Here is a 72,089-nt window from a genome sequence, read left to right as displayed (position 1 = left end):
ATCTGTACTGAGCTGCTAAACACCTCAAATGATAGGGTGGAAGTGCTGATAGTCAAAATAGAGATCCTCAATGTAGTTGTTGTCCTTGTATATAAGTCACCGGAGGCAAACCCTCAGCAGTTTAAAAACCAACTAATGAAAATAGAGCACTGCTTGGAAAACCTCACAAATCCAGCTCCGAACATCATCCTGCTTGGGGACTTCAACCTACGGCACCTGAAATGGAAGCACCTGGCTAATACAGTAATATCAGAAAGAATACCAGGAAGTAGCCTGAATGAACAGGCACATGCAAATGACCTGCTACGGATGTGCGATAGGTTTGCCTTAAACCAGCAAATAGTAGGACCAACTAGGAAGGAGAACACGCTGGACCTCATCTTCTCTAATAATGATGAGTTGATCGGGAACATAATGATTACAAATACCTGTTACTCAGATCACAACTTAACTGAAGTTCTGACAACCATGGGGAATGAACCTTCAAAACCAGTCCAAATTCCCGGTGGAGGAGATTTCAGCAAATTCAACTTCAATAATAAGCGGATAAACTGGGAGCAAATAAACCAGGACTTCACAGAAATAAACTGGGAAGAACAGCTAGGAAATGCAAACCTAAACCAGTGCCTGGAAAAAAAAAGCTCAGTAGCACTAGAAATATGTTCAAACCGCATACCCCTAAGAAAAATGAGAAAGAGATGCAGATTGGAACGGGAACGTCGTTCCCTATATAGGCGAAGAAAACGTATCGCGGAACAACTTGAGAGTCGCACCCTATCTCAAGAACGGCGAAGAAGGTTAGGTAGAGAAATAGAAACAATTGAACTCAAGCTACAAGAATCATACAAAACCCAGGAGAGGCAAAGAGAGCAAAAGGCCATCAGTGAAATAGAGAGAAATCCGAAATATTTTTTCTCCAATGCAAAATCAAGATCAAAAACCACATCTAGTATCGGGCCCCTGCGAAAGGGAGATGGAACTTTCACCGATGACAACAAAGAAATGAGCGAGTTACTGAGGAAGCAGTACGACTCTGTTTTCAGCGAGCCATTAAATGCACTAAAGATTGAAAACCCAAATGAATTTTTCATGGATATGATACCAACATCAAATCATATATCAGACGTCGCCCTATCCCCACTAGATTTTGAAGAAGCCATAAACAGTATGCCTATGCACTCTGCACCAGGCCCGGATTCTTGGAACTCCATATTCATCAAGAACTGTAAAAAAACACTATCGCAGGCCCTTCACATTCTGTGGAGACAAAGCCTAGATACTGGCGTTATCCCTGACATACTAAAAACAGCAGAAATAGCACCACTCCATAAAGGAGGAAATAAGGCAGAGGCAAAAAATTACAGACCGATAGCACTAACATCGCACATCATAAAAATTTTTGAGAGAGTGCTAAGAAGTAAGATCACAAAATACATGGAATCACAGCATCTCCATAACCCCGGACAACATGGTTTCAGAACAGGGCGCTCTTGCCTGTCGCAGTTGCTGGACCACTATGATATGGCATTAGATGCTATGGAAGACAAACAAAACGCTGATGTAATTTACACAGATTTCGCAAAAGCTTTTGATAAATGTGACCATGGTGTTATTGAACATAAAATGCGTTCAAAAGGAATCACCGTGAAAATAGGCAGATGGATCTACAATTTCCTGACTAACAAAACCCAATGTGTAATAGTCAACAAAATAAAATCCAGCCCATCAACCGTGAAGAGCTCAGTTCCCCCGGGTACTGTGCTTGCTCCAGTATTTTTTCTCATCCTCATATCAGACATAGACAAGAACATAACCTATAGCACTGTATCATCTTTTGCAGATGACACTAGGATTTTCATGAGAGTTGGCAACATAGAGGACACGGCAAACCTCCAGTCAGATGTAGATCAGGTCTTTCTATGGGCTACAGAAAATAATATGGTGTTTAACGAGGATAAGTTCCAGCTCATGCGCTACGGAAAAATTGAAAATATAAAAACAGAAACCACGTACAAAACTCAGGCAAATCATAACATAGAACGAAAAGGCAATGTAAAGGATCTGGGTGTACTCATGTCGGAAGACCTTACCTTTAAAGAACACAATAAAGTAGCCGTCACAACTGCAAGAAAAATGACAGGCTGGATAACAAGAACTTTTCACACTAGAGATGCTATACCGATGATGATACTTTTCAAAACGCATGTGCTCTCTAGAGTGGAGTACTGCTGCACAATGACAGCCACTTTCAAAGCTGGAGAAATTGCTGACCTGGAGAGCGTGCAGAGATCCTTTACTCCTAGATTCCACTCAGTAAAGCATCTAAATTACTGGGACCGACTAAAGAGCCTAAATCTGTACTCCCTTGAGCGCAGGCGGGAGAGATACATAATAATTTACACGTGGAAAATAATTGAGGGGCTGGTCCCAAACCTGCACACAGAAATAACATCACATGAGACCAGAAGACATGGCAGGATGTGCAGAAGAAACCCCCGTTGAAAAGCAGAGGTGCAACAGGTACTCTCAGAGAGAACTCTATCAACATCAGAGGCCCGAGACTGTTCAACACGCTTCCACTACACATAAGGGGGCATAACTGGCCGACCCCTCACAGTGTTCAAGAGAGAACTGGATAAGCACCTCCAAAGGATACCTGATCAACCAGGCTGTGACTCATACGTCAGGCTGCGAGCAGCCGCGTCTAACAGCCTGGTTGATCAGTCCAGCAACCAGGAGGCCTGGTCGACGACCGGGCCGCGGGGACACTAAGCCCCGGAAGCACCTCAAGGTAACCTCAAGGTAACCAAGGTAGCCTCACCAAAATTGGTAGGGTGAATGGTCTTGGGTACAGAACGGACATAGGCCCGTCGGGATAGGCCTAAGTTAAATGGTTTAAGATGTAGTGTCTGTAACCCAAACCGTGCGATTTTCATGAAATATAAACCAAAATCAGGGATGTAATTTCAATAGGGGTTTATCAGCAAAGATAAACTTAATTTATTTGGGTTACAGTTATGAAAATAATGAGTTTGGGAAAATGATTACAGTGATGAAAATAGTACATAGTGAAGATAGTTATCATGTAGATAGTATGTGAAGATAGTATGTATAATGAAGACGTAAGATGAGGGAAGAGGGGGGACGAGGGGAGCGGGGGACGACGGGAGAGGGGGAAGATGAGGGTACAAGATAGACATACAGAAATGGATATAAAGATAGACAGATGAAGATATAAATAGATAGAGAGAGATAGAGATAAAGAGAGATATAGGTAGACAGATCGATATATATAGAGAGAGATAAATGTAGATAGACGTATATAGATAGATAGCTAAAAATATATAGAGATATAGAGCATAGACAGACATACAGATAGACGAGGGTAGCGCAGGGTACCGTCAGACTATAAACAAATAAATGGAAATGTCTGCCTGTTGGTGGGACGGTGGACGGTGGGACGGTGAGACGGTGGGACGGTGGACGGTGGGACGGTGGACGGTGGGACGGTAGACGGTGGGACGGTGGACGGTGAGACGGTGGACGGTGGACGGTGGGACGGTAGACGGTGGGACGGTAGACGGTGGGACGGTGGACGGTGGGACGGTAGACGGTGGGACGGTAGACGGTGGGACGGTAGACGGTGGACGGGTGACGGAGAGTGAGAAGGAGAAAAAATGGAGATAATGAGAGTGAAGAGGGGGAGATGAGAGGAAAGATGGGGAGAGGTGGTGGAAGATGAAGGGGAGGGGGAAGAGGAAGGGGGGCAGGGACGGGAGGCGAGATGAGAGGGGTAACAGAGATGATGTGAGACGGAAGCTGTGGAGAGAGAGGAGAAAATAAGAGGGAATGGAATGGGGTGTGTAGGGAGAGAGAGAGAATATCCCAGGACCTGGTGAACTGGACACACTAGATAAAACAAAGGAAGAGGGCAGACATGACAACCACATACAAGATTCTCCTGGAAATCATAAAGAAAACATTGTTATCAGCGAACACCAGCAGAACATAAATGATAACTTCAGATACAATTGAGTCGCAGTTATGTCAGAAGGAAACTAATATCTCACCCACGACTCACCTACGCCTCACCCATGCCCCCCCCCCCCCAAGAGTTCACACCCAGGGAAGCCTGCCCCAGAGGTCAACCCGGGTGACCTTGGATCGTCTAGCAGAGTCGAGGGTTTTAGCATTGCAAAACATTTTTAATTTAAGCATATAATCTTAAAATTAAATGAATGAATCTAAGAACTTATCAAAGCAAACACAATATAAACGTGAAAAGAAACAAGATTGAATCAAGTCATTGCACTACGCAGCTCATTATCAAAAGGCAGGGCTTAGCAGCTAGCGCACGACCCTAGTAACACATCAAACAGGAACACATACGAACATTCACTACAACACTCGCTCGCAAGATACCATTGCAGTTTATTTATGAAACATTAAATATATGCAAAGTGCCAAGGAAAATTAATGTTTTTATCTTGACATTTTAACTGTGCGTCTGCTCCCAGGCACCGACCTAACCTTTTTATTGCTGATTAACTAAAGGCCAGCCTAACATGCTCATTATATAGGCTCTTAATCTTGGCTGGGATTTACCCATTAGGCAGCGACAATGGGAAATGATGATAGTAGGGGGTGGGGAAGGTGCGAGAAGGGGAAGTGAGAGAGAGAGAGAGAGAGAGAGAGAGAGAGAGAGAGAGAGAGAGAGAGAGAGAGAGAGAGAGAGAGAGAGAGAGAGAGAGAGAGAGAGAGAGAGAGAGAGAGAGAGACAGACAGAGACAGACAGCCAGACAGACAGACACAAGGAAAGAGACAGAGAGAGAGACAGATAGCCAGACACACAGACACAAGGAAAGAGATAGACAGACACAAGGAAAGAGACAGCCAGACAGACAGACAGACAAGGAAAGAGACTGCCAGACAGAAAGAGAAAATTACAGAAAATCGCCTGAAAGGTTCTACAAATAACTTAATTAAATGTCTTACCACCTGGCAGTCAAAACATCTTGAGTATGTCCATTATAGCTCGCTTTCTCCTCCTGCTCTTCCACCTTATTTCACCTCCTTCCCCTCCTCCTTCTCCCCCTCTTCCCCCCTCCTACTTCCCCTCTTCCTCCGTGCTCTCGCTGTCTGATAAACATGTCTAGACACAAATTTACGAGGAGCCATAACAAGTCGGCTTTTTAGCCAAAGAAAACAAAAAAGGTCTTTTTTCCAGTTTTATCATAGTGCCTTTTTTTGCATGTGTTGTGTGTGTACGTTTGTTTGTGCGGCACGGTATTCCAGCATGTCATTATGTGACTTACGCTGTTTGTTAGTCATTCAGCTTGTTAAGCTTTAAGTCTGAAGGTTTATGCAGGTCTGTTTACCTGTCAATCAATGCCTTACAGCGTGTCATTCTGTTGGTTTGTCTGTCAATCTTTACTCATTTGTTTAAAACCTTTTTTGTTTGTTTGTACTTGTGTGTGTGTGTGTCTATATGTTTGTCTATCTGTCTACTTGTTTTGTGTGCATCAGTTTGTATGTCCGCATGTTTGTGGGCCCGACAGTGTGTGTCTGTTATTCTGTTTAACTGCTTGTTTGTTTCTTCCCTAGTGTGTCTAATTTGCTGTGTGTCTCTCATTCTTCTTGTTTCCATGTACGCTAGTTTGCCTGTCCGAACGTCCGTCCGTCTGTCTGTCTGTCTGGCTGGCGTTTCTGTCTTTCCGTAAACACCTGTCTTGTTCATGAAGCAGTATTAGTATAGTGTCGGCCCCTCTGTCTACAAGAGACAGGATGTGGACGGAGAACCCAGTAGCAAGAAAGGCAACATGAACATCAAAGGTGTCAGAGGGGGAAGGTTGGGGGGTTCAGAGACCTCACTTCCCCCTAGTGAAAGTACATGAAAGCACAAATAGGCAAGCACCAGTAGGCAAGCCCTCTGCCGAAAAGTCGATGAGTATCGACATTTTGGAAGATGTCGTTACTCCAAGAGTAACGTTAACGTTCAATCAACGTTATCAAACGTCAATTCATCGATGATTCAACACTCATATTAGATATTATGCCTAGCGAGTACGTGCAGAATATACCAGGATTGTGGTTGGCTAAACACCTTTAAATCATCAGTATTGAGACCTGGGATCGTTGTTTTCATCGTTGTAAATACTCGGGTTTTCTGCCCAAAATGTTCATTAGTCGACGAAACCAAAAGAAAACAAGACGAGGGGAAACGGTACGTTCAGAGAACTCGGTAATCCCCGGAGTGGTAACATAAGGAACGGATGTCACTTCCTACTAGCAAGGGAAGGAATAGATGCCACTTCCTACTAGCAAGGGAAGGAATGGATGCCACTCCCTACTAGCAAGGGAAGGAATGGATGTCACTTCCTACTAGCAAGGGAAGGAATAGATGCCACTTCCTACTAGCAAGGGAAGGAATGGATGTCACTTCCTACTAGCAAGGGAAGGAATGGATGCCACTCCCTACTAGCAAGGGAAGGAATGGATGTCACTTCCTACTAGCAAGGGAAGGAACGGATGTCACTTCCTACTAGCAAGGGAAGGAATGGATGCCACTCCCTACTAGCAAGGGAAGGAACGGATGTCACTTCCTACTAGCAAGGGAAGGAATGGATGCCACTCCCTACTAGCAAGGGAAGGAATGGATGTCACTTCCTACTAGCAAGGGAAGGAACGGATGTCACTTCCTACTAGCAAGGGAAGGAATGGATGCCACTTCCTACTAGCAAGGGAAGGAATGGATGCCACTTCCTACTAGCAAGGGAAGGAACGGATGTCACTTCCTACTAGCAAGGGAAGGAATGGATGCCACTTCCTACTAGCAAGGGAAGGAACGGATGCCACTTCCTACTAGCAAGGGAAGGAACGGATGTCACTTCCTACTAGCAAGGGAAGGAATGGATGCCACTTCCTACTAGCAAGGGAAGGAACGGATGCCACTTCCTACTAGCAAGGGAAGGAACGGATGCCACTTCCTACTAGCAAGGGAAGGAACGGATGTCACTTCCTACTAGCAAGGGAAGGAATGGATGCCACTTCCTACTAGCAAGGGAAGGAACGGATGCCACTTCCTACTAGCAAGGGAAGGAACGGATGTCACTTCCTACTAGCAAGGGAAGGAACGGATGCCCCAAGATACCAAGAAGCAGAGGAAAGTTTGCCTCAAGTTATAAGGAAGCAGAGCAAAGTATACTCCATGAGAAATTTCCTACACAAAATTCCATATAATTTTCAGGATAACTTCCTATCATTGAACTTTCAAGGACAAAGGTACAAGGTTCATTTGAAGGTGCAACCAACCACCTTGACGACCCAACCTTCCCATGGCCAACATCAGGAAACTCACCAGATGGAACACCCCCGCCCCCCTATTTCCTGGAAGATCTGAACGCAAAACACACAACCTTGGAACATGGAAGAGACAAACAGGAAGGGAAGTGGAAGGAAAGGGGAAAAGGGAAAATCAGGGGAAAGCGCCATGCCATTACGACTATACACTACTGGGAAAGGGTCACGACAAGGATTTGGGAAAGGACTGGGGAAAGGAATGGTACCCAACCTCTTGGGGATTGAACACCGGTCGGAGATTGAACACCGGTCGGAGATTGAACGCCGGTCGGAGATTGAACACTGGTCGGAGATTGAACGCCGGTCGGGGATCGAACGCCGACCTGCAGGAAGCGAGACCGTCGCTTTGCCGTCCAGCCCAAGTGGTTGGGTCACTCAGGCAAAAGAAACCAAAACACAATGTGATAAGGAACAGAGATCTAACCCATCTGGGCCCAGACTTCCCAAATTATGTTAGACAAAGTCACAGCAGCAAGCTAGACATAATACTGTCGGATAACTACCACCCGCACAGAGAGGCCCAGTAAGCACAAGCGACCACCTACCAATAACAATGATTCAGAAATCCTCACCCGCAAGACTTTAATACACAAAAGCTGACTGCGAGGCGTTCCAACGCAGTGCACAGGAAATCTGCGTCACAGACTATGGAGGAAAGGGAATATCAAACATAAACACAGAAATAAATACATAGATAAGCACCATAGAAAAATGTACGAACGAACATGTTCCCGCAGCTGGTCACACAATGCTCCCCCCCCAAACCACTGAGGCACTCACTACACTGAAAACCAGATATAATAATCTTCTACAATCTATAACGCACAATAGGTTGACGAACAATCGCAAAGGATTTCCGAGGGAACCACAAAATGAGCTTCATGATATTTGCAAAACAGACTTCATGAAAAATGCGAAATGGGGTTTCTGTAGCCTAATTCAAGTTGACTACAGAAACCCCAGAAAGTTCTAAAAGAAAATTAAAACCCAGATAGGAACCTCAGCCGAGGAAAATAAACTACGTGGAGAGGGAACAAGAACAGAAATTTAGTAAGTTCTGTGAAAAAATATTCAGGATAAACTCTGAAGAAAATATACATTTTTGTACCATTAATGAAAGGGAAATTACAACTCTGCTTGATAACAGAGCTGCAACATTAATCCCGACGTAGCAACAGACCGTAACAACATTCGCAATGAATGCCACCTTATGAAACACACAACCATTGCAGAAGTCCATAAAACAATTAGAGGCTTTAAGAACAAGGCGCCGAGCAATAGCAGATTAAAATATGTTTTAAACGACCTACCAGTGACTACACTCCATCAATACACACGTATATTAATTGCAGCCCTTGCTCCCCATATACTTAAAAAATGTCAGTCAGATTAATCCGCAATCCAGGAAAATCCCAAGCCCAAACTGAAAACTACAGACCAATTTCCTTTCTTGAAGAACCAGGTAAAATATTCGAGAAATGAATTAATCAAAGACTTATAAAGTTCATGGAAGAGGACGAAGTATAACACCAGACAACATGGGTTTAAAAATATCAGAGTTGCCCATACAGCTATAGCCCTGAACTTCTAGTACAATGTCGGAAATAAGATCAATGTAATATTGTGCTCAGAGATGTTTCGAAAACTTTTGACCAAGTTTGGCAAACCGGTTTAAAATAAAAGATATCGGAGCTAAGGCTTCCACAGAGATTTACTGCTACGCTCTGCAGCTTTATATAAAACAGAATTGCTTTGCTCAACATCGGCAGCAACTCGGGTGATATAATAGAACTGAAAAGTGGAGTACCACAAGGAAGCTGCCTTTCGCCCGCTCTATTCAACATATATACAGCTGACCTGCCACGACCTCAACACGGAGAATACATCACATACACTGATGATGTCACTCAAATAATATGCCAACCAGGACCATCAAAATCGCTTCTAGCCAACAAGACCAAGGCAGTAATTGAGTTCATAAACAACTTTGGAAAAACAATTGAAAATATGTTCAAATACACAAAAGTTCCAGATATATCTTGAGGTTATCTTGAGATGATTTCGGGGCTTTTTAGTGTCCCCGCGGCCCGGTCCTCGACCAGGCCTCCACCCCCAGGAAGCAGCCCCTGACAGCTGACAAACACCCAGGTACTTATTTTACTGCTAGGTAACAGGGGCATAGGGTGAAAGAAACTCTGCCCATTGTTTCTCGCCGGCGCCTGGGATCGAACCCAGGATCATAAGACCAGTGTGCTGTCCGCTTGGCCGACCGGCTCCCCCTGACCGGATAACAATAATTAATTGTGTCGGGAGACAGGCAGCCAGTTTATATATACAGTATATGTTAGGCACATTTGGAGGTCCTCTCCTAGGTCGAATTACTGACCCTCTACAGGATGCAACACAACAACAATCTGACTAACTCCTGGGTACCTATTTACTCCTAGGTGGACAGGACATAAGGTGAAAGGAAACGTGCCTAACCATTTCTGTGCCGCCCGGGATTCGAACCCGGCATCTTCGATTTTGAGTCGAGAACGAACCCAACAGTACTACAGGTATCACTCTTAATAATATACATTGCAAAAAGAAACCCAGACCCCATTAACCTCGACAACCACAATATCCACTATATGGGGAAGTCGACAGAATAACGGGGCTCAAGATCAATAGAATATGTATAAAAATTCACGTACAGGACAGAATAAACAAAGCCAAAACAACCTAAGAAAAACTGAGGATGTTCCAGAGCCTCACCACCAACATACAGATACACCTATACAAGGCTCTAGTTCTGCTGCATCTACAATATCCCCCAGTACCACTACACACCTTAAAGAAAACTAACATGCAAGAACTACAATCAGTGCAAAATAAGGCGCTAAGGAGAGCAGTAAAACACCCTCCACTATATGACCAGACAACCCAGGAGCTCCATGAACTTCTAAACATACAACCACTAAACATCAGACTGCATCACCATAAATAACCACCGACACTGGTGGTACGCGAACAAGGGGACACAGGTGGAAACTGAGTACCCAAATGAGCCACAGGGACGTTAGAAAGAACTTTTTCAGTGTCAGAGTAGTTAACAGATGGAATGCATTAGGCAGTGATGTGGTGGAGGCTGACTCCATACACAGTTTCAAATGTAGATATGATAGAGCCCAGTAGGCTCTGGAATCTGTACATCAGTTTATTGACAATTGAGAAGCGGGACCAAAGAGCCAGAGCTCAACCCCCGCAAGCACAACTCAGTGAGTACAACTAGGTGAGTACCAAGCCATTTGGTTGTGGAACAACATCTTCAAACATCGTCATGTTAGAAGACCCAGTGTTAGAAAGATTACTCCATGATGAGACTCCCCACTCCCACAGCTGGTGGCCCAAGATGAGACGCTCCACTCCCACAGCTGGTGGCCCAAGATGAGACGCCCCACTCCCACAGCTGGTGGCCCAAGATGAGACGCCCCACTCCCACAGCTGGTGGCCCATGATGAGACGCCCCACTCCCACAGTTGGTGGCCCAAGATGAGACGCCCCACTCCCATAGCTGGTGGCCCATGATGAGACGCCCCACTCCCACAGCTAGTGGCCCAAGATGAGACGGCCCACTCCCACAGCTGGTGGGCCAAGATGAGACGCCCCACTCCCACAGCTGGTGGGCCAAGATGAGACGCCCCACTCCCACAGCTGGTGGCCCAAGATGAGACGCCCCACTCCCACAGCTGGTGGCCCAAGATGAGACGGCCCACTCCCACAGCTGGTGGCCCAAGATGAGACGGCCCACTCCCACAGCTGGTGAGCCAAGATGAGACGCCCCACTCCCACACCTGGTGGCCCATGAGTCTTGTTCTACTCAATGAAAACCCACCCCCACAATACGTAATTAATAAATGAAATACTCATCAGATATATGTCTCCCCTCTTAAAAATAAATAAAATAAATAAGTAAAACTAAATAGCCAAATAATAAAAAATAATAAAACAAAGACCCTTAAACAGAACATCAAAACATTTGTGAATGCATCGGAGTGTAATTGTGAATGCTTCACGTATTCATATATAGACATCCATATATGCTAAAACACACGTGAAGAACCTCTCACACACTCACAGCTCCCTGACAAGAGGGAGCCAGGTTAGCTTAGCTGCCAACACCTACACATCGTGTGAGAAAGGCGGCAGTCCGCCTGCTATCTCATACCTCCTCCTATACTTCTAGATCTCAATACCTCTTTACCTCTACCCACTAGAGTTAATAGGATAGATAGACATTTTAACACAAGAGGCACATGCACTAGGGAACACAGGTGGAATTGAGTACCCAAATAAGCCACAGAGACATTAGAAGGAACTTTTCAGTGTCAGAGTAGTTAACAGATGGAATGCAATAGGAGTGATGTGGTGGAGGCTGACTACATACACAGTTTCAGATATAGACATGAATGAGCACAATTGGCTCAGGAATCTGTACACCAGTTGATTGAAAGTTGTTAGGCGGGACCAAAAGCCGAAGCTCAACCCCCCCCCCCACTACTGGCACAACTAGGTGAGTACTTCCCATTTCCAAACTTCTTCCTATGCCTGTGCCTCTCCATTCTCTTTATTCCCCCCCCCCCCTCTCTCTGCCAACTCTTACCCATCCCTCCCCTCTCCCTGGCACCCCTCCTGGCATCCCTGTGGGGAACCGACTTGTGAGATTTATATTTAATTTATATGAATTTATATAGAATTTATATTTACGTTAATTTATATATTTCGATAGCAAATTGTATGGTGGAGTGGGCTGTATTTCTGCAAATTCTCACAAATCGACTCATTTACACATTAAGGGGGTTATTAAATTATGTGTAGTCAATCACAATTGATTGACTAATATTCACTACAGTATTAGACTACATATATTAGTAATTAAAATTGTAGTCCTTAATTGATAGTATGGTAGTGGCCTAGTCAACCAGTATGGTAGTGGGCCTAGTCAACCAGTATGGTAGTGGGCCTAGTCAACCTGTATGGTAGTGGGCCTAGTCAACCAGTATGGTAGTGGGCCTAGTCAACCAGTATGGTAGTGGGCCTAGTCAACCAGTATGGTAGTGGGCCTAGTCAACCAGTATGGTAGTGGGCCTAGTCAACCAGTATGGTAGTGGGCCTAGTCAACCAGTATGGTAGTGGGCCTAGTCAACCAGTATGGTAGTGGGCCTAGTCAACCAGTATGGTAGTGGGCCTAGTCAACCAGTATGGTAGTGGGCCTAGTCAACCAGTATGGCAGTGGCCTAGTCAACCAGTATGGTAGTGGGCCTAGTCAACCAGTATGGTAGTGGGCCTAGTGAACCAGTATGGTAGTGGGCCTAGTCAACCAGTATGGTAGTGGGCCTAGTTAACCAGTATGGTAGTGGGCCTAGTCAACCAGTATGGTAGTGGGTCTAGTCAACCAGTATGAACACGGATGAATAAGCCAGTTGATCCACTTTGTGGATGTGGCTGGTTCCCACATAATGTACTGGATTACTAGGCTTAATTCTTGCTTCCTCTTCAATTTTTCCTTGCTAAAGGGCACTTGCAATAATAACAGGAATCCTATATATATAACGGCTATATCAGAGGAAATATTGCTAATTTAAATTAAGAGATGAGAATATTACTCAGTGTTTGTCGCTTCCGCGTGTGCTAACCTGTAAATTTATCTCATTTTTCTTTTTTTCATATATACAAGAGATCTTACATTGTTGTACAGCCACTAGTACGCGTAGCATTTCGGGCAAGTCCTTAATCCTATGTTCACTGGAATACGACCCCGAGAAGAATAGTTTTTACAACCCGGTACACATTTTACTGTTGGGTTAAACAAAGGCTACAGTTAAGGATTTGCGCCCAGTAAATCCTCCTCGGACAGGATTCGAACCCAGGACAAAGTGTTCGCGGGTCGCCAGACGAGCGTCTTACCACTACGCCACGGAGACTGTTAATCCTATCTCCCCTAACATTACTGGCCAGGAATGACCAGATAAGATTCCGGAAAGGCACTTCCCTTGTTTGGATGATGACTATATGTTAACGATGGAAGAAACACTAATTTACTCTCCATAATACTTCGTCCAAGGCAGTCTATATGCAGAAGTTTTGCTCCAGCGACCTGGACCTAGATTCAGGAAGCTTCATGTATTTCTTCGTAAGTAGGTTTGCTACGAAGGTTCCTAAGGATGCCATAAGAAGATGCTTAGGTGCAATTCAGGTAGGTCCACTTAGGAAGATATTTGGGTTCTGGGTCTGGTTTACCTGCGTGCCGATAGAGGTCACTACTGTGTTTCGTTTGGCCAATCAGAGAGCAGCAACATTCTTCATATTGAAGACATAGCGCTGGCTTATCGGAGCTCTATTGCCTCCTATTTACGTCGAATTTTCTTATAAAATTAGTATATTTCGAAGTAAAACAATGTTTTTTTCAACTTCTACAGGCAGCACCGACATTGTAGTAAACAAATATGTTACATTTGTTGTTTACCTACGTAATTCTAAGAGATACTGTGTAGCTGTCCTTGTTGCTCGGAAGATGTGCTGACAACTATTGTATATATTTACTGAATTTACCCAAGGGCCACTAACTATCTAGTGGCCTCGACGAGGACAGAAAGCCGGCGGCTTGTTAAATTAAAATTTAAATTGAAATTGAAATAAGTTTATTGAGGTAAAATACACACAAAGGGATGAGGTAGCTCAAGCTATTCTCACTCCATTCAGTACAACGTGTTAATATATACATAGACACACATCACAAATAAACATATTACCAAACATTCTGAGAGGTAAACATATACATTTCCTCCTTCACAAGTAGTATGGTATCAGACGTACACACAAATACTTTTATGACCTAGGTATACTGTATAGACAATTTGCAAGACACCTGCAGATAATTCAACAAAATATTACAATCTTGGTGCAAAATTCTTATATCTCTCCAGAATATCATCAACCTTTCCGTTGTGACACATCCAGGCTATTTGTTCAGGAACAGTCCTTATCTCAGCGTTTCTATATACATTAATCAACGGACAATCAAGAACATAATGGGCCAGGGTGTGAGACCTTAACATACCACATAGTTTACACTTCGTGTCATTATCATGAACATCTATCCCATATTCCCAGTAATATTTGTACCCAAGCCTGAGCCGCATGTATACAGAGTCACTCCAAGCATTCATTCAATGTCAACTTGTGGTTTTGATGTGGCACGTTTGGCCAAGTCATCCGCCACCTCGTTGAGCACTATTCCAACATGAGATGGAATCCACATGAATTTCACACTATAACCTTTCAGCTGTATCTCAGTTATTCTTCTCTTACAGTCCTCAACTATAGACATGAAGACTGGGTTTCGACTGTTTAAGGACTCCAGTGCTCCTCGGCTATCGACAAATACAAAAACATTTTTGTCGTCATGACGTACTTCCTCCAAACACGCCAGAATGGCCTGCAGTTCAGCTTGTGTGGATGATATATAATTACTAAGCCGGAGTTCAATTATCCTGTCCACAGTCCCAAACTCCGTATATTCCCTTATTAGGACACCACACCCTGCCCTGCCATCCTCCGCCACCGACCCGTCGCAATATACATTGTGACGGTAACGCGTTGGTGTTCGGCTGTTTAAGGCTAGGGGTATGGCCTCGTCACATAGTTATAAAAAAAAATAGAAAACTGGAACTTCGTCTGTGGTAAGGTAAGGAGAAGACACACAAAACACAAGTAAATTTTAACAATGAAATTTTAATTACGTTAAATAAATCAAAACATGAATAAAATGGACAAACAAATTCGTATAATAAAATCAATCAATCAAAATAATAAGAATAATTAAATGACACAATGAAAAGTTACGTTAAGACAAAATAACAAGAAGTGCAATACAAAAATAAAGGTAAGGTGCTGGAATATTGGCTTTAAGCTACCACCTCTCTCAGTACACGCTAACGTCTAGCCGGGAGGAGTGGTAACTGCGGAAGCACAGAATATTCTGAGGTCGTGGCGACCCCAGACATCAAGTAGTATGGGGGGGGCGAGTGCAGTTGCAGCCAGACCGGCGACCAATCAGCGGAGCCGGTAGCGATCAACAGGTAGTTTGGCGGTTTGAGTCTGAACAGGTGTCTCTGGCTGCATACGTTTTACGCTCTGGCAAACCTTGGAGATGTTGTTGTCGTTGTTGGACATTTCTTCCCTAGTAGTTTTATATAGTTTGTTGCGACGTATTTGTAGAGGGAAGAGCAGGCTCAATCTCTTGAAGGAGATTATTGTCACAACATGTAAACTGTTGCCTCTTGGTAACCGAGATATCATGCTTCCATACAAACACCGTAATTGTCCCGGTTCATGATGAATCTTTTTCACCTTGAGGGGTACAATTTCGACGTCTATTTTCTGTACTTTCCAGGGAGCAGACATATTACACTGTCGAGAGGGTTTACAGCAGTCAAGTACGTCGTATTCCCTGAGGTCATGAGCTAATCCCCTCGTGTAGCGTGTCTCCCTCAGTTTCCTGGACGTGTGTACGTCACTCAAGCAGGTCTGAACGCTCTCAAACAGCTTATCCCCTCCTTTTCTCCGCATGAAACGAATAGCTACTCTACTGTTAATGTCACGGACTCTATCACACACACTCTGTAAATTTAATTCCATTCTCATTATTTCAATCATTGCATTTCTTTGACATCCAAGAATAATCCTCATAGCCTCGTTCCTTATCAGCTTTATTTTTTGAATTCTGCCTTGGCCTGTGTAAGACAATACGGGTGCTGCGTAGTCTATCAGGGACCGAACAGTGCTTATGTATAACATCCGCAAGATAGGTACCCCAACACCTTTACCAGAAAAAGTCAGTGCTTTCAGAGGATGCAGACGGGCTTTACATAAGGTGCTGATATGATTTATTTCAGCATTTTTACTCTCACATGTGTATCCAACATACATGCCCAGATACTTGTACTTCTGAACACGGTTCAGTTCCACACCATTTAGAGTAAGTGTTATATTTCTTCGTTTCCTATACTCGTATTTGGTTTTATCTGCATTTATAACTAAGCCTAACTTGTGACAGGTTGTACCAAGTATGTTAAGAGCAGTTTGAATTTTGTTCCCAGAAGTGCCTTGTATAAGAATGTCATCAGCATATATGATCGTCGTGACCCCTGGAGGATACATCTCTGATGCTAATCTGTTCATTAATATATTGAATAAGGTGGGACTTAATACTCCCCCTTGTGGGGTACCTAACTGAAACCTCCGTTCCTCAGACATGTATCCCTGGTAATACACCTGACCTTTTCTGCCTTGTAGATAATCCCTTATCCAGTGTAGCAATCTCCCTGTTATTCCAAGATTGGCTAATTCGTATAAGATTACTTCCCCATTGGCTTTATCAAATGCTCCTTGTAGATCAACAAAAACTCTTCAATTGTCATCCACATTAGACAAACACTTTAAAATACAATCCGCAGTACTTTTGCCTTTGATAAAACCAAAGAGATTACTGGACATGTTATCACCTACAAGGTAGAGGAGCCTATTTAACAAAATCCTTTCCATCATTTTACAAAAGCAGGATATTAAGGAGACAGGTCTGTAGCCTCCGTTTGACTTAGGGATAGGAATAATGACAGCCTCTTTCCATTTTCTTGGTAACTTTCCCTCTCTATAACTCATATTAAACAAATCAAGTAAGGGACTAGGTTTCATACCGGCTAAATAATTAAGTATGTCATACGTTACTCCATCTTTTCCCGGAGCAGTAGAGCTGCCACTTTTTATAGCATCCAGTAGCTCATCGTGAGTTATCTCAGTGCATGTTATAGATCTTGTATTTAAGGCACATAAAGTTACTCCATTTCTAATATGTTAAATATGTTATGCTTGTTAAAGGGCCCGCCAATTGTCTTAATGATATTTTTTAGCTGGAATTTAGCATTTACGGCTTCAGCGGGTGGGCGGTTCCATGGGTTTATAACTCTCTTGGTGGAAAAAGCATCTATTTTCAGTCCTACTTGAGAAAACACTATATCTGTGATTGCTCTGTTATCAGTGACTTTATACCAAATGGTATGAAGTACTTTGAGCTCTGTAATTACTTCATACACTCAGGAATATTGGAAGATATTCTTGTGCTGCACCCAGATTTTGCCAGTGGAGGCTAATAGATCAGCGTTAGGTATTTTGTTCTTTCCTGATTCCATATGACAGACCGTCCTGTGAGGTGAGGATGTTGGATGAGCTTGTAGCTGGTTTTTTGATCTACACTGTGTGGTCCTTCATACAGAATAGGGAAGCAGCACATTGCTGTGTATACCTAGACATGTTAAAAAATACATTGTTTGAGAGGAGTCTTGTAGAAACTGGTAAGAGTAATTATAATATAATGTTTCCATGATTCAGTGCTTACCTCTTGTGAAAATCGTGAAGTGTTGTTTAGTCAGAGTTGATTTATTTTTTGTATTAAGGCTGGTATTTTCTACCTTGATTCCATGTATCTACACTGTGTAATATTCCATATAGAATAGGGTAGCAGCACATTGCTGTGTATACCTAATCTTCTTAATAAAAAAATCAGTAATAAAGATTTTAAATTATAGTTTGTATTATTACAAGTACTGTATTATCCTTATTAAATCATGTTAACCATGGATCATTAAGATCTCATGTTGATATGTAAAAGTCATATTTCTTTTGAACTGCTAATCCATGCTAATAATTTTTTAATCTTCATACGTCATATAATCACATACGTCAGGCTGCGAGCAGCCGCGTCCAACAGCCTGGTTGATCAGTCCGGCAACCTGGAGGCCTGGTCGACGACCGGGCCGCGGGGACGCTAAGCCCCGGAAGCACCTCAAGGCAACCTCAAGGTAATAATTCATTAATAAAAAATTGTGCATTATGTCTCAATTTTTCACTTCCTTGGATATACTGTACAGTACAAAGAGATAGGATAAAAATAAACCAGTAATATTTCTTTCATTATATTTTTTATTTAAATAACTGCATCAATATTTTTTACAGCTGACAGGATTTGTTTTACCATACAGGTGCATTATTTGTTAAAAAAAAATTGGTTTATTGTTACACACAATGGTGCTACATAGCCTTCCCAGCTTGGTGCCTTCTTTTAATACTTACTTAGTTACTGATTAATAAATAAATAATAGTAAATATATTTTATTCAGGAAAAGTATATACATAGTTGATTTACAAACATAATATTGGATTTATAGACAGAGACAGTACATACAATACCAAAAGCCACTAATACTCATAGCAGTTCTGGCAAGGTGTGGGGGAAAACATTTTGATTAAAATTTAATAGTAATCAGGATTAGGTATAAATTGTGTTCAAAGAAGGAATAAAAAATAAAAGGGGGGGGGGGTTAACATAGCAGAAATCAGCAATTGTACACGTTGGTGAACAAACAGCATTGTTTAAAAAATAGCAAGACATGGGTTGACATTTAGGGGGTAAGGTTGGTTACATGGAGTTAATTAGGTAGTACTTGTTTTTACTCTTAAACTGGTTGAGAGCGGTACAGCCTTTGACATGATTGGAGGATGTCATTCCACATTCTGGGTCCCTTGATTTGTAGAGCACTTCAAGTTTGGTTACACACAGCCAAATTGTGCAACAGGAAGAGGTCTTGGACACCTACTTCCCTCTCTATTTTTTAATAGTTTATATAGTCATAATTATAGCTGTAAGTATTCAATGAATAAAGTTTTTGACGTTTTTACCCTTCTCCTTACCTAACATCATTTGTGCAGCATATTTTTATTTTATGTCTCACCCAGATTTAATTTCAAAATAAAACCAAACTAAATAAATTTGAATGGGTATGTATAACTAAGGTACACCCTTACTACTTGGTGAACAGGGGCATTTGGTGATAGTAAATGATCCCATCAAGCAGGGCTCATCACCTTCTCTTATAATTCATGCTCACCAGTGCTTATTTACTTAATAACTACTGGTATAATATCTTGCTATTATAAAACTAATTCTAATATCATAAAAGACATATTTACTTCAATTTTCGAGCAGAGAATGCATATATAACTAACACGAAAGACTCCTCTTCACGAGATTCACCAACTATAATCTTTTGTTTATGTTCCAAAATCTTAAAATCGATCCCAGTGTTATGTAGTACAGAAAAATTGAGTTATATCCAGTTTACGTAAAGCTACGAGAGGTCGACAGCACACTTTGATGACGGACGGTCCTGGTTCAACCTTGAAACCATGCGAACGTCTGGACACCTCCTCCGCCTGGGAGCCGCCTGATCACGTCCTGTTTTCGCGTTTTGGCTTTGCTACTGCCGTTTGGCATCTTTCTTTCTTTCTTCTTCTTTCTTGTACAGCCACTAGTACGCGTGGCGTTTCGGGCAGGTCCCTGGAATACGATCCCCTGCCGCGAAGAATTGTTTTTTCATCCAAGTACACATTTTACTGTTGCGTTAAACAGAGGCTACAGTTAAGGAATTGCGCCCAGTAAATCCTCCCCGGCCAGGATACGAACCCATGACATAGCGCTCGCGGAACGCCAGGCGAGTGTCTTACCACTACACCACGGAGACTGTAAATCGGAGACTGTAAAAAGATCTCTTTTTAACGGTCCGTTTGTACGACGCCTGGCGCACATATCGCCTTGAGTCACTTGATTGTTGATAGAGTTTTTATTTTTGACGTGTTCTGGCTGGTTCTCCCGGCGGGGTGACGGTGTTTGGGGTCCGGCTTGGCCGAGAGGTGCCGGGGGTTGGTGGGCTTCTGGTGTGCCCTCAGTCGTGGTGGGCGGCTGTCTTCTGCTCTGCCGGAGAACACTGGATGAATTTTGCGTTTTGGTTGGGGCCGAGTTTTGGTTTTGCTACCTGGTGTTCTCTGTGTGGAGCGGGGCCGGTGCTTGTCACCCTGAGGGACTCCAGCTGGGACTCCCCAATCATCTGCCCGTCTGTGCTTTTATTTGCCGTATGGCATATTAGTTTCTAGTGATTGGCGTCATTCATTTCGCGATTTGGTTTGGCGTTTCACCTTTCCTGGCTTCGCGATTCACCCTTAACGGGTACACCGGGGCGCATCCGATCCCACGATCGTCGTCGCCCCTAAATCAACAACAACATCATAGATGACGGACCAAACTTACGAAGGTTTTTCTTCTTAGTGTAGCTACCTGAATACCAACGTAGCCGCTACGAAGGCGCTAAGAAGAAAAACATTCGTAAGTGCCTTCGTGAATCTGGCCCCTGATCTAACAATAATAATGGCTGACTCCTCAGGCATCCCTCCCACTGATGTATTCCTTGTTCTCCAGATGCATCAAGTGGTTAGAGAGTGCCTTAATTATTAGTACCAAAATAGAGTACATAAAGTTAATTCAAGTGAAATGTTTTTATGACGTGTAAAGTCCAAAGACTGCTGTATTAAGAATGTTCCCAACAGAATTAGCTGGTGAAATTAATACTCTATGTGGCAATAATATCCCATTTTCTATTGACGGAAATTTCCAATGTGCAACATTTTCTGTATGAATAAACACTATTTCTAGGTTTAATTTGTAATTTACACGACAGCAGCAATATCATCTGCATATTGTATTGAATATTAGTAAATGATGTCGGGTTTTCTGACAACCCCTGTTGGCACCGCTCTGGCACCTGAGTATTCCTTATCTCTGCTGCAAGTGAGCGTTTATCTGAAATAATGACAGCCAGTGCAGGTAGGAGACAGGAGGTGGGGTGGTCCAACCCGCCCTCACACTAGACTGTTTAAAGCAGTGGCCGTCCTCATACTAGGCTGTTTAGAGTAGCGGCCGTCCTCACACTAGGCTGTTTAAAGCAGCGGCCGTCCTCACACTAGGCTGTTTAAAGCAGCAGCCGTCCTCACACTAGGCTGTTTAAAGCAGCGGCCGTCCTCACACTAGGCTGTTTAAAGCAGCGGCCGTCCTCACACTAGGCTGTTTAAAGCAGCGGCCATCCTCCCCAGACAATCCATCCTCACACTAGGCTGGTTAAAGCAGCGGCCGTCCTCCTCAGACAACCCAACCTCACACTAGGCTGTTTAAAGCAGCAGCCATCCTCCCCAGATGCATTCATCAATTTTCAGCCCATCTTCATAAACATAGGAATAAGTGCTTCGCTGACGACTTTTGTTCGAACCACAATGTTATAAAAGCTTTACCCACGTACTTCAAATAATCGCCTACAGAACCTAAACACCTAACCTAATCAGTGGCTAAATATCAACAATATGCTAATATATTAATTTATGATTGAGAAAATTCCTATTTTGAATGAACAACATGTTAAAACTGATGAATGCGTCTTTGGGGTCGACCGCTGGATGGAATTAACTTGGTCTGAGGACGGGTTGCATTTTTAACACACTATATTAAAAATTGGTTTGTTCTCATAAATTAGTATTACACATAAAAATTCTATGTATAGTTAGGCGTAGGTTAGGTTAGGTGTTTAGGTTCTTTTGGCGATTATTTGTATTTGAAGTACGTGGGTAAAGCATTTATAGAATTGTGATTCAAACAGAGGACTTGAGTGAAGCACTTGTTCTAGAAGTGTTCGGATGCAACCCGTCCTCGACTCGGACTTACATCCAGCGGTCGACCCCACAGACGCATTCATAAATTTTAATATGCTGTTCATTCAAAACGGGAATTTTCTCAAGTATAAATTAATATTATAATATATTAGCATATTGTGCATATATTGGCATAGGTTAGGTTAGGTGTTTAGGTTCTGTTGGCGATTATTTGTATTTGTAGTACGTGGGTGAAGCATATATAGCGTTGTGATTCGAACAAAATTCGTCAGTGAAACACTTGTTCCGGACATGTTCGAACGTCAGCAGTTGTGAGTCGTGTGTAAACCGCTTTTCATTCATAAACAGGGGGTTTGGCGGGTGCATGGAATCACTTTTGGATCTTTGTTTGGAGGACGGGCTGTCGGATGTCATCGGTTGTGAGTCGCGTGTAATAAATAGCCCGTCCTCCAAACAAAGACCAAAAGTGATTCCATGCACCCGCCAAACCCCCTGTTGTGAATGAAAACTGTTTACACGCAACTCACAACTATTGACGTTCGAACACTTCCGGAACAAGTGCTACACTGACGAATTTTGTTCGAACCACAACACTGTAAATGCTCAGCCCGTCCTCCAAACAAAGATCCAAAACTGATTCCATGCACCCGCCAAACCCCCTGTTTATGAATGAAAAGCGGTTTACACACGACTCACAACTGCTGACGTTCGAACATATCCGGAACAAGTGCTTCACTGACGAATTTTGTTCGAATCACAACGCTGTAAATGCTTCACCCACGTACAACAAATACAAATAATCACCAACAGAACCTAAACACCTAACCTAACCTATGCCTATTTATACACAATATGCTAATATATTATAATATTAATTTATACTTGAGAAAATTCCCGTTTTGAATGAATAGCAAGTTAAAGTTTATGAATGCGCCTGTGAGGTCGACCGCTGTATGGAATGGACTTGAGTCGAGGACGGGTTGCGTCGGGGCAGGCTCCTCCCTCTCCCTACCTACATGCAACGTAGTTAAGTTATTTTTTTACTTTGTTACACCCCCCCTTCCCTCCCACCCCTCTCCCAAAACCCCTCCCTACCATTCATCCTTCCTCCTCACCACCCTCCACCATGCCCTCCCTCACCACGCTCCCACCAGCCCCCCATCACCACCCTCCCCCCTCTCCACCTGATCTCCTGCTCCCCTCACACACCTCCCCCTGTCCCATCACCCCCCCCCTCCCTCACACATGTACACACGCCTCATAAACACTAGCAACACGTGGCGCTCGTGTCGTGGCAGGCGACAGGCGAATCTGTCCAGTTCGACTGCCTCTCTGTCGTGTTCAAGTGTAAACAATTCGTGCTCTTTACTTCAACGCTGGTTGGTTCGATCCCCAAGTGCCTCTTTATGCCGGTTGGAGAGTGTCTTTGTTTACACACACTGCACAGTGATATGGTGACGTTAAACGGCAATATTACAACGAAGCAATCTTTAAAACGTTGATTTAATGCTGATCAAACGTTGGATAAATGTTCCTTCAGTAAGGTTGGGATGGTGATGGTGGTGATGGCTGGGTGGTGATGGCTGGGTGGTGGTGTGGTGATGGCTGGGTGGTGACGGTGGTGATGGCTGGGTGGTGGTGTGGTGATGGCTGGGTGGTGACGGTGGTGATGGCTGGGTGGTGGTGTGGTGATGGCTGGGTGGTGATGGTGGTAATGGCTGGGTGGTGGTGTGGTGATGGCTGGGTGGTGACGGTGGTGATGGCTGGGTGATGGTGTGGTGATGGCTGGGTGGTGTTGGTGGTGATGGCTGGGTGGTGATGGTGGTGATGGCTGGGTGGTGATGGCTGGGTGGTGATGGCTGGGTGGGGGTGATGGCGATGGCTGGGTGGTGTTGGCTGGGTGGTGATGGTGGTGATGGTGGTGATGGCTGGGTGGTGATGGTGGTGACGGCTGGGTGGTGATGGCTGGGTGGTGATGGTGGTGACGGCTGGGTGGTGACGGCTGGGTGGTGATGGTGGTGATGGCTGGGTGGTGATGGCTGAGTGGTGATGGTGGTGATGGCTGGGTGGTGATGGCAGGGTGGTGACGGTGGTGATGGTTGGGTGGTGGTGATGGCCGAATGGTGATGGTGGTGATGGCTGGGTCGTGATGGTGGTGATGGTTGGGTGGTGATGGTGGTGATGGCTGGGTGGTGATGGTGGTGATGGCTGAGTGGTGATGGTGGTGATGGCTGGGTGATGATGGCTGGGTGGTGACGGTGGTGATGGCTGGGTGGTGATGGCTGAGTGGTGATGGTGGTGATGGTGGTGATGGCTGGGTGATGATGGCTGGGTGGTGACGGTGGTGATGGCTGGGTGGTGATGGTGGTGATGGCTGGGTGGTGACGGTGGTGATGGCTGGGTGGTGACGGTGGTGATGGCTGGGTGGTGACGGTGGTGATGGCTGGGTGGTGATGGCTGGGTGGTGTTGTGGTGATGGCTGGGTGGTGATGGTGGTGATGGCTGGGTGGTGTTGTGGTGATGGCTGGGTGGTGTTGTGGTGATGGTGGTGATGGCTGGGTGGTGATGGTGGTGATGGCTGGGTAGTGATGGTGGTGATGGCTGGGTGGTGATGGCTGGGTGATGATGGTGGTGATGGTGGTGATGGCTGGGTGGTGATGGTGGTGATGGCTGGGTAGTGATGGTGGTGATGGCTGGGTGGTGATGGTGGTGATGGCTGGGTGGTGGTGGTGGTGGTGATGGCTGGGTGGCGATGGTGGTGATGGCTGGTTGGCGATGGTGGTGATGGCTGGGTGGTGATGTTGGTGATGGCTGGGTTGTGATGGTGGTGATGGCTGGGTGGTGATGGTGGTGATGGCTGGGTGGTGGTGGTGGTGATGGCTGGGTGGTGGTGTGGTGATGGCTGGGTGGTAGTGGTGGTGATGGCTGGGTGGTGTGGTGATGGCTGGGTGGTGATGTTGGTGATGGCTGGGTGGTGATGGCTGGTGGTGATGGCTGGGTGGTGTTGGTGGTGATGGTGGTGATGGCTGGGTGGTGATGGTGGTGATGGCTGGGTGGTGATGGCTGGGTGGTGATGGCTGGGTGGTGATGGCTGGGTGGTGATGGTGGTGATGGCTTGGTGGTGATGGTGGTGATGGCTGGGTGGTGATGGTGGTGATGGCTGGGTGGTGATGGTGGTGATGGCTGGGTGGTTGTGGTGGTGATGGCTGGGTGGCGATGGTGGTGATGGCTGGGTGGCGATGGTGGTGCTGGCTGGGTGGCGATGGTGGTGATGGCTGGGTGGCGATGGCTGGGTGGTGATGGCTGGGTGGTGGTGTGGTGATGGCTGGGTGGTGATGTTGGTGATGGCTGGGTGGTGATGGTGGTGATGGCTGGGTGGTGATGGAGGTGATGGCTGGGAGGTGATGGCTGGGTGGTGATGGCTGGGTGGTGATGGCGGTGATGGCTTGGTGGTGATGGTGGTGATGGCTGGGTGGTGATGGGTGGGTGGTTGTGGTGGTGATGGCTGGGTGGCGATGGTGGTGATTTCTGGGTGGCGATGGCTGGGTGGTGATGGTGGTGATGGCTGGGTGGTGGTGTGGTGATGGCTGGGTGGTGATGTTGGTGATGGCTGGGTGGTGATGGCTGGGTGGTGATGGTGGTGATGGCTGGGTGGTGATGGTGGTGATGGCTGGGTGGTGATGGCTGGGTGGTGATGGATGGGTGGTGATGGTGGTGATGGCTGGGTGATGATGGCTGGGTGGTGATGGCTGGGTGGTGATGGCTGGGTGGTGATGGTGGTGATGGCTAGGTGGTGATGGCTGGGTGGTGATGGCGGTGATGGCTGGGTGGTGTTGCGGTGATGGCTGGGTGGTGATGGTGGTGATGGCTGGGTAGTGATGGCTGGGTGGTGGTGTGGTGATGGCTAGGTGGTGATGGCTGGGTGGTGATGGTGGTGATGGAGGGTGGTGATGGTGGTGTTGGCTGGGTGGTGTTGATGGTGATTGCTGGGTGGTGATGGCTGGGTAGTGATGGCTGGGTGGTGATGGCTGGGTGGTGATGGCTGGGTGGTGATGGTGGTGAGGGCTGGGTGGTGATGGTTGGGTGTTGATGGCGGTGATGGCTGGGTGGTGTTGCGGTGATGGCTGGGTGGTGATGGCTGGGTGGTGGTGTGGTGATGGCTGGGTGGTGATGGCTGGGTGGTGATGGTGGTGATGGAGGGTGGTGATGGTGGTGTTGGCTGGGTGGTGTTGGTGGTGATGGCTGGGTGGTGATGGCTGGGTAGTGATGGCTGGGTGGTGGTGTGGTGATGGCTGGGTGGTGATGGCTGGGTGGTGGTGTGGTGATGGCTGGGTGGTGATGGTGGTGATGGAGGGTGGTGATGGTGGTGTTGGCTGGGTGGTGTTGGTGGTGATGGCTGGGTGGTGATGGCTGGGTAGTGATGGCTGGGTGGTGTTGGTGGTGATGGCTGGGTGGTGATGGCTGGGTATTGGTGGTGGTGATGGCTGGGTGGTGATGGTGGTGATTACTGGGTGGTAATGGTGGTGGATGAAGTGGTAGTGGTAGTATAGTAAGGACAGAATGGTGTGGTGGTTGGTTGTGTAAACTGTAGGAGTAGTGTGTGGATGGGTGGAGTTAAGGCGTGCCATAGTGGGGTGGTAGTTGGGGTAGGTGGGGGTTTATAGTGGAGGGGGTATTGGGTGCGGTGTTAGGGTGATAGTAGTTCAAAGGGTGGGTATTTTGGTGATTTTTAAGGTGGTGGTGCTTGTTGTGGTGGAGGTGGTGCAGGTAGTGGTGGTGGTAGTAATGATAGTGGTTGTGATGGTAGTGTGGGGGGAGGTGGTGGCAGTAGTGGTAGTAGTTGTGGTGATAATGATGGTGTTAGTAGCATAGGGGGGTAGTTGAGGGTAGTGGTTGTGGTGGTGGTGAAACAGTGGCAGGTGTTGAATGGCAGCTGTGGTAGTAGATAACCCTGGATGTATAATGCTGCACCTGTTATCCTCCACACCTGCAACCATCCCCCCCACCCCTGTTACCCTCTACACCTGCAATCATCTCCCCACCCCTGTTACCCCCAACACCTACATCCTTCCCCACACCTGTTACCCTCCACACCTGCAACCTTCCCCCACACCTGTTACCCTCCACACCTGCAACCTTCCCCCACACCTGTTACCCTCCACACCTGCAACCTTCCCCCACACCTGTTACCCTCCACACCTGCAACCTTCCCCCACCCCTGTTACCCTCCACACCTGCAACCTTCCCTCACCTTTGTTACCCTCCACACCTGCAACCTTCCCCCCACCCCTGTTACTCCCACACCTGCATCCTTCCCCCACCTGTGTTACCCCCCACACCGACATCCTTTCCCCCATCCCTGTTACCCTCCACACCTGCAACCTTCCCTCACACCGAAATCCTTCCCCCCACCCTTGTTACCCTCCACACCTGCAACCTTCCCCCACACCTGCAACCTTCCCCCACACCTGTTACCCTCCACACCTGCAACCTTCCCTCACCTTTGTTACCCTCCACACCTGCAACCTTCCCCCCACCCCTGTTACCCCCACACCTGCATCCTTCCCCCACCTGTGATACCCCCCCACACCGACATCCTTTCCCCCACCCCTGTTACTCTCCACACCTGCAACCTTCCCTCACACCGACATCCTTCCCCCCACCCTTGTTACCCTCCACACCTGCAACCTTCCCCCACACCTGCAACCTTCCCCCACACCTGTTACCCTCCACACCTGCAACCTTTCCTCACCCCCTGTTACCCTCCACACCTGCAACCTCCCCCCTTCCCACACCTGTTACCTTCCACAACTGCAACCCCCCCCCCTTCTCACACCTGTCACCCCGTGTGGTAAATGTATTATGTGCTTAAATGAACTGTATGACAACCGTATTTGTTCTTTTATTTTCATTTAAATATAATTTAAACAGTTGTATAGATATGAGGAATCTTCCTCATTTTAATGTGATTCCAAAGTTCCGAGTCTTGTTATTGTGCGCTTTGCTTAAGTGAGCAAGCAAACTGTTGACCCATGCATCCTGCACAAGCGAATATGATACATGGGTTAATCAATTAATTTATACCTCGGCAACAGTGCCAAATGACCTTAGACCAGAATTTTACTCCCATAAATTAAAACCTTACTTAAATGATCTACAAGCACTGGATGGTGTAAGTTCAACAGTTAAGTAAATCATTTAGTGTTAGTAACCTAAAGGTTATCTAAAGGATATATCTATACTTATATATAAAGGATATAAGCCTTCGCTGGCTAGGAGTCTTCATTGTGGTCCGCCTTCAGTGTGGACGTTCTAACACGCGTTAGTCTCTAGAGGATGAAACATTTATATCCTGCCGGCATGATAGCTGTTATATACACTAGTGAGGGGTGAGGGTAACAATCATATAACACCTGTTGGCAAGGTATACTTAAAGATCGAAACGAGGATTACGTTATGATTATGGCTCGCATTCCCATAATTGCACTCAACTACCTCCTAACAACTACTCATGAATACGTCTATTTAGGCAAACTACTGCAAAAGATAGTGTGAGGTCTCACTTAACACTACAGTTAGTGTGAGGCGGAGAAATCGACCTGCCATGGTCTTGGTGAATGTTTTATCAAAAACATTCGTAATAACGGATTGACAGAGGAATGAAGTCTGCCTTCACGGGCGCTGCCACCCTCCAAAATCAAGGCCCATTATCAAGTTGAAACAGAGTCACAGTGGGGAAAGGAAGGCTATATAAGACCAGAGAGCAGTTGAGGTGTGAGGTGAGGTTATGTGCATGTGGGGAACATTTTAGCATGAAACACGGAGCTCAAGGCAGCTCCCGAGTGGCCAAAATAACAACAGTGACGTTAATACAACGTCGAATCAACGTTATCAGCGTTCAATTAACGTTACTCTTGCACAGTGTGCCACTGGATCCCTGGAGGCAAGGAGAAACTAAAGAAAAAATGTTAAAATCTTTAGAAGGACGGCACGCATTAGCGTCCCACATGAGTGCCTTAACCCACTGAACCACAATGTTTCGAGCCTCGTCCTTCTTCAATTATTTTAGCAAATATATATATCACGTTATTGTGTTGTGTTAGTGTGAAGAGCGGCTGTCTAAGTTTCGACTTGAGTGTCCAGGACGGCCCGAAACATCGTCATTTTCATTTCGTATATATAGTGGGCCTTCCTAGTTGCCAGATATTTTACTGTGACTTATTCTTCGTATAAGTAAAACACACTTATAAATCGCTAACAGGTGGTTTTCTGGCAAACCAATATGCCGCAGTGACAAATGAGTGACACACATAAGAGTGAATAGTAGATGAGGTACCTAAATGTTACCCAGGTCGGACCCAACTGGGCTAACCCTGACCTGCCTATGACAATTGTAAAGTTTTTAATTAGGCTAGTCCTAAGCGTCTAGACTCTAACTTAGCAGGTATTCCATGACCTGATAATAGCATAAGAACAAGGGATAACCACAGCTAGCTAATTGGTTCATACTAGGAAATAGTGCAGAATATCAACTATTAGCATTAGGTACTAGGACAGGTATGTACTAGTACATACTAGGACTAGTATGAACAAGTACTAATACTAGGACAAATATGTCCAATTTTTAACGGAATCAACCAGTCCATTAAAAATGGCACGTATTAGTTAAGAGGACAGTTTGTACCCAAACACTTTAATTCTCACTGCCTATTAACTCATCTTCCCCATTCACTCATTAACTCATCCCACTAAGAGCAATGCCCAAAGTGTCCACCATCATCGCGTTGGTCGTAGGATGGTCGGTGTTCACCGTACACCTCTATACCTGGTATGTGGGCGACCATCCTAACGACGACGGCGACCATCCTAACAAGGGCGACCATCCAAACAAGGACGACCATCCTAACGATGACGGCGACCATCCTAACAAGGGCGACCATCCAAACAAGGACGACCATCCTAACGACGACGGCTACACCAGTCGTTACGAAGAGGTGTGTTTATAAGAGTATTGTGTGGCTCCCGTGATGCCTGTTGGTGCGTAAACATTGCATTGGTCAGTCACTGAATTATTGGTCAGTGTGGTTGATGAGTCAAGGTGCTATTGTTATGTGACTGTTATTGGTTATTGGACTCACGTGAGTAAAGTCCCTCACCTTAGTCCTTAGGAATATCACAAGTCGAGCGTAAACTGGAGTTATATTTAGCACTTAACATTAGATGAATTAAAGTGATCTTTTCTGGAAACTAATTAGAATAGTTGAAGGTAAGTAATGACATAGTGGTTGTCTTGTGTTAATCGTCTAACTCATTTAAATGCCAACTATTTATGCTGCTCGCTATAACTACCCTTCCATTAACGACCCTTCTCACTAACTACCCTCACACTAACCACCCTAGTTAACGAGTCATAGCCCCAATTCAGGCCACCCTCACTAGACTTGCTAGATACAGCCATGGTAGAGATGAAGGAAGAGATTTATAACTTCAAGGCAGGAACTTTCTCATATTATAATTATTATTGTCACACTCAAGTGTGAACATATTAGAGTTACGCTAAGTGTGAGTCATCACAATCAGGTCAGCACGCTAAGATAGTTGCCGCGGGAGAGTGAACCCTGTACACGGAGTGTGTACAGTGAAATCACATTATGATTTAGAAGCCATGAGCAGGATTCGACCTAGACATCTAACTTACGCCTAACTATACATATAATTTTTATGTATAATAATATTAATTTATATATGCGAACAAACCAATTTTTAATACACAGTGTGTTAAAATTGATTAATGCGTTTGGGGAGGACGGCCGTTGCTTTAAACAGCCTAGTGTGAGGACGGGTTGTTCACCCACGCCAAGTCCATTCCCTCCAGCGGTCGACCCCAAAGACGCGTACATAAATTTTAATATGCTGTTCGTTCAAAACATTATTTTTTTTCAAATATAAGTTAATATTCTTATATATTAGTATATTATGTATATTTAGGCATTGGTTAAGTTAGGTGTTCAGGTTCTGTTGGCAATTATTTGTATTTGTAGTACGTGGGTGAAGCATTTACAGCGTTGTGGTTCGAACAAAAGTCGTCAGCGAAGCACTTGTTCCGGAAGTGTTCGGACGTCATCAGTTGTGAGTCGTGTGTAATGTGTTTTTCATTCATAAATAAGCGGGTTTGGCGGGTGCATGGAATGGACTTTGCCCTGTGTTGTTTTTTTGCTTCCGGTTTGGCTTTTGCTTCACTGACAACTTGTGTTCGAACCTCAACGCTGTAAATGCTTCACCCACGTACTACAAATACAAATAATTGCCAACAGAACCTGAACACCTAACCTAACCAATGCCTAAATATGCGCAATATACACTGTTACACAATATAAATATAAGTTTATATTGTTTATATAACAATATAAACTTATATTTGAGAAAATTCATGTATTGAATGAACAACATGTTAAAATTGATGAATGCATCATTGGGGTCGAACGCTGGATAAAATGGACTTAGTCTGAGGATTGGTGGCACTATCCACCCTCCCTCTAACCACAACCCCCCAAACCGCTTTCATTCTAACCACTTAATATTAGGCCTCTACCTTTCGAACTTTTGGCCAGTAGCTGAACTGTTTTCCAAGTAAAAGAATTTAAGTATCATTATGCTGCAAGAGTGAACAGACAAGTTAATTATTAGCTTCAATTGGTTATTAATGGTTTACTAAGCTCAATCTTTCTTTATTTATTGGCAAACAATGATAATTATTCTGACAGTATAGACGGATGACGCGGTATATCCGTGCACCACACCCTGACCCGCACTTGCACCACACCCTGCGCCACACTTGTCCCACACCCTGCACCACACCCTGCCCCACACTTGTCCCACACCCTGCACCACACCCTGCCCCACACTTGCACCACACCCTGCCCCACACTTGCACCACACCCTGCCCCACACTTGCACCACACCCTGCCCCACACTTGTCCCACACCCTGCACCACACCCTGCCCTACACTTGCACCACACCCTGCCCCCACACTTGCACCACACCCTGCCCCCACACTTGCACCACACCCTGCCCCACACTTGCACCACACCCTGCCCCACACTTGTCCCACACCCTGCCCCACACTTGTCCCACACCCTGCCCCACACTTGTCCCACACCCTGCCCCACACTTGCACCACACCCTGCCCCACACTTGCACCACACCCTGCCCCCACACTTGCACCACACCCTGACCCACACTTGCACCACACCCTGCCCCACACTTGCACCACACCCTGCCCCATACTTGCACCACACCCTGCCCCACACTTGCACCACACCCTGACCCACACTTGCACCACACCCTGACCCATACTTGCACCACACCCTGGCTCACACTTGCACCACACCCTGCCCCACACTTGCACCACACGCTGCTCCACACTTGCACCACACGCTGCCCCACACTTGCACCACATCCTGCCCCACACTTGCACCACACCCTGCCCCACACTAGCACCACACCCTGCCCCACACTTGCACCACACCCTGCCCCACACTAGCACCACACCCTGACCCACACTTGCACCACACCCTGACCCACACTTGCACCACACCCTGTCCCCACACTTGCACCACACCCTGCCCCACACTTGCACCACACCCAGCCCCCACACTTGCACCACACCCTGCCCCACACTTGCGACACACCCTGCCCCCACACTTGCACCACACCCTGCCCCACACTTGCACCACACCCTGACCCACACTTGCACCACACCCTGCCCCCACACTTGCACCACACCCTGCCCCACACTTGCACCACACCCTGACCCACACTTGCACCACACCCTGTCCCCACACTTGCACCACACCCTGACCCACACTTGCACCACACCCTGCCCCCACACTTGCACCACACCCTGACCCACACTTGCACCACACCCTGCCCCACACTTGCACCACACCCTGTCCCCACACTTGCACCACACCATGACCCACACTTGCACCACACCCTGTCCCCACACTTGCACCACACCCTGCCCCACACTTGCACCACACCCTGCCCCCACACTTGCACCACACCCTGCCCCACACTTGCGACACACCCTGCCCCCACACTTGCACCACACCCTGCCCCACACTTGCACCACACCCTGACCCACACTTGCACCACACCCTGACCCACACTTGCACCACACCCTGCCCCCACACTTGCACCACACCCTGCCCCACACTTGCACCACACCCTGACCCACACTTGCACCACACCCTGTCCCCACACTTGCACCACACCCTGACCCACACTTGCACCACACCCTGCCCCCACACTTGCACCACACCCTGACCCACACTTGCACCACACCCTGCCCCACACTTGCACCACACCCTGTCCCCACACTTGCACCACACCCTGCCCCACACTTGCACCACACCCTGCCCCCACACTTGCACCACACCCTGACCCACACTTGCACCACACCCTGCCCCACACTTGCACCACACCCTGTCCCCACACTTGCACCACACCATGACCCACACTTGCACCACACCCTGTCCCCACACTTGCACCACACCCTGCCCCACACTTGCACCACACCCTGCCCCCACACTTGCACCACACCCTGCCCCACACTTGCGACACACCCTGCCCCCACACTTGCACCACACCCTGCCCCACACTTGCACCACACCCTGACCCACACTTGCACCACACCCTGACCCACACTTGCACCACACCCTGCCCCCACACTTGCACCACACCCTGCCCCACACTTGCACCACACCCTGACCCACACTTGCACCACACCCTGTCCCCACACTTGCACCACACCCTGACCCACACTTGCACCACACCCTGCCCCCACACTTGCACCACACCCTGACCCACACTTGCACCACACCCTGCCCCACACTTGCACCACACCCTGTCCCCACACTTGCACCACACCCTGCCCCACACTTGCACCACACCCTGCCCCCACACTTGCACCACACCCTGCCCCACACTTGCGACACACCCTGCCCCCACACTTGCGACACACCCTGCCCCCACACTTGCACCACACCCTGACCCACACTTGCACCACACCCTGACCCATACTTGCACCATACCCTGCCCCACACTTGCACAACACCCTGCCCCACACTTGCACCACACCCTGCCCCCACAGTTGCACCACACCCTGCCCCCACACTTGTCCCACACCCTGCCCCACACTTGTCCCACACCCTGCCCCACACTTGTACCACACCCTGCCCCACACTTGTACCACACCCTGCCCCACACTTGCACCACACCCTGACCCACACTTGCACAACACCCTGACCCACACTTGCACCACACCCTGCCCCACACTTGCACCACACCCTGCCCCACACTTGCACCACACCCTGACCCACACTTGCACCACACCCTGCCCCACACTTGCACCACACCCTGCCCCACACTTGCACCACACCCTGCCCCACACTTGCACCACATCTACGCCTTCTGCAGTTTCATTAATTCCTATGCTCCCGCGTGTTCTGTGCCTCAGGGGCGGCGACAGAGGGCGCCACAGAGGCAGCACCAGAGGAAGCTGCCCGGGAAGCTTCTCTGTGGGGAGAGCGGGGCGCCGCGCACGGGCAGGCTCTGTCTTAGCAACACAAGTCTCCTTGTCGACGGTAACAACTTGTGGAGTGCCAAGGTAACTACATATAGTGCCAAGGTAACTACATATACTGCCAAGGTAACTGCATATAGTGCCAAGGTAACTACATATAGTGCCAAGGTAACTACATATAGTGCCAAGGTAACTACATATAGTGCCAAGGTAACTGCATATAGTGCCAAGGTAACTACATATAGTGCCAAGGTAACTACATGTAGTGCCAAGGTAACTGCATATAGTGCCAAGGTAACTACATATAGTGCCAAGGTAACTGCATATAGTGCCAAGGTAACTACATATAGTGCCAAGGTAACTGCATATAGTGCCTAGGTAACTACATATAGTGCCAAGGTAACTACATGTAGTGCCAAAGTAACTACATACAGTGATAAGGTAACTACATATAGAGTGTAAAGGTAAATACATATAATGCCAAGATAACCACATACAGAGTGTCAAAGTAACTACATATAGTGACAAGGTAATTACATGCAGAGTGCCAAGTTTCATATACCTTTCAGTTACATTGCTTTAGTTCCGATGATGAACGGTCTCCTGGTTGGTGGTCTGGTCAACCAGGCTGTTTGACTCAGCTGCTCGCATCCTGACGTTAATTATCTAGACAGGTCCCTCGGTTATTACTTCCTTATCCCTTGGAAAAAGGATCCTGTGCCAGGAATCATCAAGCATTTACTTTTCCTCATACGAAACCTGTACATCTTTCATCGTGGCGACTTAGTCTGTATTATTAAACAGTTTACGAATTAGAAGACTTCACAAACCGAGGTTATTATTGTTAACAACCTAGTAGTGTTTTCGAGCTCATAAACTGTTTAATAAACGTACAAACAAGTCGTAATTATTGAGAAAAGATGTACGGGTTTCGTAAGTGTTTTATGTATCCTGGCCCTAGTTTCTTAGACTGACGGTAAATGTTTCCTTAAATAACATCAGACACTATATATACGAAATAAACTCAGTGAAATGTTTCAAGCAGAAGCCCAGCAAGCGCAGGACTGGGGCAGTTTCATGTAAATAGGAGATATCTCGCATAGGCAAATAATCCTGTTCAAGATTCCTACGTACTAAAGTCTTACATCAGTTTTTAATGAACATCCCCCTATTACCCAACTTCCAAACCATCAGTAAAGAGTGATGGTCTTTACTGACGGTTTACTGAGATTAAGGAACCAATCTCTCCTGTGTTTCTCGCAGCTGTGCGCGGGCTTGGAGCAGCTCTTCGGCAACACCACCGTGGCCGACCTCGGGGCGGGCCTGGGCCACTACGGCAGGTGCTTCCTCCGCAGGTCAGAGGGCATACTGAACCACCCCAACAAGGTGGAGATTGAAAATATCAACAAAGATTACCTGCACCAAATGGACATGGCCGGGCTTCTTGGCACCCCTCGGGTCATCCACTCATGGAACGGTAAATAGTTTGCTTCGTGATCCAACCCGTCCTCTTAAAGATAACGTCACTTTTGGCTCGTATGCGAGCTATGGCCAAATTTGGACGTAATTTGACATGAAATCGACTCACAAAAGTGACGTACTGTTCCGTTTTCTGTTTGAGTCGTCCGGCTTACTCTGCCAGCTTAGAAAAGGATTCTTTCCATTAATTTTTTCATAACGTTTTGAAACTTTATGAGAATTTACTCCACTTTGTAATTTGAACGTTGAGGACCATAACGTACAAAATGAGACGTATTAGCGGAAAGGATTGATTGGTTAACTGTCTCGTTATAAGAACAGAGAAAACTACGGGCTCACCATAGCCCATGCTGCTCGGAACTTTATGTTCCAGGTAGCGAATCTTTAACAACAACAACAAGAACAGAGAATTGCAAATTGCAGATTAGCAGGTCCCTTGAGAAACAAATTTCCAGCACGAAACAGCTGACGATGCATCAAACATTTACCCATGCACTTACGAAACTTGTACATCCTTCAATCATGACGGCTTTGTTTACACTTACTAAACACTTTCTGACTTGCGAAGCACTATGAGGTTATTTATAACAATAATGACCTTTGGTTGTGAAGAATCGAAGCTCGTAGCTGATGACCAACACCGAGCACTGGTGGTGACTGACAGGCTGTCAAGATCTACTTAAGAACTGTGATCTTTTTCAACCTGTCCTCTAAAAAAGAACGTCGCTTTTGGCCGTTTGCCCGTATGGCCGAATAGGGACGTAATTTGAAAATGAAAAAAAATGAATATAAATTTTGGATTATTTTTTCAACAACAGTAAGTTAAGGGTCCTCTGATAGGTTAGGTGGGCAGGAAATTCTCATAAAGTTTCAAAACGGAATGAAAAACGTTAATGGAAAGAATTCTTTTCTAAGCTGGCAGAGTAAGCCGGACGACTCAAACAGAAAACGGAACAGTACGTCACTTTTGTGAGTCGATTTCATTTCAAATTACGTCCAAATTTGGCCATAGCGCGCATACGAGCCAAAAGTGACGTTTTTTTTAAGAGGACGGATTGCAGTGACAGCATAGTACTTTGCTGTATTTGAGCAAAGCGCCTCACAAATACCCACGTTTTCTATGCATTTGTAGGTTAGGTAGGTTGCTTCGTTTCGTACGTTCCTGCTTAGGTTAGCACTTCGTGTTCTGTACGTTGTAGCACGTCAAGATGACTGACTGAATAAACAGCAAGGTGCACAAGGTATGGAGTATAAGACTTCAACACATTTACTTGCACTCAATATACCTTGCCACTGAATTTTTAAAAGACAAAGGCAGTGGACGTATATACTGTGACTCGCAGAGTGCACTCCTGGCATTGAACGCACATAGTAGTGACACCCAGAAAATAGTCAGTGATATTCGAATGAATGTTTTAGCTGCTAAAGAAAACAGATTTGAAAATAAATTCCTATGGATACCATCACATGTTGACATGTCAAGGCATGACATGGCGTTGATATGCTTGCAAAGACAGCCTGTAGAAAACCAGTGGTAGAAATTGATATGGGTATTTCATTAGCAGTGACAAAGAGAATACTTAAACAAAATATCTAATGAAAATCTCACCGACCTAACAAATTCACAAAGACCTGAAAGTTGTAGCATTAAATATTATGATAGATATCGTGAGGAGACAATCTCATATGGGACAAATAGAACAAGAACCCGGCAATGTGATGTTATAGTGGCCAGAATCCGCCTGGGATATAGACGTATCTGGCAGCTTTCTCAAAACCCAAATGTCGAGTACACATTGTGTCATTTTTGTGAAAGAGAAAACTTGCACTCCCTTGAACATTATATTGTATAATATCCCATATTGACTGACTTTCGCCCTCCTGGGCTGAGGTATACTGAACTCTGTAACTACTATATGAGTACTGGAACACTTGATATATTGGACTTGTACCCAAGATTGACCATGTAATATATCAATTATACAATGTATGTATGTGATGTAACTATATAACCTGAGCTTGTAAAAGCACCTTAATCACCTTCAGTGATTAAGAGCTTAATTGCACACTAGTTTCTCTATCAGCTATCTCACCCTGTCAGAGTAAGAGAGACAAATGTATGTGAATGCATGTGTGTGTATATATGTATGTATATATGTACATGTACGTATATGTGTGTGTATGTATATGTATGTGTATAAAGTATTTGTGGAAGCTGATCAGAATTACATTTTACCTTTGTAAATGTACATTAATGACACTATGTAAAAGACACATCGAACACTTTATGTAAGGCATACGTAAATCTGTATATTTATGTATTTACGCATGTAGGTTAGCTTAGCATTTTAAAAGCACCGAATCACCTTCTGTGGTTGATTGTGTGGCCCAACACAACAATCCAACGCAGTCTAAACCAACAATCCAACGCAGTCTAACCCAACCCAACGCAGTCTAACCCAACAACCCAACGTAGTCTAACCAACCAACCCAACGCAGTCTAACCCAACCACCCAACGAAGTCTAACCTAACAACCCAACGCAGTCTAACCCAACAACCCAACGCAGTCTAACCTAACAACCCAACGCAGTCTAACCTAACAACCCAACGCAGTCTAACCCAACCACCCAACGTAGTCTAACCCAACCACCCAACGCAATCTAACCTAACAACCCAACGCAGTCTAACCTAACAACCCAACTCAGTCTAACCCAACAACCCAACGCAGTCTAACCTAACAACCCAACGCAGTCTAACCCAACCACCCAACGCAGTCTAACCTAACAACCCAACGCAGTCTAACCCAACAACACAACGCAGTCTAACCCAACAACCCAACGCAGTCTAACCCAACAACCCAACGCAGTATAACCTAACAACCCAACGTAGTCTAACCAACCAACCCAACGCAGTCTAACCCAACCACCCAACGCAGTCTAACCTAACAACCCAACGCAGTCTAACCCAACAACCCAACGCAGTCTAACCCAACCACCCAACAACCCAACGCAGTCTAACCTAACAACCCAACGCAGTCTAACCCAACCACCCAACGCAATCTAACCTAACAACCCAACGCAGTCTAACCTAACAACCCAACGCAGTCTAACCCAACCACCCAACGCAGTCTAACCTAACAACCCAACGCAGTCAAACCCAACAACCCAACGCAGTCTAACCCAACAACCCAACGCAGTCTAACCCAACAACTCAACGCAGTCTAACCTAACAACCCAACGCAGTCTAACCTAACAACCCAACGCAGTCTAACCCAATAACCCAATGCAGTCTAACCCAACCCAACGCAGTCTAACCTAACAACCCAACGCAGTCTAACCCAACAACCCAACGCAGTCTAACCAACCAACCCAACGCAGTCTAACCCAACAACCCAACGCAGTCTAACCAACCAACCCAACGCAATCTAACCCAACAACCCAACGCAGTCTAACATAACAACCCAACGCAGTCTAACCCAACAACCCAACGCAGTCTAACCTAACAACCCAACGCAGTCTAACCCAACAACCCAACGCAGTCTAACCCAACAATCCAACGTAGTCTAACCCAACCCAACGCAGTCTAACCTAACAACCCAACGCAGTCTAACCCAACAACCCAACGTAGTCTAACCCAACAACCCAACGCAGTCTAACCTAACAACCCAACGCAGTCTAACCTAACAACCCAACGCAGTCTAACCTAACAACCCAACGCAGTCTAACCCAACAACCCAACGCAGTCTAACCCAACCCAACGCAGTCTAACCTAACAACCCAACGCAGTCTAACCCAACAACCCCACGCAGTCTAACCCAACAACCCAACGCAGTCTAACCCAACAACCCAACGCAGTCTAACCAACCCAACGCCGTCCAACCTAACAACCCAACGCAGTCTAACCCAAGCCAACGCAGTCTAACCTAAAAACCCAACGCAGTCTAACCTAACAACCCAACGCAGTCCAACCTAACAACCCAACGCAGTCTAACCCAACCCAATGCAGTCTAACCAACCAACCCAATGTAGTCTAACCTAACAACCTAACGCAGTCAACCCAACAACCCAACGCAGTCTAACCCAACAACCCAACGCAGTCTAACCCAACAACCCAACGCAGTCTAACCCAACAACCCAACGCAGTCTAACCCAACAACCCAACGCAGTCTAACCTAACAATCCAACGCAGTCTAACCCAACAACCCAACGCAGTTTAACCCAACCCAACGCAGTCTAACCTAACAATCCAACGCAGTCTAACCAAACAATCCAACGCAGTCTAACCCAACAACCCAACGCACTCTAACCCAACAACTTAACACAGTCTAACCCAACCCAGCGCAGTCTAACCCAACAACCCAACGCAGTCTAACCTATCAACCCAACGCAGTCTAACCCAACAACCCAACGCAGTCTAACCCAACAACCCAACGCAGTCTAACCTAACAACCCAACGCAGTCTAACCCAACAACCCAACGCAGTCTAACCTAACAACCCAACGCAGTCTAACCTAACAACCCAACGCAGTCTAACCCAACAACCCAACGCAGTCTAACCCAACAACCCAACGCAGTCTAACCAACCAACCCAACGCAGTCTAACCTAACAACCCAACGCAGTCTAACCCAACAACCCAACGCAGTCTAACCCAACAACCCAACGCAGTCTAACCTAACAACCCAACGCAGTCTAACCCAACAACCCAACGCAGTCTAACCAACCAACCAACTTATTCTAACCTAACAACCCAACGCAGTCTAACCCAACAACCCAACGCAGTCTAACCCAACAACCCAACGCAGTCTAACCCAACAACCCAACGCAGTCTAACCTAACAACCCAACGCAGTCTAACCCAACAACCCAACGCAGTCTAACCCAACAACCCAACGCAGTCTAACCTAACAACCCAACGCAGTCTAACCCAACAACCCAACGCAGTCTAACCTAACAACCCAACGCAGTCTAACCTAACAACCCAACGCAGTCTAACCCAATAACCCAACGCAGTCTAACCCAACAACCCAACGCAGTCTAACCCAACAACCCAACGCAGTCTAACCAACCAACCCAACGCAGTCTAACCTAACAACCCAACGCAGTCTAACCCAACAACCCAACGCAGTCTAACCCAAAAACCCAACGCAGTCTAACCTAACAACCCAACGCAGTCTAACCAAACAACCCATCGCAGTCTAACCAACCAACCCAACGCAGTCTAACCTAACAACCCAACGCAGTCTAACCCAACCCAACGCAGTCTAACCTAAAAACCCAACGCAGTCTAACCTAACAATCCAACGTAGTCTAACCCAACCCAACGCAGTCTAACCAACCAACCCAACGCAGTCTAACCCAACAACCCAACGCAGTCTAACCAACCAACCCAACGCAGTCTAACCCAACAACCCAACGCAGTCTAACCTAACAACCCAACGCAGTCTAACCTAAAAACCCAACGCAGTCTAACCTAACAACCCAACGCAGTCTAACCCAACAACCCAACGCAGTCTAACCAACCAACCGAACGCAGTCTAACCTAACAACCCAGCGCAGTCTAACCCAACAACCCAACGCAGTCTAACCCAACAACCCAACGCAGTCTAACCTAACAACCCAACGCAGTCTAACCCAACAACCCAACGCAGTCTAACCAACCAACCCAACGCAGTCTAACCTAACAACCCAACGCAGTCTAACCCAACCCAACGCAGTCTAACCTAAAAACCCAACGCAGTCTAACCTAACAACCCAACGCAGTCTAACCTAACAACCCAACGCAGTCTAACCAACCAACCCAACGCAGTCTAACCCAACAACCCAACGCAGTCTAACCTAACAACCCAACGCAGTCTAACCTAAAAACCCAACGCAGTCTAACCTAACAACCCAACGCAGTCTAACCCAACAACCCAACGCAGTCTAACCAACCAACCCAACGCAGTCTAACCTAACAACCCAGCGCAGTCTAACCCAACAACCCAACGCAGTCTAACCCAACAACCCAACGCAGTCTAACCTAACAACCCAACGCAGTCTAACCCAACAACCCAACGCAGTCTAACCCAACAACCCAACGCAGTCTAACCTAACAACCCAACGCAGTCTAACCCAACCCAACGCAGTCTAACCTAAAAACCCAACGCAGTCTAACCTAACAACCCAACGCAGTCTAACCTAACAACCCAACGTAGTCTAACCCAACCCAACGCAGTCTAACCAACCAACCCAACGCAGTCTAACCCAACAACCCAACGCAGTCTAACCAACCAACCCAACGCAGTCTAACCCAACAACCCAACGCAGTCTAACCTAAAAACCCAACGCAGTCTAACCTAAAAACCCAACGCAGTCTAACCTAAAAACCCAACGCAGTCTAACCTAGCAACCCAACGCAGTCTAACCCAACGCAGTCTAACCCAACAACCCATCGCAGTCTAACCCAACAACCCAACGCAGTCTAACCCAACAACCCAACGCAGTCTAACCCAACAACCCAACGCAGTCTAACCCAACGCTGTCTAACCTAACAACCCAACGCAGTCAAACCTAAAAACCCAACGCAGTCTAACCCAACCCAACCCAATACAGTCTAACCCAACCCAACAACCCAACCCAACGCAGTCTAACCCAACAACCCAACGCAGTCTAACCCAACAACCCAACGCAGTCTAACCCAACCAAATCGAACATGGTTCGTCAGTTCTAGAAAGACAGGTCAGTACTCTTAGCCCTAGAGTCAGAAAGGTAAATCTTCCACTGTCAGTCCTGTAGTCTGAAAAGAAGGTCAGCACTGCCTGCACTGTGGTCTGAAAGGTATGTTAGAACTGTCAGCCCTGACATAGGGGCCTGACAGCTGAGAGTGGACAGCGCTACGGATTCGTAGTCCTAAGGTTCCGGGTTCGATCACCCATGGAGTCGGAAACAGATGGGGTAGAGTTACTTTCACCCTGATGCATCTGTTCACCTAGCAGTTAATAGGTACCTGGGAGTTAGATAGCTGCTACGGGCTGCTTCCTGGGGGTAACGAAAAGGAGGTCCCGGTCGAGGACCGGGCCACAGGGACGCTAAGCCCCGAAATCATCTCAAGATAACCTGTGGTCTGTTTCTGAAAGGTAGGTCAGCATTATCAGTCCTGTAGTCAGAAAAGAATGTCCGCCTGAAAGGAAGGTCTGCACACTCAACCCCGTAGCCCGAATGGTAGGTCAGCTCCATCAGCCTTGTATTATGAAAGGCAAGTTAGCAATGTCATCCTTGTAGTCAGAAAGGGAGATTTGTCAGCCCTGTAGTGTGTACGTCAGCATGAAATACTGATATAATATTGTTTCAGATAGGGTTGAGTGGAGGCAATAACACGTGGATAGCGCCCTACCCCTCCTACGTGTCTTGGATGAGTGGGAGGGATAGGGCGCCAGTAGCACGTCAGAGTAGCGCAAAGTAGCAGGTCAATGTAGGGCAAAGTAGCAGGTCAATGTAGGGCAAAGTAGCAGGTCAATGTAGGGCAAAGTAGCAGGTCAATGTAGGGCAAAGTAGTGTCTCGGGGAAAGAATGGCACAGTCTATTTACGCTACGCGGGTGACACCATCACAGCTCTCTCCACAGTATCCTCATGACCGGCTCTACTCCTCTCGTGAAGAATTCGGAGCTTAACCCCCAATGTGCACCAGCCCAAAACAGAGACCCTGCAACACCTCTGAGGACTCACTAGGCTAGTCTCCGTTCCCAGAGGGCGGGCGGACCGTAGGAAATGACTCCAATACTCGACACACACTTTAGTAGTCCTCTCGAATATGAGGCTACGTTCCCCGATTCCATTTAATTTTTCTTCTTGTACTTAGTTGCTAATATTCTATCGTCAAGCTTTCACATATATAAGACATAGCATAACTGTAATGCAGGTTCACATAATACAGCGTTTAAAATGTATAAAAAACACATTAACTGACAAGAGAAATACAAAAATAAATATATACTTGTGTGATAATTTCAATCAAATTTACAGTCAACGGCCGCTCTCGACGTTCAATAATACTAACGTTACTCTACTGAATTTGAAAGGACATATCTTTAACACACGTAAAGTTCCAGTAAAATAGTAGAACTTAAAATTAATTTTAAAGATTGTGAAATGTCCAGTGATAATATTGATCATCCAACAAAAAGTTTAGGCTTTACTTAGTTACTAAAATATATAACCACTCAAGCACATGAACATATAATTGCCCTAATTATTTACAAGTATAGTCCCAATACATCCTGTCACATGAATACATATTTATACAATAATAAAATTCGTATAAGTTTCCTTGGGAACTCCTAATCGTCAAAAAGGTGAAAGGAGTGCTGATTACCTACCTAGAATAGGTGATATCAGTGAGCGGCCTGAAGGTCCCATGTGTCGCCAGCTCACTCAAGTTCCGTCACCACATACTCGGCTGATTCCTGGCACCACACGTATCCTCGCTCCTCCTCTTCCTTAACTAGGTATCACACACGTGGCGCCGATCCACCACTGTTTTCTTTGCTGATAATCTCGAAGCCTCTGCCCATTTTGGAGAGTTAGAGGGACGCGCTCTGGAGGACGTCCAACGCTAAAAACAACATTGAATCTTCCCGGTTGCTCCGCGAGATGTACCCTCTCCTGGCAGCTTTAGATCAATGCCTACTGCACTGATTCGCAACCGTGGATGAAAATATTAGTGACCGACTTCAGCAGTTGATTCAATTTTCGATTTTGAGCGCCGTCACAGCCAGTTCACTATTTTCACTGCTTTAAGCCGACAATACCCGTCTCTGTTTTCCTCGCTAACTTCACTGGCCATCATTGGGTTGGCTAATATCGATATACTAATGTCAACAGACTCTTCACAGGCGAAACTAAATGAAACACTCCCTTTCATTTAGGGAGGGAGTGTTTCAACACTCCTGTGTTCAAACTGTCCTGTGGCAGTTAAAATTTCACTTACCTCTTCACAGGCGATAAACAATGGTACACTTTCTTAACGTAGCCTTGGTCGAGTTTCCATTAGCGTCTTGTGTCGAGACTGCCACAGGCTTCGACGGTTAGTCCATTCGCGTTGACTTATCTAGGTCCAAATAAGGGTACTTACAAATCTCAATGAACCCGGCATGCTATAGAGTTCCTAGTACTCTCAGCTGTCCCTTCGACCTTCCTCCAAAAGGCCCACTAGGCGTCTCAGGTGTGGTCGGAGTCTTGTTGCATATCCTCTGAGCTCAACTCGACACCTATGATTCCAATCTGTTGGATTTCAGCGAGAACGCCAAGGTCACAACCTCCCTGCCTTGAGTCTGACTGAACAGTGAATAAATCTTCGCTACCTGGGTCCAGCTCGGTGCTCGCCGATGATGTCACAGTAATCTCGTCGCTGATTGGCTGAGTGCCTGAGTCATCACCACTCACAATTCTCGTTGTGTGAGCTTGAGGCATGTGTCGTCGCACTCCAGTAAGTCCCGTATGTGTCGCCGTCCGTCCGGACGCCATTTTGTTTCGCAATCTGTCACAAATTAGCCCTTACAGCGAAATATTACGCAAGATTGTATATAAGGCTCGTTCTTTTTTATCTTAAATTACAACTTGGGCCGTCTGCGATCTTTCTAGGTGGGGGAAAAATGAATCTTTGAGGTCGGAAAAGACTGTTATTAGACGGCGAGAAGGAAGTCAGAGCTGCGCAAAGTAGTGCATAATAGCAAGTTAGAGTAGGTATTTTTGTTCATTATTAGCATCTCTGTTTTAATAATCTCTGGTCAAGTATATAATAAATATGAGCCAGGATTTGTCATTTTTTTACGAAAACACTTACGAAACTTGTACATCTTTCCCCAACCATTGCGACTTTGTTTACATTGAGCAGTTTATGAGCGTGGAAACTTCACAAACCAAGGCTATTATTGTTACAAACAACCTCGTAGTGCTTCGGAGCTAATACACTGTTTAGTAAATTTAAACAAAGCAGCCATGATTGGGAAAAGATATACAGGTTTCGTAAATGATTGCAAAAATGCTTGATGAATCCTGGGCCTAGTCACAGAAATATGGGAATAGCAAGACTCAAATTAAGTGAAGAATTTACCATTAAATCACACTGAAAGAAAATAAGATTGATCTTATTTACAACATAAATAGATGTAGACTCAGCTGGTTCTCCAGTAAGTTCTCCATGTAGTCGCCAGGTGGCGACTTAGAGCACCTCATTCTCCTGATTTGTCTGCCGCTACTTTTCATAGTACTCATTTTTTTGTACGTTGGGGATCATAGCTTACAAAATGAGCCGTATGAGTTGAAAGAAGAGGGTTAAACTCACTTTAAAATCTTTCCTGTTCCGTTCTAGGATGGGACGGAGCGGCGAACATCGGTGAGTTCACCAATGGGAGGATAGCGTCAGCGGACCTCTCCAGCCCCGCGACCCTCGGGGGTCCCTTCGACTGGGTGATGAGCCTGGAGGTGGGAGAACACATCCCAGAGTCCGGCGAGAAGAACTTCCTGGACAACCTGGTCAAGCACGCCTGCGTGGGTGAGTCGCCCTCCCACGCTCTAGACTCACGTTCTTTCTCTTGTAATCTGTTAAATCGTTTCTCATGAACAATTATGACATCTATTGCAGGGGTGGTAATGTCGTGGGCGACCCAGGGGCAGTCCTGCCTTAACTGCCGCTCCAACCACTATATAGCAAGGAAAATGGGGGTCCGAGGACTGAAGCTCGATATGTACGAAACGGTGAAGCTGCGGACGCTAGCTGACCTTCCTCGTTTCAATAACACTTTAATGGTATTCAGATTTCGAACGCGGAGATGCTGAGGTCTGTTGTACATTCTATGACCATGAGGCGTTGTTTTATCTTCCCCATGCCCACCTCACGCAATTCTTCTCTGCCCAACTCTCCCATGCCCTCCCTCTCAGGCCTACCTCTTCCTTTCCCACCTCTTCCCTGCCCATCTGTTTCCTGCATGCCTATCCTTCCTTCCTTCCCGGAGTCAACATATCGTAAGGTTCGTGGGGTAATCGTAGATTTAGGTTTTATTCACTTGTAAACAGGTTATGTTATTGTAAACAGGTTATGTTAAAATACATGTAAACAGATTTACGAGCTGAGATGTAGCGTGAATAATCTTCATAATACACTGTGTGGACTGAGTGTTTACTTTAAAACTGAAGTTAGTACGTAAATAATAGGTTTTAATGCCGTCATGTGAACTCTATATCTCATAAATTAATTCATTCAATTAAATAATGTAATTAGTGAAGTGAATAAATTTGTAAAATAAGGTTTGACAGCAGTTACGTGAAGCTTTACAACCTTGTCACCTCTCTGCCATTTGAGTCACAAAACAGTAAATAAAAGACTTGTTTATTTATCCCAATTCCAATCTTAACTAAGTGGACTCACTTTACACTGACATGCTCTCAATTTGGCGTCATTTTATTATGTCTCGTGCATAATACAACTATTTTTCATCATCTGAGAGCCGTGTATGCTATTTGTCCGTCTTGTTAATGTCTCAATACAACTATATAATCATGCATTGGTTCCTTACACGTAGCACAGCGCAGCTACTTCTGTGGTTCAAAAGACGCTGTGTCCGAATTACATTAATAACTCACTGTTATGGGGATTTAAGTAATAAAAACGAATAATGACTCACGACAACATTACTCGAACTGTGTAGAGCATCTGTGTGGTCCCCAGCAGCACCACTCATACGGATCATTATATTACTGAAGTTGCAGGCCTAGTATAACCACCAACGAAATGCTTGTGCAAAGTGACAACCTCTTGAAGTGCCACTAAGTGGAAGGGTCTTCCTCTTGAAGTGCCACTAAGTGGAAGGGTCTACCTCTTGAAGTGCCACTAAGTGGAAGGGTCTACCTCTTGAAGTGCCACTAAGTGGAAGGGTCTACCTCTTGAAGTGCCACTAAGTGGAAGGGTCTACCTCTTGAAGTGCCACTAAGTGGAAGGGTCTACCTCTTGAAGTGCCACTAAGTGGAAGGGACAACCTCTTGAAGTGCCACTAAGTGGAAGGGACTGCCTCTTGAAGTGCCACTAAGTGGAAGGGTCTACCTCTTGAAGTGCCACTAAGTGGAAGGGACTACCTCTTGAAGTGCCACTAAGTGGAAGGGTCTGCCTCATGAAGTGCCACTAAGTGGAAGGGTCTACCTCTTGAAGTGCGACTAAGTGGAAGGGTCTACCTCTTGAAGTGCCACTAAGTGGAAGGGACTACCTCTTGAAGTGCCACTAAGTGGAAGGGACTGCCTCTTGAAGTGCCACTAAGTGGAAGGGTCTACTTCTTGAAGTGCCACTAAGTGGAAGGGACTACCTCTTGAAGTGCCACTTCAAGTAGAAGGAACTACCACGTGAAGTGCTACTTTTAGCAAAAGGTTCCTCCATCACCACCCAACCACTTGGGCTGGACGGTAGAATAAAGGTCTCGCGCCATGCAGGTCGGCGATCAATCCCCGACTGTCCAAGTGGTCGGGCACCAATCCCTCCACCCATCCCATCCCAAATCCATATCCTGACCCCTTCCTAGTGCTATATAGTTGTAATGTATTGGCGCTTTCCCCCTCATACTTCCCTTCCCTTCCCCCATCATTATAGCTGTATGGTTAAGCAATTAGATAGTTTATGAGGCTAATGAATTTGATAATCCAGTGTATACTATACATAATTTTCAATACATATTTCAACATTACTTTTAGGGTTAAATATTACGTCATGTAGTGTTGAGGGTTATTGTATAATGTTGACTGTTACTGACCAGTTGACTGTAATTAGTGTAGCCTTATACCAGGTGACTGTAATTAGTGTAGCCTTATACCAGGTGACTGTAATTAGTGTAGCCTTATACCAGGTGACTGTAATTAGTGTAGCCTTATACCAGGTGACTGTAATTAGTGTAGCCTTATACCAGGTGACTGTAATTAGTGTAGCCTTATACCAGGTGACTGTAATTAGTGTAGAGTTATATCATGTGACTGTAATTAGTGTAGCCTTATACCAGGTGACTGTAATTAGTGTAGCCTTATACCAGTTGACTGTAATTAGTGTAGCCTTATACCAGTTGACTGTAATTAGTGTAGTATTACACCAGTTGACTGTAATTAGCGTGGTATTGTACCAGGTGACTGTAATTAGTGTGGCCTTATACCAGGTGACTGTAATTAGTGTAGCCTTATACCAGGTGACTGTAATTAGTGTAGCCTTATACCAGGTGACTGTAATTAGTGTAGCCTTATACCAGGTGACTGTAATTAGTGTAGTATTATACCAGGTGACTGTAATTAGTGTAGCCTTATACCAGTTGACTGTAATTAGTGTAGTATTACACCAGTTGACTGTAATTAGTGTGGTATTGTACCAGGTGACTGTAATTAGTGTAGTATTATACCAGGTGACTGTAATTAGTGTAGCATTATACCAGGTGACTGTAATTTCTATATATATATATATATATATATATATATATATATATATATATATATATATATATATATATATATATATATATATAAATATATATATATATATATTAAATACGACTTATTAACAAATATATACTATTAATCCCGAGTTAAGTTAACAGTTACTGTTTAACAGCGTTCATGAAACGATTCTTGTCTCAGCCACCACTATAATAATGGTGTTCACTACGACCCTCCAGACTATATATTATGAGCATTTCATAACACGTGTGGCCAGAGACAGCATAAATCTACCTTTTTACCAGAAATTATATTATTATTATTATTTTTGTCTTTACTACTGTTATTAATGTTATTAGTGATATTAGCATTGTCAATACTGTAGGAATAATATGTTTTATTTACAATAAACTGTATACAAGGCGTTGTAATTCTGGCTGGAATAAATTGCCATGCACAAATGAAATAAATTTATTTCTATTTTTTAGACAATTGGAATAACATGGCTTACAATTTTAATTGGTGGGATATTAATTGGACAAACATACTGCAGAAATATTGAATGATAATGGATATGTTGAATGATAATGTCATGGATAACATATATGTATCTTCAAAAACTAATATTTTATCATTGTATTTTATATATATTTCAGCTTTTATTGTCATAAGTATACATGAATCACAACAATAAATATAATTTTTTTTCACAAACATTGCATATAAATCAGCAGTTATATATTATCAGCAGTTTCAAGGTTATACCTGTGTCACACTATGTTATACCTGGGTCACACTAGGTCATCCCTGGGTCACACTAGGTCATACCTGGGTCACACTAGGTCATACCTGGGTCACACTAGGTCATACCTGGGTCACACTAGGTCATACCTGGGTCACACTAGGACATACCTGGGTCACACTAGGTCATACCTGTGTCACACTAGGTCATTCCTGTGTTACACTAGGTCATACCTGGGTCACACTAGGTCATACTTGTGTCACACTAGGTCATACCTGGGTCACACTAGGTCATACATGTGTCACACTAGGTCATACCTGGGTCACACTAGGTCGTACCTGTGTCACGCTAGGTCATACTTGTGTCACGCTAGGTCATACCTGTGTCACACTAGGTCATACCTGTGTCATGTTAGGTCATACCTGTGTCACACTAGATCATACCTATGTCACGCTAGGTCATACCTGTGTCACACTAGGTCATCCCTGGGTCACACTAGGTCATACCTGGGTCACACTAGGTCATACCTGGGTCACACTAGGTCATTCCTGTGTCACACTAGGTCATACCTGGGTCACACTAGGTCATACCTGGGTCACACTAGGTCATACCTGTGTCACACTACTTCATACCTGTGTTACACTAGGTCATACCTGTGTCACACTAGGTCATACCTGTGTCACACTACTTCATACCTGTGTTACACTAGGTCATACCTGGGTCACACTAGGTCATACCTGGGTCACACTAGGTCATACGTGTGTCACACTACTTCATACCTGGGTCACACTAGGTCATACCTGGGTCACACTAGGTCATACCTGTGTCACACTACTTCATACCTGTGTCACACTAGGTCATACCTGTGTCACACTAGGTCATACCTGGGTCACACTAGGTCATACCTGGGTCACACTAGGTCATACCTGTGTCACACTACTTCATACCTGTCACACTAGGTCATACCTGTGTCACACTAGGTCATACCTGTGTCACACTTGGTCATACCTGGGTCACACTAGGTCATACCTGTGTCACACTAGGTCATACCTGTGTCACACTAGGTCATACCTGTGTCACACTAGGTCATACCTGTGTCACACTAGGTCATACCTGTGTCACACTAGGTCATACTTGTGTCACGCTAGGTCATACATGTGTCACACTAGGTCATACCTGTGTCATGTTAGGTCATACCTGTGTCACACTAGATCATACCTATGTCACGCTAGGTCATACCTGTGTCACACTAGGTCATCCCTGGGTCACACTAGGTCATACCTGGGTCACACTAGGTCATACCTGGGTCACACTAGGTCATACCTGTGTCACACTAGGTCATACCTGGGTCACACTAGGTCATACCTGGGTCACACTAGGTCATACCTGTGTCACACTACTTCATACCTGTGTTACACTAGGTCATACCTGGGTCACACTAGGTCATACCTGTGTCACACTAGGTCATACCTGGGTCACACTAGGTCATACCTGGGTCACACTAGGTCATACCTGTGTCACACTACTTCATACCTGTGTTACACTAGGTCATACCTGTGTCACACTAGGTCATACCTGTGTCACACTACTTCATACCTGTGTTACACTAGGTCATACCTGGGTCACACTAGGTCATACCTGGGTCACACTAGGTCATACGTGTGTCACACTACTTCATACCTGTGTTACATTAGGTCATACCTGGGTCACACTAGATCATACCTGTGTCACACTAGGTCATACCTGGGTCACACTAGGTCATACCTGGGTCACACTAGGTCATACCTGTGTCACACTACTTCATACCTGTGTCACACTAGGTCATACCTGTGTCACACTAGGTCATACCTGGGTCACACTAGGTCATACCTGGGTCACACTAGGTCATACCTGTGTCACACTACTTCATACCTGTCACACTAGGTCATACCTGTGTCACACTAGGTCATACCTGTGTCACACTTGGTCATACCTGGGTCACACTAGGTCATACCTGTGTCACACTAGGTCATACCTGTGTCACACTAGGTCATACCTGTGTCACACTAGGTCATACCTGTGTCACACTAGGTCATACCTGTGTCACACTAGGTCATACCTGTTTCACGCTAGGTCATACCTGTGTCACACTAGATCATACCTATGTCACGCTAGGTCATACCTGTGTCACACTAGGTCATACCTGTGTCATGTTAGGTCATACCTGTGTCACACTAGATCATACCTATGTCACGCTAGGTCACACCTGTGTCACACTAGGTCACACCTGTGTCACGCTAGGTCACACCTGTCACACTAGGTCATACCTGATGTGAGATTTTTTCTATTTATCTTACCATGAAGATTGAACTCGGTCAGAGTTCATGCATGAACAATTTGTACTGCATGAGCAACTTGTACTTTAAGATGAATTAATAGAAGTGCGCGAGCAAATGTTGATTCTAGTGAAGTTGACATTTTTATCCAGTCGGTCGTCGACCTCCTCTAATGCAAGTACAGAAAGTGTAGGTCTCGAGTTCTCACACCAAATTTAATTTGATGTTTGTGGCTATGAATCAGGATCGAATCCAGAAGCAGGCCTTCGTTAAAAATATCGCATGAACAGTTGCACAATGTATGTGGGCCAGTAGTGTTGTAGTATTTGACATAAAAACACCTCTCTTTTCATCAATAACAATTTATTCATAAAATAACTAATTCTACTACAACAACAATCTTGACGTTACGTTAATGTCCTTCCAGTGACACATTAAATATGGCTATTCAAGAGCCACAGTGTAGCAAAGACTCCTGTCTAATGTCACACTCAAATATAACCACAGAATCCTTCCTGTGGCCGTTGACCAGACCACACAGAGATATTAGAAAGAACTTTTTTAGTTTCAGAGTGGTTGACAAATGGAATGCATTAGGGGGTGATGTGGTGGAGGCTGACTCCATACACAGTTTCAAGTGTAGATATGATAGAGCCCGATAGGCTCAGGAATCTGTACACCTGTTGATTGACGGTTGAGAGGCGGGACCAAAGAGCCAGAGCTCAACCCCCGCAAACACAACTAGGTGAGTACACACTAGAAGGTGAAGGGACGACGACGTTTCGGTCCGTCCTGGACCATTCTCAAGTCGATTGTGACAATCGTCCCTTCACCTTCTAGTGTGTGGTCTGGTCAACATTCTTCAGCCACGTTATTGTGACTCATCGCCTGCCTTCCTGTGTTTGCTTCCGGCTGAATAAATGAACTACTTGAACAATCGGAGTGTTCACAGAGGACGCAAATTGCAACAAAACTCTTGCAGCACTCTGCAATTATGTTAAAATCCCACAACCACGAGGCAGGTCTCCGGTAACCCCAGTTGCTTTAACTCTCGTCTCCAGAGACGATAATCAAACAAATGCCTAATAAATTACTCTAATTGATCAGTGATTAATTACGTTAATTGACTGTCAACTGCAGTCAGCAACAATTAGTCTGCAATAATCAAAATCTTGTCTCCTACAGACAAGTCAAACTGTCAACACAATAACTCGCTAACTATAATTACACAAACACTTGCCCATCAAGCATTCAGTGGGTAATTACACTAATTGCTGTTAAACGGACAGCTAATTAATCGCAGCGAGCTATGTTAACAAATGCTGCCACCCTTTCAACCGTCTAGTTAACAAGTCTATTTCAATACACTTGGATGACACAAGTGTATTGTGTCATCCAAGTGTATTGTCCATGTCACATTTATCAAAAGCTTTTGCGAAATCTGTGTAAATTACATCTGCGTTTTGTTTGTCTTCCATAGCATCTAATGCCATATCATAGTGGTCCAGCAACTGCGACAGGCAAGAGCGCCCTGTTCTGAAACCATGTTGTCCGGGGTTATGGAGATGCTCTGATTCCATGTATTTTGTGATCTTACTTCTTAGCACTCTCAAATTTTTTTATGATGTGCGATGTTAGTGCTATTGGTCTGTAATTTTTTGCCTCTGCCTTATTTCCTCCTTTATGAAGTGGTGCTATCTCTGCTGTTTTTAGTACATCAGGGATAACGCCAGTTCTTCACAGAATGTGGAGGGCCTGTGATAGTGTTTTTTACAGTTCTTGATGAATATGGAGTTCCAAGAATCCGGGCCTGGTGCAGAGTGCATAGGCATACTGTTTATGGCTTCTTCAAAATCCAGTGGGGATAGGGTGACGTCTGATATATGAATTGATGTTGGTATCATATCCATGAAAAATTCATTTGGGTTATCAATCTTTAGTGCGTTTAATGGCTCGCTGAAAACAGAGTCGTACTGCTTCCTCAGTAGCTCGTTCATTTCTTTGTTGTCATCGGTGAAAGTTCCATCTCCCTTTCAAAAGGGCCCGATACTAGATGTGGTTTTTGATCTTCATTTTGCATAGGAGAAAAAATATTTCGGATTTCTCTCTATTTCACTGATGGCTTTTTGCTCTCTTTGCCTCTCTTGGGTTTTGTATGATTCTTGTAGCTTGAGTTCAATTGTTTTTATTTCTCTACCTAACCTTCTTCGCCGTTCTTGAGATAGGGTGCGACTCTCAAGTTGTTCCGCGTTTCGTTTTCTTCGCCTATATAGGGAACGACGTTCCCGTTCCAATCTGCATCTCGTTCGTTTTTTTCTTAGGGGTGTATGCGGTTTGAACATATTTCTAGTGCTACTGAGCTTATTTTTTCCAGACACTGGTTCAGGTTTGCATTTTCTAGCTGATCTTCCCAGTTTATTTCTGTGAAGTCCTGGTTTATTTGCTCCCAGTTTATCTGTTTATTATTGAAGTTGAATTTGCTGAAATCTCCTTCACCTGGAATCTGGACTGGTTTTGAAGGTCTATTCCCCATGGTTGTCATAACTTCAATTAAGTTGTGATCTGAGTAACAGGTATTTGTAATCATTATGTTCCTGATCAATTCATCATTATTAGTGAAAACGAGGTCCAGCGTGTTCTCCTTCCTAGTTGGTTCTACTATTTGCTGGTTTAAGGCAAACCTGTCGCACATCCGTAGCAGGTCATTTGCATGTGCCTGTTCATTTAGGCTACTTCCTGGTATTCTTTCTGATATTACTGTATTAGCCAGGTGTTTCAATTTCAGGTGCCGTAGGTTGAAGTCCCCAAGCAGGATGATGTTCGGAGCTGGATTTGTAAGGTTTTCCAAGCAGTGTTTTATTTTCATTAGTTGGTCTTTAAACTGCTGAGGGTTTGCCTCCGGTGACTTATATACAATAACAATTCATTTAATAACTACATTTAGGATCTCTATTTTGATTATCAGCACTTCCACCATATCATTTGAGGCGTTTAGCAGCTCAGTACAGATGAGTGTGTGTTTGATGTAGAGGCTGCTGACCCCACCCTGAAGCCGGTGTTTCCTATCACATCGGAAAAGATTGTACTCTGAGATCCATATTTCACCATCATGGTAGACCTTTATGTGGATTTCTGTTAGGGCTGCAAACACTGCATTTGCCTCATGAAGAAGACCATCTATAAAGTGAACTTTGTTGGATTTGCATGTTTTTATACTCTGGATGTTGGCAAATATAAATGATGTTAGTGGAAGTGCTGGAAGCCTTACTTGGTGTTAATATCTGAGGCTCTGGTAAGGAGGCCACTGTGTTTGCGTCCTCTCTAGCATTTGACAGAGTTGGTGGTAGAGTCTGGTCATTTTTAGCCATTCTTCTCCTCCTCCTCTTGTTAAAAAAATTATCCCGGTCGATGGAGTAGTGGCTGTTTTCATAGTGGCGGTCTGTCTGTTTTATTCGCCTGGTACCTCTTATATGAAAAGCTGGACATTCAGCATTGAAGCACTCTTTCCTGTCCAAAGAGTTCTTGCAAATTTCTGGGTGAAAGAATTCACAGGTTTTGGTACATTTACCTGTATTGAGGAGGTTTCTGCACTTTCTAGGGTGATCGTATGTACATGTTCCATTTATTCTTCCCGATTCCCCATGCTTACAGGTAGCCCATTTGTAATACCAACAGATTTTGGGGCCTTGTTTTGTTTGTGTCCCTTTGCCAGGGACCGCACTCTGCTGCGGCGTCCCCGACACTCTGCTCTGGGGCCTGCAACACCGCGCTTTGCTCCGGCGCTATCGACACCGCGCTCTGCACAGGCGTCTCCGACTCCCAGCTCTGCTCAGGCGTCTCCGACTCCCAGCTCTGCTCAGGCGTCTCCGACTTCCCGCTCTGCTCAGGCGTCTCCGACTCCCCGCTCTGCTCAGGCGTCCCCGACTCCCCGCTCTGCTCAGGCGTCCCCGACTCCCCGCTCTGCTCAGGCGTCCCCGACTCCCCGCTCTGCTCAGGCGTCCCAGACTCCCCGCTCTGCTCAGGCGTCCCCGACTCCCCGCTATGCTCAGGCGTCCCCGACTCCCCGCTCTGCTCAGGCGTCCCCGACTCCCCGCTCTGCTCAGGCGCCCCCGACTCCCCGCTCTGCTCAGGCGTCCCCGACTCCCCGCTCTGTTCAGGCGTCCCCGACTCCCCGCTCTGCTCAGGCGTCCGCGACTCTCCGCTCTGCTTAGGCGTCTCCGACTCCCCGCTCTGCTCAGGCGTCTCCGACTCCCCGCTCTGCTCAGGCGTCTCCGACTCCCCGCTCTGCTTAGGCGTCTCCGACTCCCCGCTCTGCTCAGGCGTCCCCGACTCCGAACACATGTGAACACTAGGACACATGAACACTAGGTCATACATGTATCACACTAGGCCATACCTGGGTCACACCTATGTCACACTAGGTCATACATGTGTCACACTGTAAATTAAGCTTTATTAACATATTTGTCCATCACAGGAAATTATTAAACTATTAATTACACGGAAAACGTAAAGTAGTGAAACAAAACAATACAATCTAATATAATCCAATATAATCTTATACAATATACCAGAATAACAATAATAATCATGTTCCACCTCACTGTCGTCACTTTCATAAATAATGAAGCATCACCTTCAAGTATTTTATTATTTTTACGATGAGTAATCTTTTGCTGCACTTATTTCCATATAAAATACTGTATAATAATAATTATACATATTTATACATGTAAATAAATGTTATATTATATTAAAAAATATTATACATTATATTGCAGCCCCCCGTGGCGCAGTGGTAAGCACTCGCTCGGCGCTTCGAGAGCGCTTTGGCCGGGGGTCGTATCCTAACTGGGGAGGATTGACTGGGCGCCAATCCTTAACTGTAGCCTCTGTTCACCCAGCAGTAAATGGGTACCTGGTTGTTAACGACTTGGAGGGTCGTATTCCGGGGAAAATTAGGATTAAGGACCTGCCCGGAACGCTACGCGTGCTGGTGGCTGTACTACAATGTAAGAAGTCTTATATATATAAATATCATGGTATGATAAAGGGTCTCGTAGTGCAGTTGGCTTCGTTCTCGACTCACAATCTAGGATTCCGGGTTCGACTCCCGGGCGAGACAGAAATGGTTGGCCACGTTTCCTTTCACCTAATGTATTTGTTTACTAATTAGTAACAAGGTACCCGGGCGCCAGGTCACAGTTTGTGGGGTGGAAATCCTGGTTAGGGTCCTCAATAAAACCTTGAAATATATATTCACAGGCTTCCTGTCTTCGACCAAAATAAATTATTAAATGGGCGTTTCTACTGACCATCTTTTGTTTAGCAAACTTATGTTTTCATTAACAATTTTCATGTAATTGTTTTTTCAACTGCAACATGGAACAATCCTTTGAGCACATTTAAAATGAAAACAAAGCATTTATGGCCGTGAATATGGCCTCAGTGGGGAAAAGTTTATAAGCTTTTGTAAGTTCAAGCCACACTGCACAATTTATATTATTTGTTCTACTTAGTTTCTGACTTTACTTGATATTATTAATTCCTCCAATCATTTTGATTCCAAAATCAATGTTCTCTTCCAATATCAAACATGGAAAGAGTAAACGAGAGTGCTAATATTATTTATATCAGGGAGGAAGCAGCTGAAGTGAGTTGATCACCTCATTATGGAAACCCACATCCAATCGAGGCTTTCCAAAAACTCTACTTTTTTATGTGCACATGAAAGTACTTCACAACTGAACGGCGACGATAACGCCCGGAACCAGGTGCTCTGCTACAGTTAATAACAACTCTGTTTACACAAATAAATCACAATAACACGATATGTCTATGATAAAATCTTTGGAGCAGGATGGCTGGATCAAACTATCGTCTTGAGTCACCCTCAGACGTGCGTCGGACCCAGGGAGCATGACATGCTAAACGTTACACAACCTGGAGGATCCGTCCCGGCCCTCAAGGAGTACAGAGGCACCGAGGTAGTAGCCAATGCAAGTATATGTGAAATACACTCAATATGTAGTAGAGTTCTTCACCTGCGAAATTAAAATAACGTGATTTATGTGTAAGAATAACATTGGAGTACAGGGGTTGGGGCGGCCAAGGATGCTGGTTCGATCACGTTGTTCTGCTCCAAAGACTTTCTAAACTCTGATTAATTTTGAACGAAATTTACAAACATTAATAATAGTTTCTTGAATAAATCTTGATGAGGGCTCGAACTTACGTCCAGGATGATCCTAGACGCGCCTTAATCGACTGCGCCACGACATGGAACAAGAATTGCAATCGGCATTGCTACTGCTCGCACACAGATCCCGCAGTCTCTCCCAGACACAAACTGGGGTTTTAGACAATTCCCTCTTCGCCCTTACTTCAATACACACAAGGGCGAAGAAGTAGAACAGCTTGTTGACAGAGCCCGAGTGCATGGGGGAATTGTGTAAAACCCTGGTCTGTATCTCGGAGAGGCTGCAGGATCCGTGTAAGGTCAGTAGAACTCCCGGTTGCAATTCTTTTACCATGTCATGGCGCAGTCGATTAAGGCGCGTCTATGATCATCGTGGACGTAAGTTCGAACCCTCATCACCGCCCTTGTGGATTTATTCATTTGATATATCATGCTGTTGTAAGTTCTGTGTGTAATAGTTTTCTTCATTTTTGCATTCTCAGTTTCCTCGCACTCTGGCATCCTTCCATTCGTTTCTCCCAGCATCCCTCCTCTCTAAGCATCTCTCCATCCCTGTAGTTCTTCCTATCTGTTTCACCTTCTCCTGCCTTGTCTGTTTCCTTAGTTTTTCATATTTCTGACTATTTCTCCATCATTGCTGCCCTCTCTGTCTTCCAGATTTCCCTCTGTCTGCTTCGTTATCTTCCTCCCTGCCTTCCTTTCATCTGCCTTTTCTAATCCATCCCATCTTGATCTGTACTATTTCCTCACCTTCTCCGTCCTTTCTCACTCTCTCCTCCTCGTAATCTCATTACTTGCTATTCTTCTCTCCCCCTGTAGCGATCTTTCTTTTCCTTGTCTCCCTCCTTCCATTATTTCGTCTCTCTCTCTCTCTCTCTCTCTCTCTCTCTCTCTCTCTCTCTCTCTCTCTCTCTCTCTCTCTCTCTCTCTCTCTCTCTCTCTCTCTCTCTCTCTCTCTCTCTCTCTCTCTCTCTCTCTCTCTCTCTCTCTCTCTCTCTCTCTCTCTCCCTCACCAAGAAGCAGCCACTCACCTTCCCAGCATCTCCATCCGTCTTCTCTCTCTTTCTACCAGTGAATGACAGCACCCACCATGATTCATCTTCCTCCGCTCCTTTCACTCAGCACGGAGGGGAGAAAGAGACAGAGAGAGACAGGGAGAGAGAAAGACAGAGAGAGAGTCAGTGAGACAGAGAAGCAGATAAGAAAGGAAGTAGTTAATATTCAGGCAATAAGAGCTTACTAGTCGAGAACACATACAAAGATCAGATGCTGGTAATCTAAGCTTTGTAGAAACAATGAAGAACACTTTATATAATTCGTCCTCAGATGTGGTCGTCCACGCAGTCACCACCCCAAACACTCCATCATAAGTAGGTTTGGTTGTGTGTGTATGATCCGTTGGCAATTATTTGTATTTGCATAACCCGTCCTCAAACCAAGTCTATTCCATCCAGCGGTCGACCCCAAAGATGCATTCATCAATTTTAACATACTGTTCATTCAAAGCATAACTTTTCTTATATATAAATTAATATTATAATGTATTAGTATATTGTACATATTTAGGCACTGGTTAGGTTAGGTGTTTATGCTCTGTAGGTAATTATGACCTTGAGTCTTGGACGGAAATACTTAAAATATACTTCATTTACCTACTTCAAATGCAAATAATCTTCAACAGAACTTAAACATCTAACCTAACAAACGCCTAACTTTACATACATTTATTATATAATAATATTAACTCATATATAAAAACATACCAATTTTTAATTCACATAATGTTAAAACTAATGAATACATCTGGGGTAGGGGGAGGGGATGCGACGGCCGCCGCTCTAACGAGCCTCGCCTGAGGACGGGCTGAATAATTTACACCTGGTCAATATTAAAGAGACCAGTTCCCAATTTACTCCCGGAAATTATTCCTTACAAGATCAGGAGGCACGGCAGGAAGTGCAAGATAGGCCCATTGAGAAGCCCAGATGCAATAGGTAAGCTAAGATACAGTTCTTTATTCAATAAGGGCTCAACACCTTCCCTATATACATTCCCACCTGTCCACTTTCTGCGTATACAAGGGAACTTCAAGAACATAAGTTCATAAACGTCTGTAAGGGGGGTACGTGATCAACTAGGTGGTGGCTCACACGTCAGACTGCGAGCAGCGACATCAAACAACCAGGTAGACCAGACCGCTAACCTGGAGGCCTCGTAAGAGGTCTACGGGCACATTCATCATCAGAACTACCAGACGCGACTGTAATTTGGTATTACGATGCAATTTATTTTAAATAGTAAATAGGTGTATCAAAAATAATCAGATTAACAATGAGACTCCAACCAATCCCTATTTATAAAACAACTCCCGACTTCTGTAAAAGTTAATGTCAGGTTTGGAGTCAAACAACACAACCAAGTAACAGAATCTATATGTGATACAGAAAATATATAAAATACAGAAAAAAATGTATTTTTATATTATAATGAATATTATTATAAGATTAGTCTTGGGGAAGGTGTTTTGGTCACGCTGGTTTAGGAAGTGTTTACACCTCTGGCTGGATGTGATCGAGGCACCTTCACGCTCACAGCTTCGAACATGGTCAAGAGAATAATAACTTAAACACTAACTAATTAAGGTTTTTAATAAGCCAGTTTATGACTTAGATGTTATTAACCTCGAGGATAAATTGTTTTGATGATGGAGTGCAAGTGTCGTTGCAAGAATGACAACGCAAGAATTGCAAGAATAAGTCAACATTTCTGTGACGAACGGAGCCTCTGCTTCGACACAGCTAACGAGCGGTGGTTCGAACTGGTGGTTTGTGCTTCGTATTTCTGAGCCGCTGGTCATTCGGACGGAGACATAAGTAGCGCCAAGACGTGTGTTAGGTGGTGCTAACGCGTGTGTTATTTGGTGCTAACGCGTGTGAAAGGTGGAGCTAATACGTGTGTTAGGTGATGTGGCGAACACCATCGACGTTCTCGGCGTCTTGGAGGTAAGACGTTGTTATAATGAGTACGGCAGTTGAGGGTGTGGCCGCTCTCCCAGAACACGCAAACACATGGAATGTCTCTCAGTGTGCAATACGCAACACTGCAAGAGGCCTAGTCTGCAAGAGGCCTGGTCTGCAAGAGGCCTGGTCTGCAAGAGGCCTGGTCTGCAAGAGGCCTGGTCTGCAAGAGGCCTGGTCTGCAGGAGGCAGGGTCTGCAAGAGGCCTAGTCTGCAAGAGGCCTGGTCTGCAGGAGGCAGGGTCACTATATATTAAAGTTAACTCGTATATTTAAGCACTACGCTCTAAATAGTCTCTTAGCTATTGTAAATTTCAATACTAAAATCTCGGTGGAGCAACGAGACTTAGGTTAATATTCGAGCACGGTAATACCTAACGTGGGCGGTTAGGAGACCCTGGGAGGCGCTCGGAGCACTGTAGGGGAGCACCTAGAGACATGAGGGCCGGTAGTTCAGTTGCTTAACCAGTATGTTAAGCCTGGGGTTCTGGGTTCGATTCCCGGTAGTCAAATCTGTACGAGTAGACTGGCGTTCGGAAACGCAGAATTGGTCACTCTTCTGGTTTCAAATAAGATTAGAATAATGCCATTGTAGGTATAAAACAGCAATGGCGACACTGGAAATGTTTATACAACTAATGGAGGCATAATTACGAACACGTTTGGCAATCATTTCTCTAAATGAACTCTTGGCTTTGTTTCTCATGGGAATCATGTCTGAAACCATACAAAATACTAAGGCAAATGAATTCATATGAATAACGTACAGAGAGGTTTATGCTGTTAGGTTCAGTGACGTGTTTTATCATGAAGTCTGAAAAAAAACGCAGTAAACAGTTTTTTCGGAGAGTGGAGACAAATAAACTGTTATGTTGCGTTGTTTTAGTCGAGGAAGTAGCCATTACAATAGGCTCAATAGACATATTAATGACACGCAAACATAATAGTTACAAAATGTGGATTGTACTGCATAAGTCTAGAGACACAGAGCTGGGGCGCAATATTAAATGTTACGATATTGTATTACCGTAAAACGAATATCCATTTCACAAAATAACAAATCCTTTACAGGCTTGGGTTTTGCAATATTCGATGTTCTAAAGAAAGCTATTTAATATTATTAAATTTTGTTGGTAGACTAATGTATCTGTAAATCATTTGAGTGGATATTAACTAAATCACGATAACAAAGGATTTTTGTTAAAGGAGTAAAGCTCGATCTGTCGGGCATTGTTGTTAGGCTTTAAGAGTTATATTTTAGTCTTTATATTATCCACTGATACGGCGACTAGTTAATGGTGAGAGGCGGCGTTATTGGATCAAAATTTGTGGTGATTCGTTATCGTGCATCACTAACCTATCCGTAGAATTGTTCCAGGTTATGAACTAAGTGATGGTCAAATATAAGGAGAACAATCTTGTAATTAGTTCACTATTGTGTAACACAAAGGGTCTATAGTCATGTAATGTCACAGATCAGTCTCTGATGACGGACTCTTCCTAGTAAGAGTTACTTTGAAATGTTCCTCTAATGAGCTGGGAAAGTGATCCGGCGAGTCAGGCGGTGCATGATTCACAGGGCAGATGTCAGGTCTGTGGTAGATATAGATCTGACACACCTGGAGAGAATTTTGGAGTTGTTTTAGTCCCCGAGCCCGGCCTCGGGCCAGCATAATGTTGTGCGACGAGCCTGGCCTTGTGGTCTCTGGCCACGTGTACACCGTCACCTCTGGCGGTGGTTGTGGAGGCGACCTCTTCTGGACAACACTCCACAACACTCCACCACCTCCACAACACTCCACAACCACCACCACCTCCACAACCACCACCACCTGCACAACACTCCACAACCACCACCACCAAACAACATGATGTTTAACAGTGATAAATTCCAGGTACTCAGGTACGGTAAAAATGAGGACCTTAAACATAATACAGAGTACAAAACACAATCAAATGTACCCATAGTAGGAAAACAGCATGTAAAGGATTTGGGAATAATAATGTCTGACGACCTAACGTTTAAGGAGCATAACCAAGCAAATATTGCGACAGCCAGAAAAATGATAGGATGGATTACGAGAACTTTCAAATCCAGGGATCCCATCACAATGGTTGTACTCTTCAAGTCTCTTGTGTTGTCCCGTCTTGAGTACTGTTCAGTACTCACTTCCCCCTTCAGAGCAGGAAAGATTGCTGAAATAGAGGGAATACAGAGAACATATACGGCACGCATAGATGCAATAAAGCACCTAAATTATTGGGATCGTCTCAAAGCCCTCCAAATGTACTCACTAGAAAGAAGACGAGAGAGATATCAAATAATATACACCTGGAAGATACTGGAGGGCCAAGTACCAAATCTACACAGTAAAATAACAACGTACTGGAGTGAACGACATGGAAGAAAATGTAGAATAGAACCAATGAAGAGCAGAGGTGCCATAGGCACAATCAGAGAACACTGTATAAACATCAGAGGTCCGCGGTTGTTCAACGTCCTCCCAGCAAGCATAAGAAATATTGCCGGAACAACCGTGGACATTTTCAAGAGGAAACTAGATTTATTCCTCCAAGGAGTGCCGGACCAACCGGGCTGTGGTGGGTATGTGGGCTTGCGGGTCGCTCCAAGCAACAGCCTGGTGGACCAAACTCTCACAAGTCGAGCCTGGCCTCGGGCCGGGCTTGGGGAGTAGAAGAACTCCCAGAACCCCATCAACCAGGTATCAACCAGGTACCTCCACAACACTCCACCCCACCACCACCACCACCACCTCCACAACACTTCACAACCACCACCACCACATGTTACGATATATCGTATCGTGTTATTTCATCGCACAAAGGCACGATTATTTAAGTCATACGTTCATTATTACAGGAAGAACGAGGTTAACAACCATGGAGGTCGTTAACGGTCAGCACGGTATGGCTCGTCCGGTGGCGGGAATTTCTGTTAGCCAATCAGAACCACCGGGCGAGGTAACGTGTGCTGGCCGGAGCATGTGGAGAGACAGACATCTACTCCCCTCCATTGAGTCAACAGGCTGTCGTCGCGTTTGGATGTGTGACCAACGGACCCAACTGTTAGTGTGCTCCACCCTCATGAAGGAAGAGGACCTCGAGGCATGGTCGACGTTCTTGAAAGTTATGGAAGATAACAGCTTTGAGATTTAGAGGTCGGCATGGAAGTAACGCGCTGATTTTCCTGATAGCGGTACAAATTGCAGGAAAGTAGATGATTTATAAGTGGGAAGATCAATCGGACAAGAGACGACCGTAGCATGGTCGTAGTATCTCTCTCTCTATATATATATTTAACTGTACTTGTGTACAATGCACACATATATTTATACAAAAAATATTGTATATAAGGTGATTAGAGATATATCACAATATATCCATGATGAAGTTGTATACCATCTTATTTTCTTGTCCTTTGTCAGACCGCAGCACAAAGTGTGTCGCACCTGACAACAGGTCCGGCTGAGGCTGACACCTGTTCAGATTCATGTACCCCGTTGTAGTACAACGAAGCATTAGGATAAACATTCAGAATAAACCTAAATTAAATGTGTTGGGTTGTCAACAGTTCTATCCCAACACACAACACTTTACAACCACCACCACAACACTTCGCAACCACCACCACCTCCACAACCACCACCACCTCCACAACACTTCACAACCACCACCACCACCACAACACTTCACAACCACCACCACCACCACCACCACCTCCACAACACTCCACAACCACCACCACCACCACCTCCACAACACTCCACCACCACCTCCACAACACTCCACAACCACCACCACCACCACCTCCACAACACTCCACAACCACCACCACCACCACCTCCACAACACTCCACAACCACCTCCACAACCACCACCTCCACAACCACCACCACCACCTCCACAACACTCCACAACCACCACCACCACCTCCACAACACTCCACAACCACCACCTCTACAACACTCCACAACCACCACCACCACCTCCACAACACTCCACCACCACCACCACCTCCACAACACTCCACAACCACCACCACCTCCACAACACTCCACTACCACCACCACCTCCACAACACTCCACCACCACCACCACCACAACACTCCACAACCACCACCACCACCTCCACAACACTCCACAACCACCACCACCACCTCCACAACCACCACCACCACCACCTCCACAACACTCCACAACCACCACCACCCCCACAACACTCCACAACCACCACCACCTCCACAACACTCCACCACCACCTCCACAACACTCCACAACCACCACCCCCACAACACTCCACAACCACCACCACCACCACCTCCACAACACTCCACCACCACCTCCACAACACTCCACCACCACCTCCACAACACTCCACCACCACCTCCACAACACTCCACCACCACCTCCACAACACTCCACCACCACCTCCACAACACTCCACCACAACACTCCACCACCACCTCCACAACACTCCACCACAACACTCCACCGCAACACTCCACCACCACCTCCACAACACTCCACCACAACACTCCACCACCACCTCCACAACACTCCACCACAACACTCCACCACCACCTCCACAACACTCCACCACCACCTCCACAACACTCCACCACAACACTCCACCACCACCTCCACAACACTCCACCACCACCTCCACAACACTCCACCACCACCTCCACAACACTCCACCACCACCTCCACAACACTCCACCACAACACTCCACCACAACACTCCACCACCACCTCCACAACACTCCACCACCACCTCCACAACACTCCACCACAACACTCCACCACAACACTCCACCACCACCTCCACAACACTCCACCACCACCTCCACAACACTCCACCACCACCTCCACAACACTCTACCACAACACTCCACCACCACCTCCACAACACTCCACCACAACACTCCACAACACTCCACCACCACCTCCACAACACTCCACCACAACACTCCACCACCACCTCCACAACACTCCACCACAACACTCCACCACCACCTCCACAACACTCCACCACCACCTCCACAACACTCCACCACAACACTCCACCACAACACTCCACCACCACCTCCACAACACTCCACTACCACCACAACAATCACCACATCCGCAACACTCCACAACCACTACCCACCACATTCCACTACCACTGTGCTTACCTATCACTGATTACGGCCAGGTATGGTCTAGTTCTGTATACCCCGCCTGTTTGCCTTGTTGTACCTGTTGCGATGTGTTTTTAGCTATTCTTCCGTTCGAATTCATTGTAGAGTCTGGTGCAACAAACGAGGTTTGTTGTAGGGAATTATTCAGTACAGTCTCTCATAGACATGGGGGTTTGGAAAGTTGAAGTGAAGCGGTAGTGACGTGACTGGGGAAGCACGGGGCATCTCTCCTGGGATTAGCGGTTAAGATTACAAAATTGCCAGCGCCTTTCTCTTAAGCAATGTATAATGAATTATTTTACAGAATTCAGTAATTTTGAGAAATTCAAGTCTTCATTCATATTATATTCAATAATATATTCTGTTCATGTATCAAGAATATTACAAGTATTTTCATGTATCAAGAGTATTGGTTGCCTTAAACCAGCAAATAGTAGAACCAACTAGGAAGGAGAACACGCTGGACCTCATTTTCACTAATAATGATGAATTGATTTGGAACATAATGATTACAAATACCTGTTATTCAGACCACAACTTAATTGAAGTTATGACAACCATAGGGAGTAGACCTTCAAAACCAGTCCAGATTCCCGGTGGAGGAGATTTAAGCAAATTCAACTTCAATAATAAACAGATAAACTGGGAGCAAATAAACCAGGACTTCACAGAAATAAACTGGGAAGAACAGCTAGAAAATGCAAACCTGAACCAGTGCCTGGAAAAAATAAGCTCAGTAGCACTAGAAATATGTTCAAACCGCATACCCCTAAGAAAAAAGAGAAAGAGATGCAGATTGGAACGGGAACGTCGTTCCCTATATAGGCGAAGAAAACGAATCGCGGAACAACTTGAGAGTCGCACCTTATCTCAAGAACGGCGAAGAAGGTTAGGTAGAGAAATAGAAACAATTGAACTCAAGCTGCAAGAATCATACAAAACCCAGGAGAGGCAAAGAGAGCAAAAGGCCATCAGTGAAATAGAAATCCGAAATATTTTTTCTCCTATGCAAAATCAAGATCAAAAGCCACATCTAGTATCGGGCCCCTGCGAAAGGGAGATGGAACTTTCACCGATGACAACAAAGAAATGAGCGAGCTACTGAGGAAGCAGTACGACTCTGTTTTCAGTGAGCCATTAAACGCACTAAAGATTGATAACCCAAATGAATTTTTCATGGATATGATACCAACATCAAATCATATATCAGACGTCACCCTATCCCCACTAGATTTTGAAGAAGCCATAAACAGTATGCCTATGCACTCTGCACCAGGCCCGGATTCTTGGAACTCCATATTCATCAAGAACTGTAAAAAACCACTATCGCAGGCCCTCCACATTCTGTGGAGACAAAGCCTAGATACTGGCGTTATTCCTGATATACTAAAAACAGCAGAGATAGCACCACTTCATAAAGGAGGAAATAAGGCAGAGGCAAAAAATTAAAGACCGATAGCACTAACATCGCACATTATAAAAAATTTTGAGAGAGTGCTAAGAAGTAAGATCACAAAATACATGGAATCACAGCATCTCCATAACCCCGGACAACACGGTTTCAGAACAGGGCGCTCTTGCCTGTCGCAGTTGCTGGACCACTATGATATGGCATTAGATGCTATGGAAGATAAACAAAACGCTGATGTAATTTACACAGATTTCGCAAAAGCTTTTGATAAATGTGATCATGGCGTTATTGCACATAAAATGCGTTTAACAGGAATTACCGGAAAAGTAGGCAGATGGATCTACAATTTCCTGACCAACAGAACCCAATGTGTAATAGTCAACAAAATAAAATCCAGCCCATCAACCGTGAAGAGCTCAGTCCCCCAGGGTACTGTGCTTGCTCTAGTACTTTTTCTCATCCTCATATCAGACATAGACAAGAACACAAACTATAGCACTGTATCATCCTTTGCAGATGACACTAGAGTGGAGTACTGCTGCACAATGACAGCCCCTTTCAAAGCTGGAGAAATTGCCGACCTGTAGGTCGTGCAGAGATCCTATACTGCTAGAATTCACTCAGTAAAACACCAAAACTATTGGGACCGACTAAAGAGCCTAAATCTGTACTCCCTTGAGCGCAGGCGGGAGAGATATATAATAATTTACACGTGGAAAATGTTAGAGGGGCTGGTCCCAAACCTGCACACAGAAATAACATCACATGAGAACAGAAGACATGGCAGGATGTGCAGAATACCCCCGTTGAAAAGCAGAGGTGCAACAGGTACCCTGAGAGAGAATTCTATCAACATCAGAGGCCCGAGACTGTTCAACACGCTTCCGCTACACATAAGGGATATAACTGGCAAACCCCTCACAGTGTTCAAGAGAGAACTGGATAAGCACCTCCAAAGGATACCTGATCAACCAGGCTGTGACTCATACGTCAGGCTGCGAGCAGCCGCGTCCAACAGCCTGGTTGATGAGTCCAGCAACCAGGAGGCCTGGTCGACGACCGGGCCGCGGGGACGCTAAGCCCCGGAAGCACCTCAAGGTAACCTCAAGGTAGGTCAGTGATGTCACAAGCAGGGGACTAGCATCTGACGCGGATTAATCTTGACGACCCTGGGTCAAAGGTCACCAAAGCCTTCCATGTTTAATAATTCTCAAAGGTCAAATAGCCATATTGTAATTGGAAATAGCCTTTCCCTAAGATGCCTGTGCAATTACCATCAGTTTAAGAGAGTTCAACCAACTTAGTAAACCTGGTGTAGGAATACCCCCAAGCTCTGACTAGCTGTGAGGAAGGCAGAGCGAGGGAGATTCAGTGTGGGCCAGTCAACAACTGAGGGAGGTCATCCACTCTCACCCCTCCCATATAGATCAATAGAACATCAGCTGGTCGCAGTAAAAGGTATAGTTTGCTACAGTTTGTATAGGGAAATAGTTCATTTCCATGCCTCGGTAGGGAGTGTTAAGTATAGGGAGTGATTTTATTCCATTTTTGCTTAGATTTTGCATAAATAATTAATTAGCTTGTATTTGCATTTTATTATTTCCATTGTTACGGTGCCCTCTCCTATTTCTTTCGTTTGCCGGCTTAAAGAGTCATATCAGTTCTCCCTACTGATTCTCTGAGTTTCAGGGAGTCTATTGACATATGTGGCGACCAGACCGGCTGCCATTTAATGGAAGGAAGTTATATTATAAGTTGTAAATAAAGGAAAATTGGCGCCCTGTTATAAAATGAAACAGTATCCCCTATGGCAGATATGACCTTTTGGAAGGGACATTAGCCGATCGCGGATTGGCCGACGTGGGTCGCGGGCGACAAATCAGGGCCCGCCATGACGTCACCGAGTGCCCGGGCGGCGCCAACGTCAGAGTTGTTCTGACCTTGGAAGCGACAGGACGCGCCTCGGTCTGCTCTCAAGGATTGGAGGCTCTGCAAGCCTTGTTCAGTGGATTGAGCTGGCCATCGCAGCCCATCATAGTTATTGGAGACCCTGCGCTTCTGGGAAGCAAAAGAGGAACCAAGTTCAGTGAGCAGAGAAGTGCCAAACTTGGAAAATAGTCGGCGACGACGCTGGGCGGCGCCGCTGGCTGGACGTTGAGGTCTGGAAGGTGGGCGGGCGGGCCTAGCTGTGACTGGGGTCACATCCACTGAGAATCTTGGAAGGACGACACCGTGCCTAGGACAAGGAGCAACGCCTTGTGGGAGAGGCGAGTGTGGGGAAAATAGTGATTAGCTCAGCGCCCATCGATGAACCAGGATTGGGGCAGCTGAATCTCAGGGATTGGAACGGCGACGACGCGAAGGCTCCACGACACCTGAGGACCTGTGGAACGTCCTGGATCGTCAAGGATCGACCCAAGGAAGCGTGGGAACCTCACACCATCGAGGGACAGGCGTCGTGAGCCAGGAATGTAAGGTAGATCATTTTCCCTCCCATTACCCCTTGTATGAGTAGGCTAGTTAGGCCACAATATTTACTTGTGTATGTGGCAGCAAGACTTTATTACTTTAATAGTAGAATAGGCTGCAAGGCAGCTTGAGTCCAGGACTGTCAGAGAGGACAGTGTGTATGGATGGCAGGACAGTGAAGAAGAGGCGCCGACGTGGTGAAGAGGCCCTCCTGTGAGAGTGTGAGACTCCTGTCTTTCTGCCCAGTTGAAGGAGGGTTGGAGGTCGTGGAAGAAGAGGCTGACGATCTCCAGACTCATTATCCATATTTCCATATTCATGTATTACTTGTGATTGTGTGTGTGTGTTCATGTAATTTGCATCAGTAAATCCACACATTTTATCACTGTGTTTGAGTGTGCCTCCATTTATGATATTTCTCTATGAGCATACATTTCTGGCTACAAACAATATATAATACACCCACTGAACTGCGTTGCTGGGGCGCAGATATAATAACCCAGCTGGCGACCTTGCTAAGAGGAAGATAGAGAAGACAGGCGGGAAAGGAGTTCCTGCAACCTTTTTTGTCTGGCAGGCAAGACTCAGGGAGGTCATGGTTATAGGTAAGCCTGAGTCTTCCTTCACTCCCCCACGGGTCTAGGCCGGAACTGTTAACAGCAGTTTCCCCGTGTTTGACTGAAGGGCTTCCAGGGTGAATCAGTGGCACCCCTTTGTGGTGGAAGCAAAGACCTGCGGAGGTGGGCATTGTTGGTCCTCTCTTGTGTGACCAAGGAGACTCCGGTGAATCCAGGGAGTCGGAGGGGCTGAGTATTTGGGCCTTTGAGCCCCTAGCAGCCGAGTGTTAGCAGAGCCCCGGACCACCCACCCCCACGTGACAAGAGAACTGGCGACCTCGCCAGGATTCGAACCCCAGTAGCCAAGAACTGGGAACTTCGCCAGGAAGCGTGGATCAAGCTACAGTGTGGACCAAATTTCAAGACAAGTGTTTGCCAGGGTACTAATACAGTGTGGCCAGTGAATTCGGTGGTACTGTTACTCAACCAGCTAAGGGACTGAAGCGGTGAAATTAGTGCCTACTAACTTGTCTGTGCTGTCGTGTATGCTGGATGATATAGAGATGGAGGAAGACAAAGTAAAGAAATTTATTGACACAAGGGACGAGAGAATTTTGGAAGAGTGTACCAAGGCCCAGCTCCAACAAGTGGCAAACCACTTTGGGATCAGGTTGAGGACGACTAAGGTAGCGGAGCGAAGGATAGAGATCATGGCACAGCT

General features: G+C 45.6%; 1 protein-coding gene across 2 annotated transcripts; it reads left to right on the top strand.

Annotated features, from left to right (window-relative positions):
- The first annotated feature begins 23,237 nt into the window (after nt 1-23,237).
- Nucleotides 23,238-47,312, top strand: LOC123749061 (uncharacterized). Of its 2 annotated transcripts, XM_045731172.2 has the most exons (6): nt 23,238-23,330; nt 29,705-29,945; nt 34,473-34,622; nt 35,802-36,015; nt 46,367-46,549; nt 46,640-47,312. In XM_045731172.2, exons 2-6 carry the CDS (start codon nt 29,709-29,711, stop codon nt 46,831-46,833), a joined length of 978 nt encoding a protein of 325 aa, XP_045587128.2. In that variant the 5' UTR covers nt 23,238-23,330; nt 29,705-29,708; the 3' UTR covers nt 46,834-47,312. The 2 variants fall into 2 exon arrangements, with proteins under 2 accessions (XP_045587128.2, XP_069195062.1); XM_069338961.1 differs by lacking the exon at nt 23,238-23,330 and having other exon boundaries at nt 28,351-29,945.
- The last annotated feature ends 24,777 nt before the right edge of the window (nt 47,313-72,089 follow it).

This window comes from Procambarus clarkii, chromosome 40 (genome assembly GCF_040958095.1).
Source record: "Procambarus clarkii isolate CNS0578487 chromosome 40, FALCON_Pclarkii_2.0, whole genome shotgun sequence".
NCBI lineage: Eukaryota > Metazoa > Arthropoda > Malacostraca > Decapoda > Cambaridae > Procambarus > Procambarus clarkii.
This window is presented reverse-complemented; position numbering and strand designations above follow the sequence as displayed.

Bases quoted from the DNA above. Each gene is read 5' to 3' on its own strand.
- LOC123749061 (XM_045731172.2), top strand. From the start codon at position 29,709: ATGCCCAAAGTGTCCACCATCATCGCGTTGGTCGTAGGATGGTCGGTG. The intron at 29,946-34,472 runs GTGTGTTTATAA...TCTGTGCCTCAG, and splicing joins ACACCAGTCGTTACGAAGAG to GGGCGGCGACAGAGGGCGCC. The intron at 36,016-46,366 runs GTAAATAGTTTG...GTTCCGTTCTAG, and splicing joins GGTCATCCACTCATGGAACG to GATGGGACGGAGCGGCGAAC.